At 35.7% G+C, this 68,892-nt stretch overlaps 1 protein-coding gene across 1 annotated transcript; it reads right to left on the minus strand.

Annotated features, from left to right (window-relative positions):
* Positions 1-17,371: 17,371 nt before the first annotated feature.
* On the minus strand, positions 17,372-43,608 carry LOC126493973 (uncharacterized). The gene is made up of 4 exons (XM_050131108.1): positions 42,789-43,608; positions 41,875-41,964; positions 25,124-27,564; positions 17,372-17,482 (listed from the first exon to the last, which is right to left on the minus strand). The coding sequence occupies exons 1-4, from the start codon at positions 43,606-43,608 to the stop codon at positions 17,372-17,374; spliced, it is 3,462 nt and encodes a 1,153-aa protein (XP_049987065.1).
* Between the last annotated feature and the right edge of the window lie 25,284 nt (positions 43,609-68,892).

Consider the following 68,892-nt stretch of genomic DNA (forward strand, 5'->3'; position numbering starts at 1 on the left):
AGGCCAGCTGGCCTGGGTCTGAAAAAGCCTGGGTTAAATCTGGTCTCGCTGAACATAGCGGACAATGAGGACTACTGAGAACTCAAGAACAATGGCACTGGGTTTTTGATCCCACTGCAAGTACTGGCTTTATGGGAGCCTAGGCAGTTTGCATGCTCACCTTACTAGACCTGGACGGAGGTGGGTGTTCCTTGGACTTCTCACAGGGCAGGGAACCCTGATTGGTCTTTGGGTTGACGAGGGAGGGGGACTTGATGGGGGAGGGGTATGGAAATGGGAGGCGGTGGCAGGGAGGAGGCAGAAATCTTTAATAAATAAATAAATTAAAAAAAAAGAAGCTGAAAAAGAAAACAGACAAACATCACCCTTCACAATAGCCACAAATAACATAAAATATTTTTGGGGTTACCAAAACCAATGAAACGAAATATCTGATCATCATCATCAACAACAACAACAACAACAACAACAACAAAAGACAAGTTTTTGAAGAAAGAAACTGAAGAAGATATCAGAAAATGGAAATCTCTCCAATGTCCTTGGATTGGTAGGGTCAACAAAATAAAAATGGCAATCATACCAAATGCAACCTATAGATTCAATGCAATCCTCATTAAAATCCCAACAAAATTCTTCAGACCTTGAAAGAACAATATTCACCTTCATAAGGAAAAACAAAAAAACTCAGGATAGTCAAACCAGTTCTGTACAATAAAAGAAACTTCTGGAGGCATCACCATCCCTGACATCAAACTCTTTTAGGGAGCTACAGTAATGAAAATAGCTTGGTATTGGCATAAAAACAGAGACGTCGACCAATGGAATCGAATCAAAGGAACAGATATTGATCCACACACCTATGAACATCTGATTTTTGACAAAGAAGCTAAAAATTTACAATGGAAAAGAAAGTATCTTCAACAAATGTTGCTGCTATAACTGGATCTCAACCTGTAGAAGAATGCAAATAGATCCATATCCATCCCCATGCACAAAACTTAAGTCAAAATGGATCAAAGGCCTCAATATAAATCTGACCACTTTGAACCTGATAGAAGAGAAAGTGGGAAGCAACCTTCAATGCATGGGCACAGGAGATCAGTTCCTAAATATAACACTAGTAGCACAGACACTCGGAGCAACAATATATAAATGGATCTCCTAAAACTGAGAAGTTTCTGTAAAGCAAAGGACAACGTCAATCAAACAAAAAGGCAGTCTACTGAGTGGAAAAATATCTTCAACTACACATCAGACAGAGGGCTGATCTCCAAAATATATAAAGAACTGAAGAAATTAGACATCACACTTCCAAATAACCCAATTATAAATCGAGTACAGAATGAAACAGAGAATTCTCAACAAAAAAAAAAATCTCAAATGACCAAAAGACACTTAAGGAAATGTTCAATATCATTAGTCATCAGGGAAATGCAAATAAAAACAACTTCTGAGATACTATCTTACAGCAGTCAGAATGGCTAAGATGAAAATAAGAGCTTGTGCTGTGTAGTAAGAGGTTGCTTATTTGTTCCCAGCTCCTCAGCCCCAAAATAATCACACAGAAATCATATTATTTGCAATAATGATTGGCCAATAGCTTAAGAATATTTCTGGCTAACTCATATCTTAAATTAACCCAACTCCATTAAGATGTATATTGCCATGAGGCTTTGGCTTACTGGTTAAAGTTCTGGCATCTCCCTCCAGCGGGGCTACATGGCTTCTTTAATCTATGACTATCTGTATTCTGTCTCTTTAAAGACATTGGCTTTTTATACAAACCATTTATTTCTTTTTATAACTGTGTATATTATTTTTCTTTTCTTTCATAAGCCTACATACATTTTTCCAATACTGTGACCCATTTAGAGGTCTTTCCCATCTTTATCATGTATCCTTTTCTGACCAGGACACCTTCTTAAAATGCTAAATGCTTCTTTAAAACCTAAGTGGTGGCATTGCTAGGGCAAATATGGCCCTGCCTGCTAGCCCTGCTTAGTCCGGCATGGCAGAAATCCATTCACTGCCTCTGAGACTGTTGGCTGGGGACCGTTCTCACCACCTGACCACTGATAACCAGTTGACCCATGTTGTCATGCTGCTCAAAAACCCCATTTAAATGGTTAGCCTCCTGAAAGTGCCAGAGTTCTTGCTGGCAGCATGGCCCAGAAAGCTGCTGTTTCAAAACCATGAACTCTGCTACCACTGAATCTGGAAGACCTCTTTTAAAGAAGCTGTGGCATGCCACCAGCAAAATTCTGGCTATCAAGAAGCCATGATAAACTCTGTTCTTTTGTGTCTAAAATTACTTTTTATGCTTTCTCGGGTTTTATATGGAATTAACTGGCACACATTGTAGCGCCAATTTGTTGCAAGAGGCTGCTAGTTCATTTTGTGACTGCCCAGCAGCTCAGACCCAAAATAACCACACAGAAAACATATTATTTGAAATACTGTTTGGCCAATAGCTTAACCATATTTCTGGCTAACTCATATCTTAAATTAACCCATCTCCATTAATCTGTGTATCACCACAAGGATGTGGCTTCCTGGGTAAAGTTCTGGTGTCTGTCTCTGGTGGGGCTACTTGGCTTCTCCTTTAATCTATGACTGTTTGTAATCTGTCTCTTTAAAGATTTGGGTTTTTTTTTTTTTTATAACTGTCCGTATTCTTTTTCTTCTCTTTCCCAAGCCTATGTACATTTATCCAATAATGTGACCTAGTTAGAGGTCTGTTCATCTGAATTTGTCTTTATTGTATAACTGTAATCATTTTTCTGACCAGGATGGTTTAACTAGCAGCCTCTTACAACAGTGTTGGAGATGATGCAGAGTAAGGGGCACACTCTTCCATTGCTGGTGGGAATGCAAACTTGTATAAGCACTCTGGAAAGCAGTATGGCTGTTTCTCAGAAAATTGGGAATCAAACTACTTCAGAACCCAGCTATACCACTATTGGTTATATACCCAAAAGATACTCAATTTAACTACACGGACACTTGTTCAACTATGTTCATAGCAACATTATTTGTAATAGCCAGAACCTAGAAACAACCTAGATGGCCCTCAACTAAAGAATGGTTAAAGTAATAAATGTGGCACATTTACACAATAGAGTACCACTCAGTGGTTAAAAAAAAAAGACATCTTGAAATCTGCATGCAAATGGATAGAACTGGAAAAAAAATCCTGAGTGAGGTAACCCAGACCCAGAAAGATGATCATGGTATGTGCTCACTCATAAGTGGATAGTAGATGTAAAGCAAAGTATATTGAGCCTACAGCTCATGATCCTAGAGAAGCTAATAAGGTGAGCCCTAAAATAAACATACATAGATCTACCTGGAAAGCCAAGATTGCTTGACAACGTTGGGAACATGGGGGTGGTGGGAATAGCAAGGACAGAAATGCAAGACAATGGGAGAAAGGAGGGGGAGGAGAACTTGAGACAATAGGAGTGTCAAGATGAAGGGAGGACAGAGATGAGAGCAATGAAAGAGATATCTTGATTGAGAAAGCCATTATGGTGCTCACAAGAAAACTGACACTAAAGAATTCCCCAGAAATTCACAAGGATGACCCAAGCTAGGACCCTAAGCAATAGAAGAGAGGGGGCCCAAACTGGCCTTGCCCTATAGTCAGACTGATGAATATCTTAAATATCACCATACAACCTTCATTCAGCAACTGATGAAAACGGAGGCAGAGACCCACATTGCAACACTGAGTTGAGAGCACAAAGTCCAGTTGAAGAGTGGGAAGAGTGAGATTATGAGCATAGAGGTCAAAACCATGATGGGTACACCCACTGAAACCGTTTACCTGAGCTAATGGGAGCTCACCAACTCCATCTGGACAGGTAAGGAAACAGCATAGGTCCAAACTAGTCCCTCTGGATGTGGGTTACAGTTGTATGGCTGGTGCAGACTGTGGGGCCACTGGCAGTGGCACCAGGAGTTATCTAGACTGCTTGTACTGGCTTTTTGGGAATCTATTCTCTTTGGATGGATACCTTGCTCAGCCTAGATATAGTAGATAGGGCCTTGGACTTTCCCCAAAGCAATGTGCCTTACCCTCTCTGAGGAGCCAATGTGGGGTGGGTGTGGGTTAGGTGAAGGGAATAGGAGGAGGGGTGGAAATGGGAACTGGAATTGGTATGTAAAATGAAAAAAATAGTTTCCTTTTTAAAAAAATAAATAAATAAAATGTAAAACAGCAATTTGCCACAGTGGTAGGAGGAAAAAATTTTCATGATTGAAACAGGCTAAATGAGGGTATATATAGCAGAGAAATCCTAAACAGGATTCAACAAGCAATACTTCACATTGAAGTGAATAATAAGCATAGCCAAGTGACCAAGAGACTATAGAAAGGAAACAAATAGTTATAATTAATTACTGACACACAAAGTACTACTGAGATCATAAACAGGAGACCCCCTCCAAAATAAACAAAACAAAACCCCAAACCAACTAAATGGCTTCAATCAACACAGATACAACCTTCAGTAATATCTCTAAATATTATTGGCCTCAATCATCCAATCAAATGATACAGTCTAGCTGAATAGATTAATAAACAAATCCACTTCTTTGTTATTCACAAAAAACTCTCCTTCAAAGTAGTTACCATCTTAAAGTGAAAAGATGGAAAAACTACACTAATCAGTTCAAAATAAAAATTAAGAATAACTTTATATTTATATCTATCAAAAACAGACTTCAAACCAAAACTAGTCAGAAATAATAAAGAGGACATGTTATTGTAACCAAGAAACAGTCATCCAAGAAGACACAATTCCAAACATACATGCGACAAACTTCAGTGCACCTAATTTCATTAAAAGAACACTACTAGTAATAAAGACATATACTGACAGTCATCAATTAATAGGAAGTAATTCAATACCACACTTTCTCTAATAGATCATCTAGACAAAGAAAAACATCAGAATTGACTTAATAGATATAAACAGAATTTATACATTATACTCAATGTTAGTTTCTCTAAAATAGAGCACTACCTGGGAAAGAAAAACATCTTAACAAACCTATCAAAATTGAAATAAGTCCCCATATCATATCTATCCACAATGTCATAAAACTTAAAATTGATAGTAAACCAATCTCTAATGATTGTACAAACTCATGGAGAATAAACAACTCATACTGAATGATTAATAGATCAAACAAAAAACCAGAGTCCAGCCTGGGGTGGAGACTAAACTTTCACTAGAGACCTTGAAGACTGGGAGAAGTTCAAGTAGGCTGTCCTCTGCTCAAAATACCCCCACTCTACTCCAAGTCCCCTGTTCTTTTACTTGTGCCCCAGACTCCAACAGGGGCAGATAATCCCTGTTCTATCAGAGACTAAGCAGACTGGTAGAAGTCCAGGTAAACTGCTTGCCTACCAAACTGATCCACTTTCTTGGCCTCTGCCCACTCTATTCCCAGTCTCCCAGCATCCTAGTTGCCATATTCCAAGCTTTACCTGGGGCAGAGACTCCTCTACTCTATTAGAGACCAACCTGTCCATGAAAAGCCCACACAGCAACTGGGGTATAGACTCCTTGTTCTACCAGAGACCACACAGACTGGGAGAAGTCCAGGTAGTCTGCCTGCTTATCAAATTCCACCACCATCTCCCTATGCTGGTGTCCCACCACCATACCCCAGTCCCACACCCTCCTAGTTGCTTTACCCCAGCCTACAACTGGGGCTGAGGTTTCTCACTCTACCAGAGACCAAGTAAAATAGGAGAAGTCCAGGTAGACTGCCTGCCCAAAGAACTACCAATACTCTCACAATCTCAGCATCCCCACCTATTACAAAGACCTGTGCCCTCCTTGTTGCCTTACCTGAGCCTCTAATTTGGGTGGAGACTTCCCAGTCTACCATAAATCAAACCGGGGAAGCCCAGGCCACACAGACTATAGAGAGGAAAGAGAAATCAAGGAACAAAACACCCAGTCAACAAATATGAACTCAGAAATCAGTACCTAGTCCTTTAATTATTCCAAACCTCGATGTTTAGTGTAATTATTCAGCCACCCATAAAACTGTACTTCTGGGTCTTAAAGGCAGACACATGTGGGCAGACCCATGAGAACAAAGGGTCCCGCATGACCCACGTGCACACATGCGTGGTTACCTCCACGTGCGACTCAACTAAAAAACTTGCTCGCATGCATGGGTCACCCGTCATCAGCGTGACATACTCAAGCAAACCCCCTGTGCGCATGTGCTAGGCAGCCTTTAAAAGCTGGACATGTCATCTTTGCTCTCTCTCTGTACACCATTCCCAGGGGCCTGTGTGCACTTTCCCCTCTAATAAACTCCTAAGTGGGTTTGTTTGCATCTTGTGTTCTCTTCTCGCTCTCGTCAGATCATTTCAGTTAGAGGCTAGCAAAAGAACACAAAAAACAACAGCCAAAGCAGTATCTTACCATTAGAACCTAGCTATCCTACTACAAAATACCTCTACTATTCCAACAAAACAGATACACAAGATAAAAGACCCTAAAAGCAAGTTTATGAAGATGACTGAGGTCATGAACAAGGAAATGAATAAATCCCTTAAGGAAATTCTAGAAAATACGAACAAACAATTGGAGAAAATGAATAAATCTCTTAAACAAAGCCAAGAAAAAACAGTTTAAGAAAATAAAACTTTGAAGACATGAAAGTGGAAATAAAAGCAATAAAATAACACAAACTGAGAAAATTCTGGAAATGGAAAATCTTAATATCAGTACAGGAACCACATATGTAAACATCATCAACAAGAGATTAAAGCAAGAATCTTGGGTGAAGAAGATATGATAAAAGAAATTGATACTGTGATCAAAGATAATGTTAAAACTTCCTGCCATTAAACATCTAGGAAATCTGGGACACTTTGAAAAGACGAAGCCTAAAAGTAATAGGACTAGAAGAAGATTCACAGGTCAAATGCCCAGAAAATATCTTCAACAAAATCATAAAAGAAAACTTTCCTAACCTGAAGGAGATGTGTACAAGGTAGAACAAACTTACACAACACCAAATAGACTGAACCAAAAAAAGTCTCTGTGCTACATAATAATCAAAACACTAAACATACAGAACAAAGAAAGAATACCAAAATCTGCAAGGGGAAAAGGCCAAGTAACATATAAAGGCAGACTTATTAGAATTACAACCAACTTCTCAAAGGTAACACTAAAAGCCAGAAGGGCCTGGACAGATGTCTTGTATACTCTAAGAGATCACAGATGCCAGCACAGACTACTATATACAGCAAAATTTTCATTCACCTTAGATGGAGAAATCAAGATGTTCCAGGACAAACTCAAATTTAAACATCTATATACAAGTTCAGCCCTACTGAAGGTACTAGATAGAAAACTCCAACCTAAGGTTAATTACACTCATGAAAACACAGAAAATAATCTCATACCAGCAAAATAAAAAGGAAATACACACACACAAGCAACCACTACCAACATAAAACATAACATGACTCAATAATCACTAGTCATTGATATCCTTCAACAGCAATGGACTCAATATCCCAATAAAAAGACACAGACTAACAGAATGGATGTGCAAGCAGGATCCATCCTTCTGCATATAACAAACACACCTCACCATCAAAAATAGACCTTACCTCAGGGTATAGGGTTAGAAAAAGTTATTGCAAATAAATGGACCCAAGAAGCAAGCTGGTGTAATGATTCTAATATCTAACAAAATATACTTTTAATCAAAATTAAAAGAAGTGGGAAAGGATACTTTGTACGTATTAAAAGAAAAAAAAAACCCACAAAGATGCTGTTTCAATTCTCAACATCTAAGCCCTAAATGCAAGGGCATTCACATTTGTAAAAGAAACATCACTAAATCTTAAAATACACATTGATTCCACACATTAATAGAGGGAGACTTCAACAGTCTACTCTGACCAATGGACAGATCATCCAGACAGAAACTAAATAGAAAAATAATGGAGTTAACAGATGTTATGCCTCAAATAGACCTATCAGATATCTACAGAACATTTCACCCAAACTCAAAAGAATACATATCTTTTAAGCACACCAAAACACCTACAAAACTGACCACATACTTGGTCACAAAGCAAGTCTCAACAGATACAAGGAAAATGAAATAAAAACCCATCTTATATCAGACCACCTCTGATTAAAGCTGGATTTCAACAATAGAACACTAGAAAGTCTACAAACTCATGGTAACTAAATAATGCTCAAATTAATCACCCCTGGATCAAGAAGGAAATGAAGAAAGAAATTAAAGACTTCCTAAAACTCAATGAAAATGAAATCACAATATAGCCAAATTTATGGGACACTATGAGAACAGTGCTAAGAGGAATTTTCAGAATGCTAAGTGCCTTCATAAGGAATTTGGAGAAATGTCATACTAGTAACTTAACAGCACAGCTGTATGCTCTAGAACAAAAAAAGGCAAACAGACACAAGAGGAGTACAGAGCAGGAAATAATCAAATTCAGGGCTGAAACCAATAAAACAGAAACAATTAGAACAATACCAATACAAATAATGAAACAAAGGGTTGAGAAAATCCACAAGATAGACCCTTATCCAAACTAACAAAAAGACACAAAGAAAATATTCAAATTAAAAAATCAGAATCAAAAATGGGATGCCTAACAACAAATACCAAGGAATCCAAAGTATCATTAGGTCATACTTCATAGACTCGAACTCCACAAAATTGGAAAATCTAAAAGAAATGGACAAATTTCTTGATACCACCTACCAAAGTTAAATCAGGATCAGATAAAAAATTTAAATAGACCTATAATCCCTAACAAAATAGATGCCATTGAGGTCTCCCAACAAACAAACAAACAAACAAACAAATAAATAAATAAATACAGAGGACCAGATGATTTTAGTAATAAATTCTAGGAGAGCTTTGAAGAAGAGTCATTTCCAATACTTCTCAAATTATTTTACAAAATAGCAACAGACAGAACATTGTTGAATTCATTTTACAAGACTACAGTCATCCTAATACCCATACCTGACAAAGACTCAACAAAAATGAGAATTACAAACCAATATGCCCCATAAACATCGATGCAAAAATATTCAATAAAATACTCACAAACTGAATCTAAAAACACATTAAAAAGATCATCCATCATGATCAAGTAGGTTTCATTCCAGAAAGAAATGCAGGTCCAACATATTAAAATCTGCCAATACAATCTACCAAATAAACAAACTGAAATTTAAGAAAAGTATGATCATTCCATTAGATGCTAAAAAAGTCTTTGACAAAATACAACACCCTTTTATGATAAAAGATTTAGAGATATCAGGGATACAAAGGACATCCCTAAATATAAGAAAGGCAACATACTGTTCTGGAATATTAATTTAAGATGTGTTACTTTGCCTACCCAAAACAGCTGATTAGTCTAAAAGGGGGCTTAGTGGCCAATGGCTAGGCAGGAGAGGGATAAGATGAGCTGCCAGGAAGAGAGAATAAATAGAGAAAAAAGGAGGGGCAAAAAAGGGAGAAAAGAGGGAGAGGAAGATACTAGGGCCAGTTACACAGCCACACAACCAAACATGGAATAAGAAGGAAAGGAAAGAAATAGAGACAGCTAAAAGCCCAGAGGCAAAAAGTAGAAAAATAAAAAAAAAATGACTAGAAATAAGCCAAAGCCAAGGCAAGGCCTGGCATTTATAAAAAAAAAAGTCTCTGTATGATTATTTGGTAGTTCGGTAATGGGCCCTTAGAGTCAATGAATAATAATAACCAATGGCATTATACAGCAAGCCAATAGCTAACATAAAATTAAATAAAGTGAAACAGAAATATGATAGTATACTTATATAATGCCAAAAATCCTACCAGGGAACTCCTACAGCTGATAAATACTTTTAGTAAAGTATCTGGATATAAAATTAACTAAAAAAACCTGTAACCCTCCTATAAACATGATAAATAGACTGAGAAAGAAATAGGAAAACAATATCTTTCACAATAGCCACAATTAATATAAAATATCTTGGTGTAACTCAAACAAAGCAAGTGAAAGACCTATATGACAAGAATTTCAAGCCTATTAAGAAGAAAACTGAGTAAGATATCAGAAGATGGAAAGGTTTCCCATGCTCATAGATCAGTAGGATTAACATAGTAAAAATGGCCATTTTGCCAGGTAGTGGTGGCACACACCTTTAATCCAAACACTTGGGAGGCAGAGACAGGTGGATCTCTGTGAGTTCGAGGCCAGCCTGGTTTACAAGAGCTAGTTCCAGGACAGGTTCTAAAGCTACAGAGAAGCCCTGTCTTGAAAAACAAACAAACAAAAATAGCTATTTTACCAAAAGCAACCTACAGATTCCATGCAATTGCCATCAAAATCCCAACTCAAGTTTTTACAAACCCTGAAAGAATAATAATTAATGTGCTATGGAAAAAAAAAACCTAGGATACCTAAAATAAGAAAGGAAGTTCTAGAGGTAACTTTATCCCTAATTTCAAGCTCTACCACAGAGCTATAGTAATATAAACTGCATGGTATTGACATAAAACAGACCACTTGATCAATGGAATAAAATTGAAGACCCAGACAGAAATCCACACACCTATGGATACCTGATTTTTGAGAAAGAAGCCAGAAATACACATTTGAAAAAATAAAGAATCATTAACAAATATTGCTGGTCTAAATGTATGTTGGCATATAAAGGAATGCAAATAGATCCATATATATCACCCTGCACAAAACTCAAGTCCAAGTGGGACAAAGACCTCAACACAAAACTAGATATATCAAACATGATAGAAAAGTAGAAAATAGTCTTGAACACATTGGCAAAAGAGCCAACTTTTTCAACAGAACACCAGTAATACAAACACTAAGATTTACAATTAATAAGTGGGACCTCCTGAAACTGAAAAGCCTTTTTTAAGACAAAGAACACTGTCAATAATACCAAATGACTGCTTATAGAAAAGGAAAAAAAAACTTCACCAAACCTACATCTGACAGAAGGCCTTAAATATATAAATAACTCAAGAAACTAGATAGTAGCAAAGAAATTAATCCAATTAAAAATGGGGTACAGATCTCAACGGGGTAATATCAAATGGCTAAGAAACACAGAAATGTTCACCACCATTAGCCATTAGGAAAATGCAAATCAAAATGACTCTGAGATTCTATCTTATACCTGTCAGGTGGTAAGATAAAAACAAGCAACAGCTCATGTTGGAGAGTATGCGGAGCAAGGAAAACACTCCTCTATTGCTATTGGGAGTGCAAACTTGCATAGTCACTTTGGAAATCAATGTGGAAGTTTCTCAGAAAATTGGGAATCAATATACCTCAAGACCCTGTTATACTAATTTTGGGCATATACTAATAGAATGCTCACCCATACATAACCCAAGGACAATTTTATAGCAGCTTTATTCATAATAGCCACAAACTGGAAACAACCTAGATGTCCCTCAAGCAAAGAATGGATAAGGAAAATGTGGGACTTTTACACAATGGAGTGTAACTCAACTGTTTAAAAGTATCATGATGAAATTTGCACACAAATATATAGAATTAGAAAAAATAACAAACGAAGTAACCCATATTTCGAAAATAATGGTATATACTCACTTATAGATGGATATTAGCTGTGAAATAACTGATAAACATGCTACAATCCTCAGACCCAGAAAAGCTAGGTAACATATAGGACTCAATGGGGGGGGGGTGAATGTGTAAATCTCCCTTGCTAGGGGAAATAGATTTCATGGATGGCCTGGGAAATGGTGTGGATGAGAACAGAAGGGAACAGGTGGGAAGATGGAGGAAGAGAATATTGGGAGAGACAACTGGAATCAGGGACCATCTTGGAGTGTGAGGAAGAAACCTAGTACAATGAAAATTTCCAGGAATTTATGATATTGACTCTAGCAAAGAGTTCTACTAATAGGGGATATGGAGCCTGAAACAGTCACCTTCTCTAACCAGGCTAGGCTTCCAGTGGAAGAATTAGAACACTAACTCAGCCACATAATGACATACAATTTGTCTTTCCTGAAAGATGTGCTGGGGTAAAGATGACAGAGAACTTGTGGGATGGGCCAACCAATGACTGGTCCAACTTGAAACCTATGACATAAGAGGGAGTCCATGCTTGTCACTGCCTAGATGGCCAGGATACATAGGCTGGATAGCTCAGAGACCTAGAATAGAACCAAACACATCTTGAAAAAATGAAAGAAAATGTCAATGATTTGATCCCAATGATGCTCTACTATACTTGTAGCCTGGCACCTAGATAATCATCATTAGAGAAGCTTTATCTAACAAGTATGGGAGCAGATGTAGAAATCCATAGCCAAACATTAGGCAGAGCTTGGGGGAATCCTGTGGAAGTGTGGGAGGAAGGATTTTAAGAGCTGGAGGTTTTAAGAACTTCACAAGAAAATGGCTCAGAAACAACTAACCAGTGCTATTAGAGTTTGCAGAGACTGCATGGACAGTTAGGGAGCCTGTATAGTTTTGACCTAGTTCTCTGTATATATGTTCAAGTTGTATAGCTTGATGTTTCAGTGGGACTCCTAACAGTGTGAACAGGAGCTGTCTTTGACTCTTGCCCACTTTGGGACCCTTTCTATCCTATTGGGTTCCCTTACCCAGCGTTGATAAGAGTGGATATGTATAGTCTTATTGCAATTTAATATCCCATGTTTGGTTGATATCCCTGGGAGAGTTGGCTTTTCTGAAGGGAAACGGAGGAGCAGTGGATCTTGGGAAGAGGTAAGGTGAGGAGAGGACTAAGAGGAGAGGAAGGAGGGGAAACTGCAGTTGGAATGTAATAAATGACAGAGTAAAATAAATACAGAAACAGAAGCAACACTTCCAAACTCCTATGAATACAGTATAGCTTTAATACCATAACCAGACAAAGGCACAACAGAAAAGAAGAGCTACAGGCCCAATATTCTGATTAACACAGATTTTTAAAAATCTTCGATAAAATGCTTGCAAAAAATAGAGGCATATATCAAAAATATTCACCATGCCAGGATGATTACGCAGATGATAAGTCATTAAATGTAATAAATCACAAAAAATGGTCTTAAAGATAAAAAGATTGTCAAATGGTTTTCTCAATAGTTGCAGAAAAAGCTTTTGACAAAATCTACTATTCATCATAATAAATGTCCTCTATATTGGAGGAGTAGAGGGGAACATACTTTAACATAAATGTTTATACATGAGAAACCCACAGCCAACATCATCCTAACTGGAGAAAACTCAAAGTAATCCCATTGAAATCAGGAAGAAAACAAGGATGTCCACTATCTACATTCTTTTTCAATATAGTGGTCAAAGCACTAGCTGGAGCAATGAGGAAAGAAAAAGAAATTAAAGGAATATGAATAGTCAAAGAGATGTCAAACCATCCCCATTTTCAGGTGACATGATATGATTCTTTAAGATACCCTAAAACACTTACCAGGAAGCATCTAGAAGTAAGCAACACTTTCAACAAACTGTCAAGATGAGAGTACAGTTAAAAAATAATACCTTTTCTGATATACCAATGACAAATACACTGAGAAAAAGATCATGGACAAACACTCATTCACAATATCCTCAGGAAAATAAATATCTAGGAATAAACCTAACAAATTTAAAAAACACATTTATGATGAAAACTTTACATCTCTAAAGAAAAGCTGAGAAAGACAGTAGTAAATGGAAAGACGTCCCATGCTCACAAAATGTTAGAATTAACATTATGGAAATGACTATTACGCTAAAAGCTATTCACTCAATGAAATTCAATAAAAAATCCCTGTCTAATTCTTCACAGAAATAGAAAAATAACATTCTAATATTCATTTGGAATTAAGACCCCAGATTGCCAAAGCAATCACAAATAAAATAAACAGTTCTGGAGGGATTACCATTCCAGATTTTAAGATATACCACAATGTTACATTATAATAAAAACCAGTACAGTACTAGCACAAAAAATCAAGCATGTAGACCAATAGAAGAAAATTCAGTAATCATCACTACAGCCATCTAATATATCTGACAAAGCTCACAAAATCATACACTGGAGAAAAGATAGCTTCATCAACAAATGATATTATGAAAACTGGATGTCCACATGATCACCCTTACTAACAATTAACTCAAAATGGAACAAAGACCTCACTGTTCACTTGAAACTTCAAGAATAAAAAAAAAATTATCATATAAGATATGGGTGAAGAAACAGATTTCTGAAAAGGACTCCATTTACCCAGGACCAACAACTGACAAGTAGGACCTCATGAAACTTAAAACCTTCTGAACAGCTTAGGAAACAATCAAGAGTAAAGAAGAGAACCTTTCAGCTATACACATGATAGAAGATTAATATCAAATATATATAAAGAACTCAAAAATTGACTCCTAAAACAAACAAAATATTTAATAAATGTGCTATGGAAGTAAACAGTTCTCAAACAAAAGTGGCTAAGAAATATCTCAAAAATGTTCATCATCCTTAGCAATTAGAGAAATGAAAATCAAAACAGCTTTGAGATTGTATCTTACCTCAGTCAGAATGACTGAAGGCAACAAAATAAATGCTGCATAGGACACAAGGAAAGGAAAGCCATCATCTACTGCTGGTAGGATTATATACTGGTAGTCACTCTGCAAATCTGTGTGATAATTATCCAAAAGCTATAAATAAGTCTACCATATGAACCAGTTATAGTGCTTCTTGGCAAATGCCTAAAGGAGTTAACAACGTATTCCAGATACTTATTCAGCAAATGTTCACTTTTGCTCTATTACAATAGTGAATAAATGTAATCAACCTAGTTGCCCTTCATATGGAAAATGGATCATGAAAATATAATACAGATACACTTTTGAATGGTATTTGGTAGTAAAAACAGGAAGTAACAATAAAATTTCAGATTAATGGGTGGAACTAGAAAATATATTGAATGAGGTAACTTAGATCAAGATATACAAATACTAAATGTTTTCTCTTATCTGTGCACCTAGCCCCAAATCTTCAGATATGAATATATAACTTGAGGCAACCTCAGAATCCAGGAAACCAAGTAAAAAGGGACTACAGGGGAGCTTTGGAGAGGATGTTAAAGCGTTATGCCATATCCTTCCTATATATTAACAACTTCATTGGTTTATTTTACAGAATGAATACCATCTTCAAGGAGACTAAGTTGAGTAACTCTGAAAACTTGTTTTATACAATTTACTGAATTTTAAAAAATCTATATTATGAGTATGATTTGGCATTAAAAACTAGAGGAAACATCTGCATAGAAATTTGCTATTGAATGTAATGAATTAAAAAGAAAATTTATTTGTACATAAGCTATGATTATGCAGAAAAGGCTCAGAAATCAATGAACGTTTGTGTTCATTGTAAATAGGTAGTTTGTTACTTTCTTGTTTTTTTTTCATTGACATAATATAAAAAATAATATGTAAGTTTCTGGAAATTTAACACATTAAAAACAAGACATTCTTAACATCGTTATGCTTAGTTTTATTTCTTCACGAGGGCACTTAAATTCTGGTCTTATGATAGGTAAATTTGGAACATCACTTTCATTTACAATTTTACATTCATTTTTAAAATTATTTATAACTTGTGTGTATGTGTTTGTGTACACGTGTACTGGTACATGTGTAGAGGTCAGAGGAAAAATTATCGGAGTTGGTTCTTTCCTTCCACCACGTATGTCTCAGGGATCAAACTTAGATCATGAGGAGTGATAGTAGGCACCTGGAACCACTTATAAATCTTGCAGGGTCAAGTATATAATTTTTAGATGTTACTCTGAAATCTAAATCTTAAGTCAAATGTAATTCTATTTCCTCAGGCACACATAATATTCCTTGTTTTCCATTTTTGATCAGTCATACCACCAATATCATTTACATTAGAAAACTGAGTTGTCATAAGCATTTCCTTGTTTCCTCATGCATCTAACTATTTACAAATTTTAAGTTGCTTTTATTTTAATATCCCAAGTATATTTTCCCTTCTCCATATTCACTGCCTTCTGCCTTATTTCAAGAACATGTGAGTTAATGTCTAGAATAATACAGGGAAGCAAGCTTTCTAGTCCCCTTAACTCTCAGCTTTCTCTAAAATTCATCCCCATACCACCAATCAACGGAGTTCTTTGCAGCTCAATCAGATATTATTACCCTGCTTTAAATCCTTAATAATTATACATTTTCTGAGAGAAGACTTATTTTTCTATTATGGGAAACAAGGGTCTTACATCTGTTTCCTATATGAGTTACTATCACCACCTCATTTACACCATGAACTCTATGCATGCTAAACTATTGGTAGTTCCCCAAATGCATGGATGACTGATAACTAGAAACTTGAGGATGGAATCAATGCATACTGTTTATATGAAGTTTTTGAAGGAAGTAATTTTTATCTTGAGGGAAGATATAAAAGAGAACATGGGGTGTTATGTGTGCACACGTGTATAAACAAAGTAAGGCACAGAAAATTTAGGAAACTTGGAAAGCTGGAGAAGACATTTAAATTTAAGTAATGACTAATAGAGCACACAGAGTGTCTTCCTTCTCTGCATCTTATACAAAAGTGTCTCAAATTAACATGGCTTGATTGTCTAGTATGTAGTGTACCTGAAATTCAACAGTCAAATAGGTGTTTATTCAAATATGCCTAGAAACCCAGCTCTGCTTTCTAATTGAAAAGAAATTTTTCTTTATTTTGATAATTTTTTAGTTATCTTGTTAAGTCCTATACAATATGTTGTTTCTTACAGGAGGACCCCATAGATAGCTTCACTTGAATGAGACAAATAGAAAGTTAAACAAACACTGAACAATAATGATGAGTCTTAACTATTTTAATTTTGAGCCTCATACTCACAAGACAGTAGCAACAACAACAATTAAGATTAACAATGAAGTAGGTATTCATTATGTGTTTTTTTAAATCTAGAATGGTCACCACAAATCTATAAGACATAAATAAGATATGCCTTAAAAGTATTTTAAAGGTAAAACTGTCTTGAGAATACAAGGAAGAATTTCTGCTTGAAAAACATGTCTATATTTTGAATACCTAACAATAAAATTTATTTTTGTATGTCTAGAGAAGATTACAGTGTGTCCTCTTCCTAATTCCAGAGTCTACCATATGTAAGTAATATGGATGGGGGCAAATGCTACATGGTACTTTGAATATTTGCGACCACAACAGAAAATAAAAGCTTGGACATATAATGTGGAGAATATCTAAGAATAATAAACATTGCTCAGGAATCTTTGTAGTTCTTTTTGAAGTTATTTGCTCATATTCTCAGAACCTTCTTGGTTGTGCTTTCGTCTTTTCCATCTCAAGGTATTCTTTTCATTAATCAAAGGCCAAGGTTTGTCTGCTAACTGGAGTTTTAGCTGCAACAACAGGATAAAAACAAACTAAGGAATATAAGTGGTAGTAAAAAAATGTATTTCTGCTTAGAGTATTTCAAATAATTATTGTAATAGAAAACATTGAATATTGCGATCCTTGAAAAATTCAAGTCCTTACCCTAGCAACTGCTATGATTACCTTATAATAACAGGGAAAATACTATTTCTTAAAATATTAAGATGGAACCATAGTGATATTTACTTTGTAACCTATATATATATATGATATATTACATTAATGCTCTATTTACTATATTTGATTGCTAAAATAGAAAGCTATAGCTAATATACAAATTAACTCTATATGTTTAATTATATGCTATTTAATTTTGCTTAAACCCTCATAATTAATAATCTTAGTAATTTTTTCTGGTTGAGACTCTTATATAATTATCTATAATTATTATTCAGGGCCTATAACACTTTTCTTTCTTCATTGTCTATCACTATGTATTTATTTAGCTATTACCAGTACCTATTTGTAGTATACAATTTACGTGATGAAAAATGTAGCTCTGATCCTATAATAAAGAGAATTGGATAAGAATCCCTGAAAAATCAGGAAAATTATGATCTGAGTTTTCTTTTTCCAGAAAGGATCACAGGCATTTATTTTTCTATACACAAGAGCAGTAACAAAGGTATTCCTTATCCAGAACTTGGGACAACTGGTTCACTTTGGATTCCTCGCTTATGCCTTTGTACGTCTGTATTTGCCTTAGAAAACTACACATAACATAAATATGGAGAAAAGTTTAAAAGAAAATTCAAATAAATTTTTCTTGTATGAGACAGAGTCTTATATAGCATTCATTGGTCTATGTGGAATGTGCTATGTAGATGAGGCTATGTAGAACTCACAGAGATCTATCTCATTGTTTTTGCCCCTGGAGTGCTGGAATTAAAGACATATGCCACCTCACCTGGCAACATCTTTATATATTATAAGATTAATGATGATTTTTCTCACAAATTAAAAAGAGAAAAATTGAAAGATTTACATTAGTAGAGGCTTTCTTTTTTTTTTTTTTTTTTTAAATGCTCAGGTTTTTTTTTCCTCTCAGAATTTTTGGAGAGTATTACTTCGGTTACTTTCAATTTGAAACCTTTAACTATACCAAAAAGAGAATACAATTCAGTTTATTATATCAAACTGAACATTTTCAAGTCCCTTTCTTAGTTATAGCTGTAGTTAAATGGTAGATCACTTGTCTAACACAACAGTGGCCCTCGTTCAATAACTAAACACTATGAAAATATGAATGATAAAAGTCCTTATCTGGCAAGTAATATAACATTAAGAGACCATCAAACACTTTAGTAACATGTAAAAATATTAAATTGTTATATCAAATAGATACTTTATGGTAATGTCTGGTAAACTGATGGTCCTCTAAGTAAAGAAGTTGAACAATTAACAGACCTTGAGCAAGTTGCCTTTATCTTTGAACAGGAGATCTTTCGTGGTATGTCAGACAGAAAATTTCTAAGAAACACATCTTCAACTGTAAGAAAATATAGCATACTCATAAAAAGCAAGGAGTGGGAAAATTGATTATATCTATGTAAATATATTGAGGTATACATTTTTGAAGGATATTGCATTTTCTAGACTATGTGGGCATTTAACATTTCTTTTAAGTTCTATTAAACAAACTAATTAAATGTATAAATGTCCTGTTATGAAATATTAGTTTAAAATCTGATACATTTGTTTATGCTGTGGAACATTTGTTTAATAATGCAAAGATGTGTTGCATTCTTTTACGTTGCTTTGTAAGCTCTGTTACTTTGCCTGTCTAAAACACCTGATTGATCTAATAAAGAGCTGAGTGGGTAATAGCCAGGCAGGAGAGGGATAGCTGGGGCTGGCAGACAGAGAGAATAAATACGAGAAATCTGGGAAGAAGATTGAGGAGTCAGAAAAGGAGAAGGAGAGAGGGACTCCAGGGTCCAGTCACCCAGCTACACAGAAAGCCATAGATTAAGAAAAAAAAAAGAAAGGTATATATAGTAGAGAAACATAAAAGCACAGAGGCAAAAGGTAGATGAGATAATTTAAGAAAAATCTGGCTAAAAACAAGCCAAGTTAAAGCTGGGCAATCGTAAGTAAGAATAAGTCTCCGTGTGTGTATTTATTTGGTAGATTGGTGGTGGGTCCCTCCAAAGAGCCAAAATAATGAAAAAAAAAATAACCCAAGAATCTTTTGGCACTCCAACATGAGGCCTGAATATTCCTAGTGCCCAAGAAAGCTGGAAAAAATGATGTGGCTCTTTTAAGAAACTCTACCTTAGACTTCTGGTCCCATTGGCAGTGGGACCAAGATTTATTCCTACTGCTTGCCCTGACGTTTTGGGAATATATTTTCTTTGGAAGGATATCTTACTCGACCTAGATATAGTAGGGAGGGCCTTGGTCCTTCCTCAAAGCAATGTGCCTTACCCTCTCTGCGGAGTGGATGGTGGGGGGAGATAAGGGGGTAAGGTGGAGGGAACAGGAGAAGGGGAGGGACTGGGAACTTGGATTGGCACATAAAATGAAAAAAAAAGATATTTTAATAAATTAAAAAAAAGAAACTCTATCTTAGAACAGAGCACTTAAACAGTCTTTTCCACACTTTATAGAAACAAAAATCTAAGTGAAAAATGCCTGTCACACTGCAGGACACAAGCATTCCATAGCTGGGGGTTGCATACAGTTCCTGGTCAAACTTACCTTCAACCTAGCTGAGAACTTTAGAATTGGCTTTCACCAAATTAGAAGTGGGCAGAGTCAGCCTCCAAAGCTGTACAGAATTCATAGTCATGTCTCTTAGCTAAGAGTTTAAAGGTTCATGTGATCAAAAAAGACTAGCGATATGTAAGAAGACAGATCCAGATAGAAAAAAAAATCTTCCAAAAGGTTACAGTGTGTATAACAATGTGAGTAGGCTTAAGAAAAAAAAGATAGACAGTAAAACAAAGAAAGAAATATATTAAAATCAATAAAGTGTTTAAAGAGAGAAGTAAAATAGTAAAAATAGAAAAGGCCACATTGAGATAGGAAATACACAGAAAGTCTAGATTCTGTATGTTTTTGTGTTGCTTTTGAATTTTTTGATTGCTGAGAAGCAAATGATAGCTGCTAAAGCAACTGGAATTGAGAGACTACTGAAATAAACCAGCTTATATACTTTAAGAATGCCTTAACTTTAAAATGGAAGTAAAATTATGTATCTGTAAAGTGAAACTTAAAAGATGTGCTGCTTTGGAGAATAGGTTTTGCTTTTGATCTTACATGAGACAGGAGACTGTAGATTCCTTCAGGATCAATAATGGATCAAGTTTGATCAGGGGAGACCTACTGAATCTTGACAGATGATATCTATCAACCAAGGCTGCAGCTGATCTTCCCAGGACTTGGTCATTATCTCAATTTTATCAAGGACCCCTAAAGATGCCTTCTCCCACAGACAACAGTAAGCAATATAGAGAACACAATGCCCACATTCCCAAGAGATAGGGTGGGTGTTCTTTGGTTATTTGGTTTATTGTGGATTTTTTTTATCATTTAAAAGAATATAGGAATATACAATAAAAGGACAACTATTAATCTCAGATATTTTGCATTGGCATGGCTTTTGTTATATTTATACAAATTGAAAGTAATTTTCTTATACTGTACATATGTTTTTACTCTTGGTTGGGGTAATGTGCTTATACAGATCATTTAAAATGCAAAGCATAATTAAGAAATGAGGTTAATAGTTAATCTGTAATAATTAAACTTATAGTCACCTTAGGTTTTCAAGGTTATAAACAAGTATAGTTTAGACAGATAAATGATCTTCATACATTCAAAGGCTATAGAATATGACATTTAAAATGTTTTATTAACATATGGCTTTTCATGACAGTGAGATACACCTGCTCCTGCAATCACCAATTTACTTCATTAAAGAATGATGAAACTATATAGGGAGTTTACTTTCAATGAGGGAAGGCTAGCCATTTGGGAAAGTGCCTGCTCTTGCCTTGACTACTTGAGCATATGCTGTACAGACTGCCCATGCAGGACTCACAGGAAAGTGACTCCTGCACATTGCCAAAACCAGGTAGGACAATCCTTCAAATTTTCTGCTTCACAGAAGAGTCTGCCAGAGTCTGTCTAGGTCTGTAGGCTAAAGATGGACGCCCTAAAATTTCAGAGAAACTTTGGATGACTCTTATGGCAGCCGATTTCTCTGTTGTTAGGTAATATTACATCCTTCTAAGGCTTTTCATGGAGTTGAAGCCTCGATAGTTATATTTGCAGTTTTCCTTAGTTAGGATAGAAAGTAAATCAGGTATAAAATTTTGGATTATCTAAGATAGATAATGGAGTATTTTCTCTAAATTTGCAAAATACAAATAGACTAAATATAGTAAATGTAATACTTACTGGATAACTGTTTTGTTGTACATAGTTTTATTATGTTACAGTTAAAACCTTTCCTTTTTTATTTTGACAAAAGAGGAAATGTTGTGGAATATTAGCTTAAAATGTGCTTAAAAAATTGGGGCACGGAACTGAACAGATAATTCTCAACAGAAGAAGTTCAAATGGCCAAAAGACACTTAAGGTCATGCTCAATTTCCTTAGCGATCAGGGAAATGCAAATCAAAACAACTTTGAGATACCATCTTACACCTGTCAGAATGGCTAAAATCAAAAACACCAATGATAGCCTTTGCTGGAGAGGTTGTGGAGTAAGGGGTACCCTCATCCATTGCTGGTGGGAATGCAAACTTGTGCAACCACTTTGGAAATCAGTGTGGTGATTTCTCAGGAAATTTGGGATCAACCTGCCCCAGGACCCAGCAATACCACTCTTGGGAATATACCCAAGAGATGCCCTATCATACTACAAAAGTATTTGTTCAACTATGTTCATAGCAGCATTATTTGTAATAGACAGAACCTGGAAACAACCTAGATGCCCTTCAATGGAAGAATGGATGAAGAAAGTGTGGAATATATACATATTAGAGTACTACTCAGCGGTAAAAAACAATGACATCTTGAATTTTGCATGCAAATGGATGGAAATAGAAAACACTATCCTGAGTGAGGTAAGCCAGACTCAAAAAGAGGAACATGGGATGTACTCACTCATAATTGGTTTCTAGCCATAAATAAAGGACATTGAGCCTATAATTAGTGATCCTAGAGAAGCTAAATAAGAAGGTGAACCCAAAGAAAAACATATAGTTATCCTCCTGGATATTGTAAGTAGACAAGATTGCCGGGCAAAAACTGGGAACTGGGGGTGGGGTGGGATGGGCAAAAAGGGAGATGGGGAGAGAAAAGTGAGAAGGGGAGGATGGGAAGAACTTTGGGGAATGGGATGGTTGGGATAAAGGAAGGCTAGATACGGGAGCATGGAAGTATATATCTTAATTAAGGGAGCCAATTTTAGAGTTGTCAAGAGACTTGACCCTAGAGGGGTTCCCAGGTGTCCAGGGAGATGTCCCCAGCTAGTTCCTTGGGCAGTTGAGGAGAGGTAGCCTGAAATGGCCCTACCCTATAGTCATACTGATGAATATCTTGCATATGATCATAGAATCTTCATCTGGCAATCGAAGGAGATAGAGACAGAGAGCCACATTGGAGCACCGGACTGTGCTTCCATGGTCCAAATGAGGAGCAGAAGGAGGGAGAACATGAGGAAGTAAGTCAGGATCGCGAGGGGGGCACCCACACACTGAGACAATGGAGCTGATGTATTGGAAACTCACCAAGGCCAGCTGGACTGGCTCTAAGAAAGCATGGGATAAAACCGGAGTCTCTGAACATGGCGGACAATGAGGGCTGCTGAGAAGCCAAGAACAATGGCACTGGGTTTTGATGCTACTGCACGTACTGGCTTTGTGGGAGCCTAGTCTGTTTGGATGCTCACCTTCCTAGACCTGGATGGAGTGGGGAGGACCTTGGACTTCCCACAGGGCAGGGAACCCTGACTGCTCTTAGGGCTGTAGAGGGAGGGAGAGGTGAGCGCGGGGGCGGGGGAGGGGAATAGGAGGCAGAGGCGGGGAGGAGGCAGAAATTTTTAATAAAAAAATAACCTATAAAAGTGCTACATTTGTTTATGCTCTGAAACATTTGTTACTTTGCCTGTCTAAAACACCTGATTGGTCTAATAAAGAGCTGAGTGGGTAATAGCCAGGCAGGAGAGGGATAGATGGGGCTGGCAGACAGAGAGAATAAATACGAGAAGATTGAGGAGTGAGAAAAGGAGGAGAGGGGGACTCCAGGGTCCAGTCACCCAGCTACACAGAAAGCCACAGATTAAAAAAAAAGGAAGGTATATTTAATAGAGAAAGATAAAACTTTAAAACCATGCTTTCATTTGGCCAAGAATACCAAAAGAATAAACTAATATTTCAAATTTTTTCATACTAATGCAAACAAAGGTTCACTTGAGAGAAATGGAAAGACAAGAAAAAACTCTTTAAATTCTAAATATTTTATCTGAGCAATACTCTTTTATTACTTATAACTACCCAATATGAGCTATAAGTTTATATAAGAAAAACATAAAAACCATACTTGCTGTTTCTACGAAGATGCTGTCTCTAGGGAAAAACCATAAAACTGTTCTCTATCAAAGTAAAAGCATTAAGGAGATAATTTTGTACTTCTATTTTGATTATTTGAATCTGTGCTTCACTGTAAGTGTATAGTTGTATTCATTTACTTATTTAAAAAAAGCAAATTACATGAAGTTGAACATTTGCACAGACATTGAAGTCAAATTTAAGTTTGTTAACCTTGTCTATTGTATAAAATGCAATGTACATCGACTTAATCATGCTTTATTGATAATGTGTTGGTAAAGTTACACAAAAATAACTGTACTTTGTTATTGTCAAAAATAGTTCTCTATGTACTTAAGTAATCTTAATTTGTGAATATAATTCATACTAGAGGAAATAATTGCTAAAACATAGGTTTATTTATTATAAAGAAAAATAAGATAAACAGATTTTAAACTAAAAGTTATAAAATCTATTAGTGGGTTTTGCTTTCTTACATGTCATCAAAATAACTCGTGTTATTTATTTTAAAGTAAATGAGAGTTTAGAATGCCAAAGCTACTTCAAGAACCCTTCTTAAAAATATCAGTGTTTTCAAAGTTGATTTTGGTTAAATGGTTTCATTCACAATACTTGATTAATTTTGATTGTTCTTCTTTTTTTCCTCCTTCCTTCTGTCCCATCCCTTCCATAATTCCCTTCACCTTTTCTCTAAGGTGAATAGCCAAACAAGGGTACATGTGAGCGATACTTATGTAAAATCTACCGGCTTGCTTGTAACTAGGTTTACATTCACGAACTATTCAAACATTACTAAGAAAGTAGAAAAGTAGAACAGTCTATTACAGCCTATTCGGTTAGTTTTCCATTCACCAATGTATAGAAGATAAATATTTCCTATTGAAAAATCACACTATAGCCTTTCTCATGTAAAATAAATAATACTGGACTTTGTCTCCACTATTCCACAGTTTACATATCCATTAATTTTAAACTAAAATCAATAACCTAATGCTAAAGTTACAAGAAAATGAGAATGAATTTGAAATGTTATTTATGTAAACTTACCTTAAATAAATTATTCACAGCACCTGATGATACACCAAACTTCATAAGATCTGGTAGTTCAGCTTCAACTTTAACATCAAAACTGTGGAGTGGAATATTTAGATTGGAAATAATCTTGAAATGAGAAGGATCCTTGATGCCAATTGGATTCTGGACCCCCAAAAAATCTTTTAAACAGCCAGATTCTTTGGAATCAAGGGCATCCGTTGACCCAGTGGCATACTTAGAAGTATAAGGGTCCATGTACCCAGTAGTGTTTTGGAACTGAGCACCAATATTTTGGTTATCAAAAATTATATAAGCTCTAACAAATTCAAGTGGATCAGAAAATTCAGAGGTTATCGAAAAATCAGGATAAGAAGTATGATTTGTGCCAGTAATAAAATGTGAGATATTTCTATAAACAATTTTAAGAATAGATGATGATATAGAACTGGCTTTTAATTCACTATCAGTTAGAATGTTAATATTGCTGGTATTAGAAGAATTATGATCATTCTGAATATTTTTGATTATAATGTTGAATCCATTTAAATGACTAAGGAAATGTTTATTTTCTGGGGCATAGTTTTTTCCAGCAGTAAACTGAGAGCTAATAGCAGCAGTACAGCTGATGATGTTGCTAGTATCAATGGTATTGATAGTGCTAAGTGCAAAGCTAGTTATACTAGCATATTTCTTTCTGCCAAAATAGTTTGGGCTGAATAGAAAACTTGATCTTACTTCATACGTAAACCCTGTGATATCATTAAGGCCTGAATAATATTTTATGGCAGCTGTATGTTTGTGATTAGCAGTGCTAGAAGGTTCTGTGTCATAGTTAGAGTCAGACACATTGTTAGGTACAACATTGGGGCTAGTAGCATTACTGGGTTTGGTATTATAGTTAGACTCGGTATCTTTTGGGAGTCCATGGCTATTTTGGGGGCTAGGGTTGTTCTTAGGATCAGTTTCATTTTGGATAAAGTAAAAACTGTTGGAAATTGGTCTAATAGTCTCAGAGTAAGTATTGTTTCCTTGTCCAGTTTCATTTCTAGGAAAAGAATCATAGTTGGAACTAGAAATATAGTCCAGCACAGTTCTATTTTTGTTTCCAGAGGCAGAGTTTGGAGTTGTGCTACCCTTGGAGTCAGCATTATTGTGTTGATTGACATCTTCTGTCAGATCAGGAGCATTGCCTAAATCAGTGTAATATTTCAAATTAGCATCACTGCCAGAGGCCTTATCAATGGCAGGGTCAGATTCATTGTTATGATCAGTTCCATTTTTAGAGTCACCATCCTTGATGGAATCAGGCCCACTTGTAGGCCCAGAAGCACCACTAGGATCAGACCCACTATTGTTATCAGTATTATTTTCAGAGTTTCCATCTTTAGGATCACTGCCATCGGGATCAGATTTATCTTTGGGATCTTTCTTATCTTTGTTGTCTTCATCTTCAGTGTCTGTTTCATCTTCAACATCTGTTTCCTCTTCAGTATTTGTCTCATCTTCATGGTCTGTCTCATCTTTGGAAAGAAGTTTGTTTTCAACATCAGCCTCATCTTTGATATATCTAGCACTGATAAGTTTAATAATGCTATCATCAGAATTATCCTTATTTTGAGTTTGGGCAGTAAGACTGAATTTGCTTTCACTTGCAGATAATCTTTTTGGTGTCGACATTATGTGGCCAGAGGTACTATGCTGGCCCATGATTTTTTCAGATTTTATAGGAATGGTTTGGGTAGCGGCAGATTTCTTAAGGTTTTGGAGAGCTGAACAACTTTCACAATGTAAATAAGAGGTGGAATCCAAAGAAGATTTAAAATCTTCCCTGTTCAGAGAGCAGCGGATGCCCACACAATGCTCAGGATCCAGGGATCGAGATAAAGGGCTATTTCGAGAAGTCTTCACGTGTCTACCAGTTTTAGAACCCAAAGAACATTTAGAATCTGAGAAAATTTGGCTATGTAAAGAAGAGTCCGAGTCAGAATCATCAGAATTTGTGGAGCATTTATGAAAAGAAGAGTTACTGATTTCCATAAAACATCTGGCGCATCTTTGAGTTCCCACATCCAAAGAAGATGTAATACTTCTTCGAGTCTTCTGTCTTGTGACAGACTTAGAACTCTTAGAATTTGGGCTGCCAACAAGTGATGATACATTAGAGGTGCAAGTCTCAGAACTTAGAGGAATAGGAGTAATTTGATACTTTAAACTCTCAAAACCATGGGCATATCTATACTCCCTGCAATGGCGCTTATAGACAGATATTTTCCGGCTGGCTTTTCTGTGATACTTCTCACCGGTGTATGTATGAGAGTCTGGGGAAAAACTATAGCCATGTTTTTCCTTTTTTTTCCCCTGTGACAGCTGCATGGCACTGAGACTTGAAGATGCCTCTTTGAATCTCACAGTTTTGTCTTCATTCTTGTATCTTGTTAACTGACTTCTGCAAACTGAGAGAAGAATAATGTATGAGCAAGAGTAAACAAATATATAATGAATCTAACTTTAATGTTCACATTACAATAGAAATCTGAGTAAACAAAACAATTTCCTTCAAAGTATTATGGTGAGTTTTATTTGATTTTTAAGGGGAGGCCATGACCCTAAATTTTCTTCTCAATTAAATTTCATTTGAAGCTTTTTAAGCTATAAATAAAACATGGTCATTTACTTCTGATAGTCATTTTCTTCAAGTTGACAGAGCTAACACTTTAGAAAATAAATCACTATCTAAGAATTTACAAAATGCTGTGACGAATATACTATAGCTTTACAAATTTGTTACAATAAAGCTATCTACATTGTTTCATTGTATTTCTAGAAATTTTAAGAACTTTATTTGTTCCTGGGCTATTCCATTTTTAATATATAAAATCTCCATGTTTAGAGAGAAAAAACATATCCTTGTATTTGATATACATTGTGGTATGAGAGTTAACAGCATCTATATCTTCTATAGTTATCAAGAAGTTAATGTTAGCAGGGCAGTGGTGGCACACACCTTTAATCCCATCACTCAGGAGGCAGAGGCAGGCAGATCTCTGTGAGTTCAAGGTCAGCCTGGTCTACAAGAGCTAGTTCCAGGACAGACTTCAAAGCTACAAAGAGATCCTGTCTCGAAAAACCAAAAAAAAAAAAAAAAAAAAAAAAAAGAACTCAATGTTATATCATTGTGGAAATGTAGATATTTACCAATATCTTAGCTTTAAAATTGAACTAAAATTATTGAATTTCATTATGGACAATCTTGTCATCAAGGTGCATAGGAGAGTACATGACTAAATTTTAAAAAAATATAAACTTTTTTTTGCCATTCCCTCCATGTTTCAAGTATATTTTTATGTATAAACATGAAATCATATTTTGGAAAGAGTTTAGGAATACTGAATGGTAATTTCCTGTTAGAAACTGGTAATAAAATTTTTACAAAGACAAGCTTTCTCATCAAATTTCCCTTATCATCACAGGAGTCCATAAGATTTTGTTAAAAATTTTTACCCTTTTTTGGTTGCACAATCAAATAGGTATACTCTGAAAGATATTCACTAGTATAAGGCATATATGATCTGCCTATAATGAAATATTTCCTTTTTGAAAGACTTTATGATTTTATTGCTAAAATAAATAAGAGTATATTTTGAAAAGTATAAGAAGTTATTCTAGTGCCCCTGATAACATAATGGTATTAAAGATATTTGCATAATGGTGAAGATAATTAGTACCCTTAAGTAATATTCTCTATAATAAATATAAAATAAAGGTGAAATTACTAATTTTCTATACCAAATCATATGTCAAAAGTGTTTAAAATGTAATTATTTTCTTCAATGCTATGGTCTTCGAGTACATGTATCAATGTACTTTAATTATATACTGGTATAAATTAGTGACAAAGGGTAACTACCTGGCAGGAACACACAAAAAAGACAGTGTGGCTGTTTCTAATAATATTCCCTATTTAAGGTAATAGTATAGAACAGTAAGACACAATCTGTCTGGAGAGCAAATAATAAGTACACAGTTATTAAGAAGTACTGTACTATTGAACAACATGAAAAAATTATCTATTTGTAAAAGGGCATATCAAGCATATGATTTTATGATGATAAATTGGTTTAAATATTTGTCATGATACACCTAACCACAAAGGTCATTAAAATGTGATACCGTACTCAGTCATGTCAATTTTTTAATTTTAAACTTATTTTGTTTTTGTGATGTATGCTTGTATCCACATGCTGCTCAGATCTGCATACCCCTGTGGAGACTAGAGTCAATGTCAGACATTTGCCTCTATTTTTCACCTAAAAATTGTAAGACTGAGTCTCTCATTGAACCTAGTGTTCACTGTTATCGCTAATCATACTATCCTAATCATACTATCCTAAAGATCTACTTTTTTGTTTCTAATCATACTATCCTAAAGATTTACATGTGATTCATGTATTTTTCTAAACATTATTCTAATAGCATGTGGTGGTTTGAATAGAAATAACCCTCATAGATTCATGTGTTTGAATGCTTGACCCATAGCTAGTGGCACTATTAGGAGGTGTGGTCTTTTTGGAGTATATGTGGCCTTGTTGCAGGAAGTGTGTCACTGTGGAGGCAGCCTAGTGTGGTAGTTATCTTCTGCTGCCTGTGGTTCCAGATGTTGAACCCTCAGCTTCTTCTCCGGTACCATGTCTGCCTAAATGCTGCTATGCTTCCTGCCATGACAAAAATGGACTAAACCTCTGAAACTGTAAGCCAGCCCAAACTAAAAGTTTTCCTTTATAAGAGTTGCTGTGGTCATGGTGTCTCTTCACAGCAATAAAAGCCCTAACTAAGAAATAGTATTTAACTGATATTATCACGTGTTTTACTATTTTAGATAGGACTCTTAATTATAATATTTTTACTGTTGTTTGGTAACTTCCTAATTTTCTATTTATACAATTGTTTGTATTTTTATTATTTACTAATTGTTAGTAATCACTAAATTTACCACTATTTCAAAAATCATTTGATAGCTAGCCATCAAGTTGAGTTTGTATACAGAGATGAATATGCACAAATTCTTACTATCTTTAAGAAACTGATGAATACACTATGGATATAAGCAATGCTATGTTAACTTACAAATCTATCACTGATCAAGGAATTTCACAAAATGTTCTATAAAGAAATTCAAATATTTTTAAAAATATTTTGTGTGTAAATGAAGCATTTATGTGTGTACTCATTCATGTTTGTTTATTTGTATGAATTGGGCATGTGGTATACATAGTTTGAAACAGTTTCTCTCTTATTATTCACTGCTGCAAAAGCCAGTCAAGCTTGTCTAACAGTCTCCAGTGATTTTACTGTCTCTGTCTCCCATATTCTTTTGGAAGAAGTGGGTTTAAAGATAAGCATTCCTCTCTCCAGCTTTTACGGTTTTGGAGTTCTGAACTCAGTTCCAAGTTTTGAACAAGTTCCAAGAAAATGAACCTTAAAGAATGAGAAGTAGACTCTTAGAGAGACATAGCATATTATAGGTGTCTGAGAGATACTGAAATTTAGATAACAGGCTACTTAATGCGGGGTTCTCTCTTGAATAAGGCCATTTGAACAAAATCTGGGAGCGGTGAATGTTTTTATAATGTGCAAATATGAAAAGTCAAAGACAACAATGAAATATGGATTTTTTTTTTCAAAACAAAGGAATCGTTCATATACACCCAGAAATTGAAATTCTCACTTTGTTGATGGCTTTTTCCTTATTCTGAGCATACTTATAATTATTATTTTTGACATATATCTCAATTTCATTAGAATCAAAGATAGCATGCTAATTAACATGTATCAAATAGAAAACAAAGAGTTAGGTACTGGAGAGATGGCTCAGAAGAGTGGCTGCTCTTCCAGAGGTACTAAGTTCAATTCCCAGCAACCACATGGTGGCTCACAACCATCTGTAAGAGATTTGGCACACTCTTCTGGTGTGCGGGCATACATGAAGGCAGAATGTTGTATATACATAATAAAAAAATCTTAAAAAAAGAAAACAAAGAGTTAAACTATACAATAATTAAAATGAAAAAAAAAATCACTCAAGTAGATCAACTGCAAACTAATCACAGAATAGGAAAATAAAATAACATGATAGTTAAATTGGAAGTTATCTATCCAAACATAAAAAAGAAAAGAGTGATGAAATTATAAGGATATTGAAGGATAGTGACAAGTGTATCAGTATATATTCTGGCAAACTCAAGGATAAAGAGTAAAAAAGGAAAATTTTTACATGAAGAAATATGGACAAAAAAGTCCCCAAATCTAGGGAATAAAGTAATCTATGAAGTAATATAACCCCAATATAATATAAAGCAAAAGAAATTCATACAAGCCGGGCCATGGTGGCGCACGCCTTTAATCCCAGCACTCGGGAGGCAGAGGCAGGGGGATCTCTGTGAGTTCGAGACCAGCCTGGTCTACAAGAGCTAGTTCCAGGAAAGGCTCCAAAACCACAGAGAAACCCTGTCTAGAAAAACAAAAAAAAAAAAAAAAAAAAAAGAAATTCATACAAAACACATAATCAAAATAACAAATAAAAAATTAAAAATAGTAGGGAAATTATTTATGATGCATAGAAGAAATCATTGCAGAATCCTCAATAGAAAGATTCAAGGGAGAAAAGAATCAATTGACATATTCAAAATACTGGAAATAATAAAAACTGCTAACCAAGGATATTATGTCATGCAAATTTGTTTTAAAAAGTAAATGAAGAGAAATATTTTATTGAGCAAACAAAAGCTTATAGAATCCATATAATTCTGGATATTATATTATTATAGGAAATTTTTATATTATAGGAAATTATTATATTATAATAAGAAATGCAAAAGACAGTATTTCAAATAGAAATAAAGCATGGAAACATAAAATTGCAAATATACTAGTAAGAGTAAATATATGAACTATATACAGCCTATTTTAATACTATATCTGTGTTGAATAAATGCCCTTTAATCCTATTATAAAAAACAAAACCCAAAGTACTAAAGTAATTATTTAATGTTAGTGGTTATATTAGAATATACAAATTGTGGTATCAGTATCAGAGTGTGTGAGTATAATAAAATGTGTGTGTCATTTACAATTAAGTTTAAGTTCTCAATCACCTTAAGATGGAGGTTATAAAAACTGTTTTACGTAAGTCTCATGGTAACGTTAAATAAAGTGTCTTATATATGTGACGCCACTCTTAGGCATATATTTAAAGGACCAGATACCTTACTACAAAGATACTTGCATATTCATGTTCATTTTTGCCTCTCTATTCACAATTGCTAGGAAGACTAATAATCATAGACAACCATCAACTAAAGAATGCACTTCAGTTTGGTACATATACACAATTGAATATTACTCTGGTGTAAAAGAAAATAAAATGAAGAGTACAGGTTTTAGAAGAGATTATACAGAGCTGGAGTCACCAAGACTCAAAAAGACAAATTCTATATTTCTATGTTTAGATTCTAGATTTTTGTTTTGTGACTTTAACCTGGAGTAAAATCAAAACCCATAAAACTGGAAATGGGCCTTGTTGTGACATATTTAGAGGAGAGAGGATAATAAAGGTGAAAGGAAAGAAGTGGCTTACTAGAGGTAGAATGGCTCAAGCAAGAAATGGACTAAAGCGGATGTGAAAATAAGAGCTCAAAGGAAGAATTAACAAAAATTAAATGTGTATGAAAAAGCTGCACTGGAACCTATTATCTAGAAACCCAAATAAAAAGATAAATTGAGGGGCAGGAGAGATGGCTCAGTGGTTAAGAACACTGCTCTTTTAGAGAACCTGGGTTCAATTCCCAGCACTCACATGGCAGCTCACAAATATCAGCACTGCTTGATATAGGGGATTCAACACCCTCACACAGACATTAATGCAGGCAAAACACAAATGTATATAAAATAAAAATAAATTATTTTAACACATAATTAGAAGGGAAATGTTTTATGAAAAAACAATGGGGAATATTGGAAACAAAAGATTTAAGTGGGGACAGGGACAAGGAGTAGAAGAAAGGAGGGATTAGGGTGGGTTAAAAAAAATCAAGAATGCATTAAGCATCTTGATGAAACTCCACTAGTTTGTTAACTATTTAATATATATATGCATTATATGTGTGTGTATATCATGTATATATATAGATATATACTTAAATGGAGTTTGAATAGGAGTACCTCATGGGTGAGCAATGCTGACTTCTAAATATATGGACTTAGTGAAAATTTCAGTATCAGGCATGTATTACTTTCCTCCAATGAGAAGTACCAACGAGAGGTACCCAGAACAATGAAGAATATATCTATTGCTCTTGGTTGCCCATCTTAACTAGATGCCAAGACTCTATTGCTGAAGACAGTCCACATTCTACTTGGAGGGCAAAGAAAAATTATTCCTGAACCGAACATGAAACTACCTTTCTCTTGTCTGGATTCACAGTACTACAAAGTGCTATGTGGGCTCTCTGATGAGAAAAATTATCAATGGTCTTATACAATATTGTACTCCTCACACTACAATACTAACTCACCAGGCAAGATATGCCCACTTATTCATTAATGACAAGATAGTTTATGGAGTCACCAAACACTTTCTTGATTGGATTTAAGGCTTGCCTTACAGTAGGGAATTTATGTTTGATTCTGTAAGCATAGTCAAAACTCCATTACTAGAGAAATCAAAAGTCCTGGCAGAGGAAGAATCACTTTTCATTGTGAGTGTTGTAAGTTGCCCATATGTTAGTGGATGATCTTGTGTATATGTGCAACACTAATTGGACTCAGTGTGTTATAAAACATTTGTAAAGAAGATATGAAATAAGTAGAGAAATGTATTAGAGTAAGATAATGGGAAGATGGGTATTATAAGATACATTATATACATGTATGACATTTTCAAAAACAAAGAAGTAGAAAAATGTAAGTGGAATGCTTAGGAAAATGAGAGCATTTAAAAGAACATTTCTGTTACTATGGCTACCTGGAATGGTGAACCAAGTCACCCCACAGAATCATAATTTTCCCAAAAAATCATACAGAGGGAGTACTGGTTTAGGCTTAGTGATAGCCAAAGGGAAAACTTGTAAAGAGATTTCACATCCCACCACCATGACAACTTGTCAGATCACCATGCAGAACTGACCAGAGTCAAGGCAATACTAGTCAATTATGGACATAACCATACCTTGACCAGGACTTAGTTATGTATACCTCTTGTCTTCTTTTTAAAACTTAATCTGTTGGAGAATATTATTTTATGGTGTGTTCCTTTTGTTTATGCTATGGAACATTTGTTTAATGATGTAAAGATGTGTTGCTTTTTTGTTTATGCTGCATTTGTTTAATTAAGTGAAGCTGTGATTCTTTGCCTGTCTAAAACACCTTAGTCTTAATAAAGAGCAGAAGGTCCAATAGTGAGGCAGGATAGGCAGGCTGACAGGCAATCAGTACAAATAGAAGGAGGTAGGAGGACATCAGTGACCAGTCACGTAGCCAGCCAAGGAGTAACAGTGGAAGTAAGATATACAGAAGTAAGAAAAGGAAATATCCCAGAGGCAAAAATAGATGGGATAATTTAAACTAAGAAAAGCTGGCAAGAAACAAGCCAAACTAAGGCCGGAAATTCATAACTAAGAATAAGCCTCCCTGTATGATTTATTTGGGAGCTGAATGGTGAGCCCCTCAAAAAACTAAGAGTAAAACTTCACACAACATTAACCTTATGTCAGAATGCCAAATATGAATTCTGCAGGGATTTCACTGGATTTCTTCCACTCTTCCCAGTTTGGTCACATTGACTAAATCTCCTTTGCCTGTTCACCATTATTTAGGTTCTTTTGATAAACTTATTAAAGATAGGTGGTTGAACCAGATTTGTTAGGAATTCCAGGGGCACAGGCTCTCATCCTAATTATGGCAACAATATTAGAAGATGGAATCTTTGGGAGGTGATTAGATTAGATAAACACATTCAAGTGAAAACTCATGGTTTGAATCCTAAATGATTTATATGATAAGTAAAAGATATCAGAGAATACACAGTCAATTATTTGTTCCATGTTCCTTATTTGTTTCCGTATCACCTTAGGACTCTGCTAAACAAAATGCAACCACAGGATGTACCCCTAAGAGTTGCACCTTTAGAACAATGTTACAAAAAGGGTGGAAGAAGAAGGAACTGGGATTGGTATGTAAATAATATTGTTTTAAAAATAAAAAAAACATTTCTTTATACTGTTACTTGCTTAACTATAACTATACTGCATTATAGTAACACAAATGAACTAATACACTAAGACCTATCTTCATGGATATCATTAAAGCAGCTGCCTGTCCATTTGTTTTATTTCCACAATCTCAATAAAGTTGTAAAGTTAATTCTGCAAATTCTAAATTTACTGCTACTGCAATGGGAGAAAATACATTTCATAAAAATGTAGCTAATTCAGATGATAAAATGATATGAATACATTAAATACTTATTAATTTATAAGTACTGAAAGATAATCCAGTACAGAAAAAAATGTAAAAACTTTAAAAGAAAAAAATATGTACAGGTAATTTCTAGATGTAGATACACTGGAAGTGCTTTACCGTTTTTTCAAATAAGCACTCATTACATCAGATGTCTACTCATAATTTTTGATGATTTTATCACCCTGTGTAAATATTTTGGGGCAGGTCAATTTAAATTCCAAAAAAGAAAGATAAAAAAAAATAGGGTATTCTTGTTTGTCACTGAGACTTGGAAATAATCTGACTCTAAGCTTGCTTTTCTTGGCTGGCTTTGTTTTTCTAACAGAAAGCTGCCACTGTATTTTTTTTTTTTTTGGTTTTTTATTATTGACTTCATATGACCTTATAACCTAGACCTGAATCTATACTCAAATTCTAATAGATTTTCTCTTTCAGAACTAATATTAAGCTGTGTCAAACAGAAATCACTATACTCAAAGAAAATAATTCAGAATGTGTGTCAGAATTTAGACACTCCTATATGTACCCACAAACTCAGAAAACATGATGAGTGCTTCACTGTTTCTGGGTCACACAAAAATGCTTACAGGAAAGGATTTGGCTTTTAATTAGTCTGAAAACAAGATGTTAATAATAGTTATATTTGTAACAGAGACTGGTTGCATTCCTAACTTCCAATTCTTTCCCATATTGTACACTGAGGGAGAGCATACCACATGGAGTGTAACCACTACTGATATATTGGACTTTGGATCATCTCTGGGGCATGGCTCATTGCTGTTGCCTTGTATTCAATTTCAATATTAGTGTGTTTTATAACAATGCACTAAGATCCCAACTTACTTTATTTACTGGTCTAATAATTAATACAGAAATTTGATTGCTAAATGCAGCTAACCCCAGAAAAGAACTGATTTTTTTATAGGCTGATCATCAGGTTATACTATGAATGATGAATTATCACATATGGCCACTTTTAAAGTTTTTGTTTTTTAAAGATTTGTGACTTGTACTTCTGGTTGTCTACAAATATTGTACAAAATGCTTTTGTTACATTTGCATACAACTAAATCAAGAGAAAATATCTTGATAAAGTATCATATAACTGAAAATATAGCAGATATTGATGATGGCATACACTAATTTTATAACAATATATTATAAGCCTTACAAATCTAGGCATAGGATTCTAAATAAGAATTAATGATACTTGCTTTTTATAATTGTTTCTGTTAGTTTCTCCTATTTTCTGAAGGAAAACTTAATTGGCTGGTGATTTGAGGTGCTATAAGTTCATTGAATTTATTTGGCGGATAAGCCTAAAATCACAGCAGGTAGCACTGAATATGAAATGGTAGGGGGTAGTTTTAGTTCTAACACTTCAACACACATTCATGGAAAGTAAAGCATTTCAAGGTATCAACTGGTATGTTGATCAAAGAAAAATACCTGGGTCCATCAGCTTTTAGGCAGCTGTTCTGAAAACAGACAGAACTATACTAAAAATTAAACTAAGGAAAGTAAACTCTATGGTGAGAAGCCACAGTGAGAATCCAGTTAACATACATTGTCTGACTAATATATGTTTTACCTAGGATGTGTTTTCAAGGACAACAAATGTGCCTTCTGGGACTATATTTATGGCTTGCGAACTCTATTACAATAAAATCTGAGCATGCAAGGCTTTCAGGTCAGCTCAAACTTAACTGTTAGTTACCCTGTGACTGAATTAATGGCCTGAAGTTTTTTGTAAAAGATAGACTTTTCTGGTAAGGGGCTTTTGTTCTAACTAGATGAGGGAAGATTAAAAAGTATAAACTAGGATCATTTATTCAGTTTCTATCTTGCCATATAGGGGTTTTATTAGTAACAATTTTCATGAAAAGACATCCTGGATAAGGTCTAACAGAACAAACTGCACACAGATTTATTAAAATCATTCCTTAAGCTTCTGTTTTGAAAGGTTTCCTTTACCATTGACTGGTGTCTGAATTGGGTTTGGAAATAACTTAATAGTGTTTCAAGAATGAATTAGCGACATGTTGTGCCTAAATTTTTTTTAAAAAGTGGCATTTGTTAAATATATATTTCTTAATAACAAGTACTATATTTAATATTCATACATATAATTTTGGATCCAGTCTACTCATTTTCTCCCTTCCAATCCATCTTCTGCACTCTCCAGCTTTCCCTCCCAACTTCAGCTGTCTTTTAAATTTAATACCCTCTGAGTCCACTTAGTACTGCCTATATGTGTATGTCTGTGGGATCATCTACTGGAGCATGGGTAGTCTTTCATAATATGTAGCCCTAGCCACTCTGAGTTTATATGTACAACTATGCTCTCATGATAGGCATATATTGTTTTGTTACAGATAGTTACTCCTTCTGGCTTTTATTTTTTTCCATCCCTTCTTCTGTAATGATCCCTGAATGTTGAGAAAAGGCAGTGTAACACAAAATTTCATTTAATGTTGAGCACTCGAATCTCTTATTCTCTGCACACTAATTGGTTGTGGGTCTTTGTACTAATTGTCACGTATTGAAAAAAGAAGTTCTTCTGAGGACGGTTATGAGATTCACTAATCAATGGATATAAAGATAAGAACATAGAAGACAGTTTAATACTATATTAATTTAGCTTAATAATAGCATTAGGGCCTATGACCTAGCCAGTCACTGACTTTTGCCCTAGTTAGTGGTGCAGGCAAATCCTAAAAGCAACTTATACAGAAAGTATACAAAGAAAAGAGGATAAAAATCTACAAAAATTTCTAAGGGAACACATGCAAAATAGCTGAATGAAATAAGGAAGTAATACAGAATAGGAAAATGGTGTTCAATAAAGAATTACTGAAGAATACCAAAGTAAAATGGAAACGGAAACCTCACAAAAAGAATGGATCGGGGAGGACAGACTAACAGGGCATAAAAGCAAGTAAGAGGACTTAGAATACTCAATCAAACAAATGTCTGTGAGCAGAATTTATGCAATCTTGGGGACATTATGAAAAGACAAAAATCAATGAATTTTGAGGAGGGTATTTAAATACAAATAAGAATAAAATGGGAAAATAAACAACAGACAGTTGGGGCAGTTTTGGATTTAAAATATGGACCAAAAGGAAACTGGTTTGAAGATAAATATATGACCTGACAGCATAAAGAGTCTCATTTCTCAGGAGGGGAACACTACTAACCAGCCAAGTCCATGGTTTTGGGGAGGCAAAAATATAAAAGAGTAAATATGGAAATGATATAGTACAAAGCTATATCTGGCACACTGCTTGGTTCCAATGTGACAGTTCCCAACAACTTTTCACCTCAATTAGTACTATACAGTCCTAATTTACCCCTCCCAACTTAGCAGTACTCTGCTGACAAAACTTTATCATATAGTACCATGACAGATACTCTGAATATGGCTCACAAAGGGTCTTTTTGGGATGCTGAAATGCCCACACAGCAAAATTTTTTTAAATGATGTGTGGTATTGTTACAATAATAAGCAGGAAGCTCAATGGCAAAATTACAATCTATACATGAAATTATGGATCAGTTTAAACTGATTTTTACAATAGTGTCAAGAACACTCCATGCAGAAAAGAATAATTTTATTAACAAATGATAACAGGTGCAGCCACTTGAAAAAAAAGGTTCTCTTACATTACACTATGCCAAAAAATATCCCCAAATAGACTAATTATTTAAATGTAAGATACAAACCTATGAAGCTCATAGAAAAAAAAAAAACAGGTGGAAAACTTTACAACCTTGAAATTGGAAAAGTATTATTATATACGAGGTCTAAAATATAAGGAACAAAAGGAAAACTTATAGATAATATGAAAATAGGTATCTATAACAATATTTTGTCAAATTAAGATTAGATTTTGATGGCAAGAAAATAAAATAGTCCACATAGAAGAAAAAAGTATTATGAAGTAATATACCTAATGTGTGTGAGTATATATATCTATATCTATCTATGTAGATAGATATAGATATAGATATATTTAATTTTTAAAAATAATTTTTTTTGGGAGGGCCAACTCATAATTCTGCTTCTGGGCCAGGAAAGTTGCAGGGTTCCTCAGCCCACCAGCTCTCTTATCTTCACCACCAAGGTGAGCTCTCCAGCATTTCCCTGGCTAGTTCATCCTTTGTAGCAATGAACAAGGGGTGGTGTCAGTTCTCCTGATTTCATGTCCTCAGGCTTGGCTTTCCCACACCCATTCCTTCAGGGACAGCTCTACTGTGTTGCCCAGGTGAGGTGTGTTTGTCACTCTCTCAAAGGCTGTAGCTGGTGAGAGGCACAGACAGCTCATCCACTTTTAAAACCCCAGGGTAGGCAATCCCACCTGCCACAGGCGGTGAGAAGTGTAGAGGGCATCTCTCCCTTGCACGCTACCATATGACAGATTAAGGGCAGGGCCAGAGCTTCCACATGCTCATGTTCTCATGGATGGTTCACCCCTGTCAGTAGGAGCTCTTCCATGCTGTCCAGGTAAGGTGTACGGCCCACTTTCCCATGTGATGAAGCTGGTAAGAGAGAGGGTCAGCACCCTAAACCACCACAAGTGGTAGGGCCAAGAAAGGAAGGGTATTTTTTACTTGCCCTCACCACCACATTTTGGCAGATGATGGGGCTGTGACCAGCTATTCCACCCTCACACCCTTAGGACCAGCTCACCTGTGCCTCTGCCAATAGGGTCAGGTCTACTGTGCTGCCCAAGTGAGGAGCAGGGCCTACTTTTCTGAGTGCTTCAACTCAGAAGGGGGAGAGTCAGCTCCCTTATCTGTAGCATGTGGAGAGGGGTGAGGGGTAAGAATGGGCAACTCTCTCCCACCCACCACTCCATCTATGATATTCTGGAACATGTGAAGGGGCTAGTCCTGCAGACCCAAAACTGCAGAATCTGCATGACACGGTGCAACAGGATATCAAAGAGGAGTCCTAGAGAGACCTTGAACCAGACTAATGACTTTGCAAAGAACACTTGTAAGTAAAGTTATAAGGATAAAAGGGTTTACTGTGTGAATCACTGTGTCACAGTACAATTTCCATGACGAGATTTTTTTTTCCTTTTTTCTCTTAAATTTTATTTTATTTTATGGGGAAGTTGCAAGGGCAGATGGCAGATATAAAGGGACAGGGAAACAAATGTATCATGTTAAAGACACAAAGAATAAATTAAAAAGAAAGTTAAAATAAATAAAAACATTTTGCTATTATATTTACATATTTTTCTCCTTCCCGTGTATTCCTCTTTGCTCTCTTTCAAATTGGTGTTCTCTTTATTTTTTAACTATTTTTTAACACAAACTGTTCAGTCTGTATAATGTTATCTCTATGTATACATTAACTTTCAAAACAGTATATAACTTTGGGACAATTCATTAAGCAACAAATAATGGGGTTTGATGCGACTTCACTTCTAGGTATATTACTGGCAAGAAATGAAACATATTCCATTACAGAATCTTTTAGAACAGAGAGTAGCCTTATATGTGTGATGGAATGAATCCAAATGCCCATCAATGTATAGGTCTACAAATAAAAAGGGATAATGCCTAATATGGATTGTTGTTCAATCATAAAAGTTAAGATACACACTATAATAGAGTAATCTTGGATTAGTCATACTAATTAAATGAATGAAGTCATAAGGTAGAATTCATCATATGATTCAATTCATATAAAATAAGTGAAATAGGAAATTTGACAGAAAGTTGATTAGTTGTTTCATAGGGAAAGAAAGGGTAGGGGAAGATCCATAGGTAATAGGTACAGAGTTGTCACTGTACTAGTAAAATACTCTAATAGAGTCGGTAGTTGCATGTATCTGTGAATATATTAAAAAACACTGAGCTTCATACTTTATTGGGAGAATTATATCCTAAACTATTAAAAACATTATAGATAAGCATTTGGAGTTTAACCAGCATTGCAGGAAAACACCACATACTGCAAAAAAAGTTCCTGGGTTGATTTTATATATATATATATATACAAATATATCATATATTTTATTAGACTTTATTTCATGTCTTTTTGGTTGTGCTGTTTTTTCTTTGTAGTAAATCACATAATTTAGTATTATTATGTATTAAGTACTAAATTAAGTATTATTGTGTATTATATTACTTTACAACCACTCTATCTCTTCAGATTCTGAATTTATTTTTTAAAATATTAACAAATAGCATGACTAAATTCTCAGACAATTTCTACTGCATATACTCACCTCTGTTATCTTTTTGCTGTACAGACTTTTGATCTTCAGTTTTCTTTTCCTCACCAAGCTTAGTAGGCAGGGTAAGAGGCCTCCAAAAACCTAGAGTCAGATTAAACAGACTCAGTTATTTCCAATTACTAATAAAATAATATTATGCAAAATGATGTTTACTACACAATATTTGGGATATTATGTTAAGGTGTATTACTTTTGTTTATGCTGCATTTGTTTAACTCTGTAAAGCTGTAACACTTTGCCTGTCTAGAACACCTGATGGTCTAATAAAGATCTAAATGGCCAATAGTAAGGCAGGAAAAAGGATAGGCATGGTTTGCAGGCAGACAGAATATATAGTAGGAGAAATCTGGGGAAAAGAGTTGCTGAGAGGTAGCCCAAGAAGGAGGTGGACATCAGGGGACAGCCATCCAGCTACATAGTAATCCACAGAGTAAGTAAAAAAAATGCTTATAAAAACAATGTCTATTATGTCCTAAGAACACAATGTTAAATTTAGCTACCATCATCCTGGAATAAATAAAAGGATTTTTTTCCTACTTATTTGGAAAAAAGATTTAAGTATAAAAGACTAAGTACATCAGCTTTTAAATTACCTTTCCTCTCTTATAAAGTTGTCCCTGAAGTTCCTTAATTTTCAAGGAATAGTTTGCATTTATCTGTTACTCATGTTTATTTTATAATAATATAGAAGAGATAAAAATTACCTAAAGCAAGATGATATTCTTTTTTTTGAAAGTGAAATAAAAATCTGGTATTATGATGTTTAGTCTCTGAATTTTTTATTAGTTTTTTAAAGTGGTTTAAGACCAAAATATATCAAAGTTACTGACATTTGAGAAAATGTTATGATGCCATTAATAAAACTTATAAGGTATTTTTTAAAGGCCACAAATATTTTAGCATACCTGGAGGACGATTATCCTTTCTGCGAGCACCAAGTCGGTGTGCTTCATTTTCTGAATCATGATGGTCAGACTTCATGAGATGTTCTTCTCTTTCCTTATCCATTTGAAACCCCTCATTGTCAAATCCTTTCTCTTCCTTTATGGGGTGTCCTTTATTTTCAGGTTCATTTTTATCTCTTTCATTTTCAGCTTTTTCCTGATGTTTTTCAGAACTGGAGTCTTCTTGATCTTTTTCAGTGATACTCTGAAATGTTTGAAGGTCACCCTGACATTTTCCAAAGCTATCTTGAGGTACTATAGACCGAAAATGATACTTTCCAGAGCTATCCCAGTGTCCACTATGACCAGAATCTAACTGTTCTATTTTAGCATCTATCCACTGCTGTAGAGACTCAGACTTGTGAGTCACCTTGAGTCTTTCCAAATTACAGGTACTTTTGCATGATTCAGCTTTCTTTATGTGCTTCACAGAATCAGAGGACATCGCAGGGCTTTCAGAGTCTGAGGTCACTGCTCTTTCAGACCAAGAATCCTTTGTGGGCTTGTTATTAGCAGTGCTCATATGAAATGTTTCTGTTTCCATGAAACGTTTCATAGGTGCTGAGGCTAGCACACATCTTTCTAAATCTGAGTCCATCTCACTTGATTCAGAGTCAGAGTCCATTAGATATCTCTTAGATCTTTGCTTTTCCACCTGTATCATATGTAACTTAGACGTTGATGCTCTATCTTTTTCTGTACCAGAGTCTACTGCATAACTCTCAGAATCAGGTATCATCCAGAAAATTTCAGTGTCCATCATTGTTTTTTCAGATTCCATTAGACGTTTTATGGAATCTGAAGCCATTTGACGTTTTTCTTCTTTCTTTCTTTCATTATTAGAGGCTGAGTCTCTTTCATAGTCAGAATCTTCCAGGGATTTCTCTGAGCCTGAGAGCACCCAGTCTTTCAGAGATTCAGATTCCACCTGTTCAATTCTCACCAGCAGCTGCTCTGTCCTGTTCAAGTCTTCAACTGAGACTGAACCCATTTGATAACTTTCTGCTTTTAATGGTTGTTTTCTAGAGTCTGCATCCCTAGGAGACTTTTCTGAGTCAGAATCTGCTCCCCATATTACTGATCCAGAGCCCTTAGATTGTTCTTCTAACTCAAAATCTGAGACAACACCTCGGTCAGAGTCAGAATCAATTGCACATCTTTCAGAACCAGAGTCCATAAGAGGAGTATCACTTTCAATAATTGTTAGGTCTTCGAAAGTTTTATAGTAAAAAGAACTCCCCAAAGTTTCAGATGCATTTGTATCAGGACTTTCCATTTTAGATTTGTTTTCTTCATCATGTTCCAATGTAACTGCTCCATCACTTCAAGAAAAACAAACATGAATGCATGATTAAATATTTACAAGTTGGTACTAAGGCATTATCTCTGTTGAAATTATTCTGTAAGAAAATACTATGGAGCATATAGTTCTGTCTGTTGATTGTGTAAAGCTAGAGGCAACATTAAGCTTTTTGTGAAAAAATAAGAATATTAGTGTGTTTATTTTATACTCTTCCCTGATATAAGGTATTTGCATCTGCCTTCACATTAACTATTTTCTGATGGACCTAAAAGTATTTCTCTGAGTAGGATAATGCCTCGTTAACACATGATTTTCTTGTCAGTATCTAGTCAATATATCAATTTTTAGGTATCAAGTATCACTTTTAAAGTGTACTGTAGCTGGGCGATGGTGGCGCACGCCTTTAATCCCAGCACTCGGGAGGCAGAGGCAGGCAGATCTCTGTGAGTTCGAGACCAGCCTGGTCTACAGAGCTAGTTCCAGGACAGGCTCCAAAGCCACAGAGAAACCCTGTCTCGAACCCCCCCCCCGAAAATAAAACCAAAAAAGTGTACTGTAAATTAAAAATAGAATTTTTTGCATTCAAGTCTAGGTGAAAATTGTATATAGATAGATCTGATTATTAGTGAGAGTTACCTTGGAGTGTCAACTCTTTGTGAAGATGAACAACTCTCAGATATTCTTTGATTCGGAAGGGATGTATATTGTATGGCAGGTTCATATGGTAAGACAGTTGTAGTTATTGGCTGAAAAACAAATAAATCATGAAGTTATAGCTTTTTAGTTAAACACAAAACACAACACAATAAAGCATTTACATTGGAGAGGGTGTCAACTTGACTAGTTACAAACTAGAGCTTGATAGGCTTTGTATAACCTTCCTGAGTAAAACCTCATATTTAAATATGGACATGATAGACACATTATGGGATGTTTGTTCATTATCTATATTCCTACAAACTAATCCCCATGCCTAAATAACAGAAGAGTCCCATGCAACCCAGTCTTTGGATTGCATGTGACTACCATTTGATTAAAATTCTTTGTTAGAAATTTGGAGTTAGTATTCAGAAAAATTTTCCCTGCTTGTTATATGAAAATTAGGGTAAACAATATTAGTTTCTGTGCAAAATCTAATCCTGTCATGTGCTTAGAAGAGTATAACAAACAAACTTTCTTAAAGACTAGACAGCCATGTCTAGAGGAAACAGATATAAGTGATTATATGATTCTAGAAAAAGATAGAAATATTTTCTACCAAATTCTTGCCATTTTTTTCAGTTAGCAATTCAAGTTTCTCTTTATAGTAACACTATTTCCTGTCTTTGAATATTTTTAGGTGATAATAGATTACTGAGTTAAGTCCCTCACCATTTGTCCATTTTTTTTTCATTCCTAAAGTACTTAGTTTTGTTCTTTTCAAACACAGTGACTTTTTAAAGAGAGTAGAATTACAGCCAGCATTTTATTGAAAAATCTAAAACTAGAAAAGTATAACAAATGTGAATTTAGACACATGAACATTACTAACACAGAAGGAAAGTTAAAGGATGACCAAAATTAATTTCATTAATGTGAGGACACTTCTTTTTTAAATGTAACTTTAACAAGACATAATAATATACATATACTATAATGGGTTATTTAGATATGACATAAGAAAATTTTCATATTATGTCATATTTCAGAATTGATGGTAATACATGAAATGTTAGAAATTTATTTTCTCAGAAGATAACTGGAAGGCTTAAACATGATACTTAGAAGAATTTTTTGAAATATCATATATAATTATAAAATATACTTGATTAAAAAATTAAAGATAACATTGATTTACAAGGTAAATAAAAAAGAAAAATATTAAAATTTCTACATTATAGACGTGGATACAAAACGGCATTTATTTCCTAAACAGCTACCTAAAAGCACAAAAACTCAGAATTTCTCTCACTCCTATTCTCAAGCTATATATAGTAAATGTTATTAAACTCTGATTTTTCAGTGGCTAGTTTTATTGATTTATGGGTTCCTTTCATGTTTTGAAATACTGTCTTTGAACAAAGTCACAGATTTTAAATGTCACTTTTCTTTAAGTATTTTGACTATATTTACTACATCAACCTCTCCTGTACCATTTTCAATTAATTTTCTTACNAGGGAAATGTATACACACATGGTGTGTGTCTTTTTTTCATGGAGAAAACATGAAAACATATTTGTGTGAGTCTGCATTATTTCACTTAATATGATTATCTCCATTTCCATCAATTTTACTACAAATGACATAGTTTCATTCTTTCTGTGGATGAATGAAACTCCATTATGCATCTATACATTTACTTTATCCACTTGATGATGAACACCTAGGTTGACCCTATAATTTGGATATTAGGAATAGTGCCACAATAAGCATGGTTATTAAAGTATTTTGTAATATGATTACTTATTTTCCTCTAGATATACTTTCATCATGAATGATGTGTCTGGAACACATGCTGCCTCTAAGATTAGGGTTTTGCTTGAAACATTGAAAGTGCTAGAATAAAATAGAGCTACTTTGACTCATAGGCAGGCAAGGGTAAGAACTTTATGAAAATTTATCTAATATTTCAGTAAATAATATCAAGAAGTGACAAATATTATTTCATGAAATTAAAACACATCTTCACAGCAAAAGAAATGACAGAATAAAGAGACAGCCTTTAGATGATAGAAAACGTGATAGAAGAAAATCTTTGCCAGTTACACAGTTTACGGGGATTAATATCTACAATATATATTAAGAACTGAAAAATATAACACAGAAGCCAAGCAAATACTCTAATAAACAAATGACCAAATTAAATAAGTAAATGCTTCTCAAAATAAGAAGTACAGGGGGTTGGTGTAATGGTTAAGGGGTAAAGTTCTCTGCCATCAAGACTGATGAACTAAGTTTGATCATCACTACAAAGATATAATATATATTTGGAATGGTAAATAATCTAACTGCATGCCTTTTATCATTACTTAATGTACCTATATATTGATTACTACATTTCACCCCTTAAGTAAGTATAAATATTGGTCAGTTAATACTAAAATAATACTAGAGAAATTATAGGGACAATTACTAAATAAATAAAAGCCTAAAAATTATAAATTCAAGGAAACACCAGTTGTAAATTCTAGAGTTGAAAAAAATGAAATGATAAAAATAAACTACTAACTGGATATATGGAAAAAATATATTTGTAGCTGTAATGAAAACTAGTTGAAATGGTAGGGACAAGATAAAAAACCTTGAGCTTAAATGAATGGAGCTTCACCATTCCATATAAGAGAAAAGTCACCAGAACAACAAAACCTTATGAAATAATATCAAACACCAAGTCAAGGTAATATAAGAAGGAGAAGAAACAACAAGAAAAATCAGAGAAAACACTTGTGTCAAATGAGATTTAGTGAACAATCCTGAAGATACTAGAAGTAAAGGGATGTGGATACAGGGCCCTCCTAGTTCCTTCCTGTTGCACTCTTTCACATTTTCTTCTATCCTATATCCATTCCTTTGTGATCCCCACTCCCTGCCTCAATCCACAGAACCACTCTCTACAAGGGATCCAAGTGGCCACATTGGGCTAAGGCACATGTAAGCTACATTTAGTGTCCTTCCTGTCATATTCTCGTCTCTCCAGATTAATTCCTAGTCCTGCTATCGCCTGCTCAAGGAACCCCTCTTCCCAACCCACCACAATTCCTTATGGATCCCACATCTTGATGAAGAATCAGAGTCTTCCTAGGTCTTTCCCACCACCCCATTCACCCCTTTCTTCTAGACTATCTCCATTTGTTTGTGACACTCTTAACTCACAGAAACACTCTGCACCAGAAATCCCATAGTCAATAAATGTGTCTAGGACCCAAAGTGGGAAATAGCCACCAAAGCATGGAATACTCAATCACAGAAGTTGAGATCAGATACCTACTACAAGAAATACATCAAACACCATAAATCCAGATGTTTCAGTCTGCAAACACAAACATACAAAACTAAACAAAATTCCTCAACCAGAAGCCAGCAGCTCTATTTTGAAAGGCCCTGACAAAAGCATTTTACTTGAAGCACAAGACATGTATTTTAAAATAGCAATTATGATTATGTTGAATTAACTTAAAGAAGTATGAATGAATGCCTTATTGAAGACTGTGAAAATACAAACTGTTGAATGAAATAATGAAAACAATTCAAGGCATAAAAGAATAATTAAACAAGGAAATAGCAGAATCTCAAACAATTTAAAATAAGTTGGAAGTTAAAAACTCAGGATGGTAAACAAATCCTTAAAGGTAAGCATCACCAACAGAATACATGACACAGAAAAGATAATAATAAGACAGAAACAAATACCTCAATATTAAATCTGATAAAAACCCAGGAACAAAGCATTCAGGAAATCAGGGACACAATGAAAAAAAAAAACAAACCTATAAATAGTGGGTAAAAAGGAAGAAAAAGAAAGCCAAGTCAAAGACTCACAAATATTTGTTAACAAAGCCATTCATTTCTCCAACTTAAGAGATGCCTATTAAGGTACAAGAATCAACAGCAAATAAACTGGAACAGAAATACCATACATTTCTCCAACTTAAGAGATGCCTATTAAGGTACAAGAATCATGCAGAACAGCAAATAAACAGGGACAGAAAAGAAACTCCCCACAACACAAAGTAATCAAAACACTAATTGGACAGAACAAAGAAAGCATGTTAAAAGCTGCAAGGGGCAAAGAACAAGTCATATATAAAGGTAGGCCCACTAGAATAACCCCTGGATTTTTAATGGAGTTTCTGAGAGTTAAAAAGATGTGGACAGATGATCTTCAATTTCTGAGGGACCACAGAAAACAACCCAGACTACTATACGAAGTTAAAGTATAAATCATAACCAGTGGAGAAAAAAAATTCTATGATAAAAATAAATTTAAGCAATTTTTCTTCATGAATTCACCGCTACAGCTCTACAGAACATAACAGAAGAAAACCTTAGACTGAAAAGAAATTTAACTACACCTAAGAGGACACAAGAAATAAATAATTTGAGAACAGTGGATTAAATAATGGAGGGAGTCCACAACAAAACAACAATATAAGAGACACAATATATATTAATCAATAAAATCTTTCAATATAATTTCCTGCATGTGGACCTTGGGAGAGAGTTGAAGAGGGGAGGGGAGAGACAGGGAGAGGAGAAGAGAAAAATGTAGAGCTCAATAACAACCAATAAAAAACAATTTTCATCCAAAAAATCCCTATTAAAAAACACAGACTAACAGATGGTAATAGCTAAAAGGATCCATCTATCTGCTGCATCCAAGAAATATACCCCATCATCAAAAATCAGTATCATTATAGGATAAAAGAATGGAAGAATATATTCAAAGCTGATGGACACAATAAAGAAGCAGGTCTAACCATTTTAATAATTTAAAAGATAGACCACATGCCAAAAATAATAAGAGATAAAGAAGAACACTATATACTTCTAAAATGAAAAATGTATCAAGAGAACATCACAATTCTAAACATTTATGTGCCAAATGCAAGGGCACTAAACTTCATAAAAGAAATTACTTCAGCTAAATTCACATAATGACTTTAACACAGTATTAGTGGATGACTTTAATACCCTGGTACTGCAAATGGAAAGGTCACCAAACAAAAAATTAAACAGAGAAACACTGGAGTTAAATAACATCATGAATCATATTGGACCTATCAGACAGATATCTACAGAACATTTCATACTAACACAAAAGAATAAATTTTCTTCCAGCATTTCATGGACCATTCTCCAATTTAACCACATAATAGGACACAAACCAAGTGTCAAAATATATTATAAAACTGAAATTACAACCTTCATTTCTGACTACCATGGCTTAAATTTGGATATAACTAACAATAGAAACAGCAGAAAATATACAAAATTATTGAAGATCCATTTGTAATAAAATCCCTAGAAAGATTATGAATTCAAGGAACATATCTTAACATGGGAGCACCAAGTTCATAGCCAACCATCTCATTGGAGGAAAAACTCAAAACACTTCCACTAAAATCAGAAATAAGATAAGGATATACTTTTTCTCAATACAAACTTGATATAGTACGTAGCTAGAACAATGGAAAACTGAAGGAGATCAAATCAGAAAGAACAGAGTGTGTCTTTACTTGAAGAGAATATAATTTATATACAGAAAAGACCCTAAGACCCCCACCAGAAATATTTTACAACTGATAAATACTTTCAGCACAGTAGCAGGACACAAGGTTAACACATAAAAATTAATGGCTTTCCTATATACAAATGAAAGACATACTGAAAAAGAAACAAGGAAACAATACCTTTCACAATAACCTCGAAAATATATGTTGGCATAAATCTCAGCATGCAAATGACAGGCTTGTATAATAAAACTTTTAGGTCATGGAAGATTGAAATATTTCCCTTGCTCATAGACCAGTAGGATTAATTTTGTGAAAATAGTCATCCACCAAAAAGCAACCTACAGATTCAGTACAATCGGAATTAAAATACCAACACAATTCTTAATAGAAATAGAAAAAAAAAAACTTCAACTTCTTATGAAAACAAAAGAAAAAATCCCAGGAGAGCTAAAATAATCCTGAATAATAAATGAACAGATGGAGGCATCATCATTTCAGATTTCAATCTGTGTTATATTACACAAGGATAGTTAAAAAAAAATCAGCATGGCATTGGCATTAAAAAGAAAGACATTAATCAACAGAACCAAACTGAAAAACTAGACATAATGACACAAAACTTTGTAATTTCTGGCATAGCTAAAAATATACTGGAGAGCTGTACCAGAAGATCCATCAGAAGTTGTGAGTGTGCCCAACCGGCCGGCCACCAGCTGCCCTGAGAAGGGAGCACAGGCACCCTCCAATCCCCTAAACTTTCTGTCCATTCAGCGGGGGCTTCTCCCAGGCTACTGCCTTTCCCTTCTTATCCCATCCCAGCTTGCCCCCAAGCACCCCTTTCCATCTTCTGGTTCACAGGATCCCCAACTCAGCCTGCTTTGGGGCTGAGGGTCTGGGGACAAAGTGGTGAATGCAACTGCTGCAGGAGTTTCTTTGTTCCACTGAGTCTATACCCAGTAAGCCCACCCTTTTGTCTGCAAGGCCCCTAGCCAGCAAGTGGCTCTGATCCTGGACCAGAAGTTCAATCCGGAGGGGTAAGTGAATACCTGACCAACCGGCCAGACACCCTGGGAAAGAAGCACAGGCAACCCCCAATCCCTTAAACTTTTTGGCGATGAAGAGGGGCCTCTCCCTGGCTACTGCCTTTCTCTACTCATTCCATCCCAGCCCTCCCCCCCCCACGCCAGCACTTCTTTCCATCTGTGGGGTCCTTAGATCCACAACCATAGCCTACTTCAGGGTGGAGAGGATCTGAGAGACAACTCCAGTGCGAAAAGGGCCGAAGAGAGGGAAGACCAAGAAAAAAAAAAACCCAAGTAAACAGATAGATACAGCAATGATAGGACCAAGCCAACAAGACTCTCCTAACAGCATTTGAAAAAAGAGATGGGCAGACCTCAATGCAAGAATTCCTCCAACAATCTGAAAAGCAACATGATAACACCAGAATCTAGCAATATACAACAGGAAGACTTGAAAAACCTAACCCAAAAGAAGTCGAAGAAATAGACTTTAAACGTAACATTATGAAACTATTTTAGAACATTAAACAGAATGTGAAAAACTCCTTTAAAGAAATGGATCAGAAGAGTAACAAAAAGAAGAAATGAATAATTCACTCAAACATACACAGGAACACCAAGAAAAAGTAATCAAACAGGTAAGGGAAACATTTCAAGACTTGAAAACTGAAATGGAGGCAATGAAGAAAACACAAACCGAGAGATGGCAGGATATGGAAAATCTGAGTAAACGAACAGAAACTACAGAGACAAGTATAACCAGCAGACTATAAGAGATAGAGAAAAGGATCTCAGATGCTGAAGATATTATAAAGGAAATAAATTCACTGATCAAGGAAAACAGAAAGTCCAACAAATTCATAACACAAAACATCCAGGAAATCTGGGACACCATGAAAAGACCAAAATTAAGAATAATAGGGGTAGAAGAAGGAGATGAATTACAGCTCAAAGGTCCAGAAAATATATTCAACAAAATTATAGAAGAAAACTTTCTCAACCTAAAGAAGAATATTCCTATGACGATACAAGAAGCATACAGAACCCTGAATAGACAGGATCCAAAAAGAAAAATAACCCACCCCCTCACCATATAATAATCAAAACACAAAACATACTGAATAAAGAGAATATTAAAAACTGCAAAGGAAAAAGGTCAAGTAACATATAAAGGTAAACCTATCAGAATTGCACCTGACTTCTCTATGGAAACCATGAAAGCCAGAAAATCTTGGATAGATGTGCTGCAAAAACTAAGAGACCATGGACGCAAATCAAACCCAGTACATGAAAGAAATAATAAAAATCAGAGCAAGGGTCAACAAAACAGAAACAAAATTAAACAATGTAAATAATCAACAAATCTAAGTGTTAGTTGTTTAAGAAGAAAAACAATATTGACAGACTGTTAAATCAATTACTGAAATAAAAAATAATACCCAAATTAACAAAATCAGAAATGAACAGGAATACATTGTAATAGACATCAAAGAAATTCAGATATTATAAGGAAATATTTTTAAAACCTGTAATATATGACGCTGATAAATATAAAACATATGAATGGTTTTCAAAATTCACCCAAAGCACACAAATTAAATCAAGAAGTCAACAATCTAAACAGACATAAAATAAATACAGACATTAAAATACCTAAAAAAGTTTCCCAGCTTTAAAAAAAAGTTCAGGCAAAGATTTATTCAGAGTAGAATTCTTACAAATATTTAAAGATCTACAGCCATTACTTCTTAAATTATCCCAAAAAATGAAGGCTGGAGGAGGGGGGGTTAGGGGAAGAAAGGAGAGGTATGGAAAGAGGAGAAGATGATACCACCTGGAACAAACAAGGCAAGATAAGAAAATTAAAGGGGTACAGATAATGAAAGATGTCAAACCATCAGATGATATGAAATTATGCATTAGGGATTCCAAGATTCAACCAGAAAACTTTCAGAAATGATAAATTCAACAATGTGATAAGATAGAGAATCAACTTGTACAAATCAATTGGTTTACTATACACCACCAACAAACACATATAGAAGGAGACCAAAGACACACTCCTATTGTAGCCTCAAAGAAAATATAATATGTAGGAATAAACCTAACCAAGGAAGTAATGACTTCTAAAATGAAAACCTGAAACATTTGAAGAGACAGAGAAAGACACTAGAAAATGGAAAGACAATCCCATTCTTACTAATTGATAGAATTAATATTATGAAAATGACTATTCTACAGATTCAATGCAATCCCCGTCAAAATCCCCATTTCATTTTTCATAGACACAGAAGAAAAAAAATTGTCCTAAAATCCATTTGGAACCACAAAAGACACAGATTAGCCAAGAAAGTGGGGAGAAAAAGAGAACCAAACCAAAAAAACAAAACAATGCCAGAGGATTTACAATTCCAGATCTTGAGGTACGTTATAGAGCCATAGTAATAACAATTATTGGGTGAAAAAAACATGTAGACAATGTAGACAACAGAACAAAAGTAAAGACCCAAATCTGAGCATATGTAACTTTAGCCACTTAATATTTGACAAGGACATCAAAAACCTACATTGGAAAAAATAAAGCATCATCATCAAATTGTCCTGAGAAAACTAGATATTCTTATGATAATTAAAATTAGACCTATATCTATCACCTTGAACAAAAACTAACTTGGAATAGATCAAAGACCTAATCCTGAAATCTAAAACACTGAAATTTCTAGAAAAAATATTTAAGCAGTACATCACATGATGCTGGTTTAGTTGTATGAATAGGACCCCATTTGCCCAAGAATTAAGATAAACAATTGGCAAATGGAATTACATGAAACTAAAAATGTGCACAACAAAAGAAACAACATGGTGAAGAAGAGGCCCACAGAATCAGAAAGATTCTCTGCCAGATATATATCTAAGAGAGTTTTAACATTCAGATTATACACAGAACTTGAAAAACAAACAAAACAAAAGCAAAGAGTCAAAAAATAAACTGACCCATTGGTCTGGGACCTGAGTAAACAGTTGCCAGAACAATAAAAACAATAAAATTAGGCTAAGAAATATCTCAAAACATGTTCATCATATAGAACAATCATGGAAATGCAAATCAAAACAACTTTGAGATCTTTGCCAGTTAGAATGGCAAAGATCATCAGAACAATTGACAACAAATGCTAGAGGGTGATGTTAGGAAAGCTAACGCTCATTCATTGTATATGGGATTGCAAACTATTATAGCACTATGAAAATGAGTGCAGAGAATTCTCAGAAGGACAATCTATCATATCCAGATATACCACTTATTGACATATGTCTGAACTCTAGACATCATATGCCATAGGCACTTGCTCAGCTGTATTCATTACTACTCTATTCCCAAGAGTGAGGAAATGGAACAACTTAAATGTTTTAGTAAATGACAAATGCATAACGGAAAGGTTGTACATATAATTTGTAGATAAATGGATAGAACTAGAAAAGAACATATGGAGTGAGGTGACCTAGATGAAAAAAAATAAACATGACATGTTCTTTTATTAAAGGATACTAGCTTGAGATCTTCAGATATGAGTAAATAGCCTATAGTAACCACAAAAACCAAGAACGTAAAATGGTACACTGCCACATTAGAGGGGTTGGGGAGCAATAGAGAGGGAGAATAGTAGGGTATAAGTAATCCGACCAGGGAAAAGAAGGGACTTCTTAAAATGGGGAGAAGGAGGTAGGAAGGTAAAATAACAATATGGATTGTTGGAAAAGTCACAAGGGATCATAGTATCAACTATTTACTTAAAAAAACTATAACACATGTAATTCAAAATATAAAAGTACATATATGGTTTTAATGACCTTTTTCTTATCTTGACTTACAGTGCTTATTCTAAGAGCCAAAGACCAACTACCAAAACCCCAATACCAGACACCAGAAGCCTACTTCTGAGTTGTTACCTAGGACAATCTAAGAGACTTCCAAAACATACAGCCTACTTCAATTGCCCTTGTTTACCTCCCCTAACCCCCAGAGGTAAAAGGTAAGTCTCTATAGCTGAAGACATAATATTCTTAAGAAAAGGGCCCAGAGGCCCCTGAGCTGAAGTTGAACTAAATGATTACTTTCAAGGATAAGCTTTCATGGTACCAGTAGGATTCATGCAAGACCCCTAAGCAGGAAGGGACTCAATACTTCTCTTACCCAGATTATGAAGCCTATGAATCACATCAACATCTAGTATGACATGATTGGTGCAACAATGGCACTCATACTTTGGTAGTTAACAACTGTTGTGGAATATTACTTTAACTATGTAAAGGTGTGTTACATTTTTTTAAACTTCATTTGTCTAATTATGCAAAGATGCGTTGCAGTTTGACTGGTCTAATAAACTGAATGGCCAATAGCTTGGCAGAAGAGGGATAGCAAGACTGGTAGGCAGAGAGAATAAGTAAGAGGAATATGGGCTTGGAAGAAGAGTGATAAGAGAACGAGAGAAAAGAGAAAAAGATGGAGAAAAAGGGAGATGCCTGGAGTCAAAAACTTTGTAGCCACCAGACAGAGAGACACAGACGAAACGGGAAATATGATATACAGAATGAAAGAAAAGTAAAAAAGCCCCAAATCAAAATTTAGATAAAGAGAAACAGATGAAAACCAGAGGTAAAATAAGGCCAAGCCTTCAGAACTAATAAAAAGTCTCTGTGTCATAATTTGGGAACTGGTTGGTGGTCCAAAAGAAAGTCTGCAATTAAGACCTACTCAAAAATATGGATACCATGCCTGATACTGTATAATTAGCTAACTACTCAATGCTAGTGAAGTCATTATTGGAAGAGAATCTACAACTATTAATTTACTAAACTAGCATAATCTGTAATCACAGTAAATATTTGTCTTTATACCCAAAGTTAAGTATAGTCTTCACCCCTCATTAAGGAAACTTCTTTTGCAACAAATGGATACAACTATAGAAAAGCAAACCAAATCAAAATGCAAAGCTGTGAAACCCATATACAATAGATATATCTCCAAAACACTCCTACACCTAATGCTCAGGGGACATTGTAGAAGGGTTCATAGACCCAGAGATGAAAGACTTTGCTGGAGATTGTGTGTCTCCCACCAGCAACAAAAACTATACCTATGAAGTCTTACCAATATGACTATCCAAATGTGATCTGAACAAGGACAACACTGACAATCATGCGAAACTATACGGGTGGAAAGCCCAAAAGGGCTAAACCCTACACAAAGAACTACAGGCATCTGAAAAAGCGGAAGGCGAGGAGGCTCTCATCAGCTAAGGGCACACTAATTGGTTGTCAGTGCCAAACCATCAGCCCTGAGAATATACATATAAGTAACATTATATGGGCTCAATAGGTTATATTTAAGAATATACATACACACACCAAATATTTATATACCTATACTTGCAATAACAATCACTGAAAAATGAGTTAAAAGTTTGAAAAATAGTGGGTTTCATAGGAGAGTTTGTTTGGAGGGAGAAAAGAGAAGGGAGAATGTAATTATAATCTCAAAAATAAAAAAGAGGTAAAACAAATGAATATTAAGAAAACAAGAAACTCAATGACAATGAGGTATAGAACTAAACAGATTTAAAGATTCTTAAAATAAGTACAAATGGTTGAGTAACACTTAAAGATAGTTACCATCATTTGCTATCAGAGAAATGACCTTACATTTAGAACTGTGGTGATATGTTGTTTGTGTTTTAAACAAATAAAGCTTGTCTGAAGATCAGAGTGCAGAGCAAAACCACTAGAGGTCAGACAGTATTAGCCCACACCTTTAATCCTAGGATTCAATTCCAGAGACAGAGGCATACAGATCTCTGTTAGTTCAAAGCCACAATGAGCTACACGAAACTGATCCACTCTAAAAGAGAAACACAACTCACACAAAGGTGATTCAAGAACTTGGGATCCCACACCTTAATCCCAGCACTAGGGAGGTGGAGACAGGAGTGATATGGCTGGCAGAGAGAGAAATATAAGGCAAGAGGAGACAGAAGCTCATTGCCATTTGAGCAGCAGTCAGTCTGAGTTTGAAGTCTAGGCAATCAGTCTAAGGACAAGATTACCCTTTTGGTCTGAGTAATGGTAAAGGTAAGAACTTTAGTGGCTGGCCATTCTGCTTTTCTAATCCTTCAGCTTTCACAGGCTGATAGCTGACTCTGAGTTTTTATTATTAAGAACAATTAGAATTTTTGCTACTTAATAATAGCCAAGACCAATAAAATAAATGCCAGTAGATGTTGGTGAGGACCTGAGAAAGAGGAACATTTTTTTTAATTGATGCTCAGAGCACAAATTGTTCCATCTACTCTGGAAGTCAGTGTGGAGGTTCCTCAACAAGTTGAAGGTGGATTTGCTACAAGATCCAGTTATGTTATTCTTGAGAATACACTCAAAATACTCTATCTTTTTATAGAGATATTTGTTCACTGCTGCTTTATTTATAATAGACACTGTAAATAGCCTGCATGTCCATCTACTGAGGAATAGATAATGAAAATATGGTAAGTTTAAACAATATAATATTTTTCAGTTTTGAAGAAAAAAAATATACTATGTAATTCACAGGTAAATGAATGGAGCTACAAACAATAATCCCAACTGAGACAACCAATACTAAAAAAATACTGCATGTTATATTTTATACATCAATTTTAGATTTTAAGCTTTCAATGTGTGTGCTTCAATTAGAATAACCAGGTTAGGTACCTAGTAAGGCACCATGGAGAAGGATGGATCTTCTAAGTAAAAGGGAAATAGAGTATAGTATTATAAAGAGGCAAAGGGAAAACTCAATTAGGAGAATTAAATGGGGAGGAAAATGGGACAGCAGGGCAAAATTTGGAATATAGGGAGCAATAGATAGCACAAAAAGGCTGTTGGCAGTGGGACCAGGATTTATCCCTAGTGCTTTAACTGACTTTGTGGAGCACATTCTCTTTGGAGAGATACCTTGCTCAGCTTAAATATAGGAGGGAGGGGCTTAGTCCTGCTTCAAAGTGATGTGCCAGATTTTGTTGACTCCCCATGGGAAGACTTACCCTCTCTTAGAAGTGGATGGGGATTGGGGTGGGTGGAAAGTAGGGGGAGGAAGAAGCGGGGGAGTGGAAACTGGAATTGGTATATTAAATGAAGAAAGAATATTTTAAAAATAAATTAAAAAATTAAAAAAAGTTGTTTTTAGCTTCATGGAAATTTAGGAAATATAGTTGTTTTTTTTTTATTTTTATTGAGCTCTACATTTTCTCTGCTCCCTTCCCTGCCTCTCCCTTCCCTACTTCAACCCTCTCCCAAGGTCCCCTATGCTTTCAATTTACTTAGGAGATCTTGTTTTATTTTCTACTGCCCATGTAGATTATATCTAAGTAAGACTTGCTTAGTGTCCTCATTGTTGTCTAAATTATCTGGGATTGTGGTTTGTGAGCCATTTCTTTGATTTATGTTTAAAATCCACCTATGAGTGAGTACATGTGATAATTGTTGTTCTGTGCCTGGGTTACCTCATTCAAAATACTGTTTCCTAGCTCCATCCATTTTCCTCCAAAGTTCAAAATGTCATTTTTTCTGCTGTGTAGTAGTCCATTGTGTAAATGTACCATATTTTCCTTATCCATATTTCCATATTATCCATCTTACCATATTTTCCTTATCCCCTTATCAAGGGGCATCAGGTTCTTATCAGGTTCTGATTATGACAAACAATGCTGCTATGAACATAGTAGAGCACATGTCCTTGTGGCACGATTGAGCATCCTTTGGATATACACCCCAAAGTGGTATTACTGGGTTTTGAGGAAGGTTGTTTTCTAATTTTCTGAGAAATCACCACACTGACATCCAAAGGGGTTGTACCAGCTTGCATTCCCACCAGCAATGCCAAAGTATTTCCTTTCCCCCACAACCTTTCCAGCTTAAGTGTTTTGGCCTAGTTTGGCCCTATGATGGTTCCTGAAGATCAAATCGAAGACCCGGCTATTAACCCACACACCTATGAACACCTGATTTTTGACAAAGAAGCTAAAATTTTACAATGGAAAAATAAAGCATCTTCAACAAATGGTGCTGGCCTAACTGGATGTCAGTATGTAAAAGAAGCAAAGAGATTCATATCTATTCCCATGCATAAAATTCAAGTCAAAATGGATGAAAGACCTCCATATAAATCCAACAACACTGAACCTGACAGAAGAGAAAGTAGGAAGTAACCTTCACTGAATGAGTACAGGAGACCACTTCTTATATATAACACCAGTAGCACAGACACTGAGAGCAACAATAAATAAATGGGACTTCCTGAAATTGAGCTTTTCTGAAGCAAATGACACAGTCAATGAGACAAAAAGGCAGCCTGCTGAATGGGAAAACATCTTCACCAACCCAAATCAGACAGAGGACTGGTCTCCAAAACATATAAAGAACTCAAGAAATTAGACATCAAAATATCAAATAATCCAATTTAAAAAGGGGGTACAGATCCCCTGAAAAAAAAAACACTTAAGGAAATGTTAAATATCCTTAACCATCAGGGAAATGTAAATCAAATGACTCTGAGATACCATCTTATACCTATCAGAATGGCTACGATGTAAAACATCAATAATAGCTTATTTTGAAGAGGATGCAGAGTAAGGGGAACATTCCTCCATTGCTGGTGGGAATATAAACTTGTACAATCATTCTGAAAATCAGGATGGCAGTTTCTCAGAAAATTGGGAATCAACCTACTGCAAGACACAGGCACATAACCAATAGATGCTAAAACATACTACAAGGACATTTGTTCAACATGTTCATAGAAGCATTATTTGTAATATCCAGAACCTGGAAACAACCTAGATGGCCCTCAACTGAAGATGAGTTCATTTACACATGAAGTACTACCCAGCATTAAAAAAAAACAATGAAATCTTGAAATTTGCATGCAAATATCTGTAACTAGAAGCAACCATTCTGAGAGAGGTAACCCAGGCCAAAGGATGAGCATGGTATGTGCCCACTCATAGGTGAATACTAGTTGTAAAGCAAATGATAAGGAACCTATAGTCAACAACTGCAGAGAAGCTAAGTAACAAGGAGAATCCTAAGAGAAATGTACATATACTCCCCCCCTCCCCCCAGCAAGGGGAAACAGATAAGATCTCCTGAGAATATGGGAGCATGGGGCTGGGGGAAGAAGGGAAGGCAGAAGGAGAGGAGGAATGGAAAAGAGGAGGAAGGAAGAGAACTAGAGGGAAAATGGAAAAGAAGGGAAAAGGGCAGAGAAGGAGAAGAAGAAAAGTGATATCTTTATTGAGGGAGCCATTATAGGACTAACAAGAAACCTGGCCATAGAGCAATTCCCAGGAAACCACAAGAATGACCCCAGCTAAGAGCCTAAGCAATAGTGGAGAGGTTGCCTGAACTGGCCTTGTCCTGTAGTCAGACTGATGACTATCTTAAATGAACCTATATCCAGTAACTGAAGAAAGCAGATGCAGAGAACCACAGGAGGGCACTGGGCTGAACTCCCAAAGTCCAGGTGAAGAAAGGGAAGAATGAGAATATGAGCAAAAAGGTCAAGACCATGACAAGGACACTCACTTACCTGAGCTAATGGAAGCCTTCCAACACCATACTGACCACTTTTTTAAAAATTGGATTTAAGACTCATTGCATGAGATGGATTCCATATTTGACATTGCTAATGTGCTCAAGACCCCGAGATTACATAGGTCATGTACCCAGGGTAATAATACCTACTATTATTATTCTGCTAAAGGTACATAGCAATAAAATGACTACTAATGACATAAAGCTATATCTACAGATCAGTGCATCACTCAGCCCTCATCAAAGAAGCTTCTTGCAATACATAGGACTTAACAATGGGACAATCTGAAGACAGAGAATCTTTGAAGCACTCAGTCTGTTAGAAACATAGATGAAACCATTTTTGGAAACCTAAGCATTTTGTGTGACTTAGAACATAATACTTGTAAGATAGAAATCTGCCACTAGGAACTCAGGTAGGAAAGAGGCCCTAAAGAAGCTCTGATATGTTAATGGTCAGTCACAAGGCAGCTAAGACACAAGACAAAAATCCAAGACAGAAATTGATATGCTAATGAAGCAACCCCGGAGTGGCACTGATATGTTAATGAATCATCCATAAACAGTAAGGCTGATATTACAAAACTATCGCCCAATGAAGTAATACAAAAAAAAATTAAACTTTGAATATGAACTCTAGAATTACACTTTCCAAACTTCCGCACTGATACCCACTGGTGAGAGAAATCTGAAATTAGCCTTTGCTAATCTCACCTATGCCCACCTGTCAGTACTACTTGCTGAAGCTCTCAAGGATCTCCTAGACCTCCACAAGTGCCATTCATCTTCTTGGCCTGCCCTAGCTGAAAGACTTTATAGCAGAAGGGGGTTGAGGCTGCAAGCTTCTGAAGCATCATAACTGAATATGATTCCCAAATGCAACTCTGCAGTAGTGTTTTCTACCTGAACAACTGCCCCCTACTTGGTGATATGTCTTTTTAACTTTCATATTAGCATGGTATTACAAGATATGTTTCTGTGAATAAACCAAGCACACTTTAAAAACAGATCTCATGGACATACTAATTGACAAGTGACTCACAGCCCAATAGGCATAACTTTCCACATAGTCCTACATGGAATTTCTTCATCAAACACCTCACATCAAGGCTCAAAAAGGATAATAAGGACGAAAAGGAGGCAGAAAGATTGTGGGCCAGAGGTGGTAAAAGACTTCAAGTAAAAGGCACCTTCCAAATACAACAGGCTAGGTATAAATATAAACAGATACCATGCCTTGGCAGTATATAGAACACATGGAAAGGTTCAAACAAGACAAATCCAAGCACTGAAAAGGAAACAACTGACATCTGCTAGGAAAGGAAAAATTAGTTTTATCCAATTAACTGTGTACTGGGTACATCAACAACATTCTATGGCGGGACCCTTGGTCACAAGTAGTTGGTCAAGAGAAAATAGGCTCCATATAAATCTTTAAGGGCTTTGTTTTAGTAATTATTTTTTGTTTCTTTTGATTTTCCTTCTTTTTTTTGAGAAAGAAATAAAGTTGGGAAGATAAGGCGGTGGGAAGGAGCTGAGAGGAATTGGGGGATAGAAAAAAGTGTGATAAAATATATTGTATGAGAAAACTTGAAAATAAGTGAAACAACAGAATGTCTCAGAAAACATACTTTGAAATCATTAGCAAATAATAAATAGAGCACTATATAAATAACAAGACAGGAACTTTAGAATTCAAAGATTTAATAACCAAAATAAATGCTCAACTGATAGTTTGAATAGCAATGGAAAACACAGATGCATTGTTAGTGAACATGGAAGAGAACAGTAAATATGAACTATTGAAAATGTAAAGAGAAAATAATTAGATTAAAAAAGAAAAACCTGATTGTCTTCAAGGTCCTTGGCTCAGGGAAAGTTTCCTGCTCCTGTACTAAGGCTACCCATAAAGAGGGGTGAGTGTCGGCCTGCTGGGCAGGCCTGAAGGTACCCCCAAGGAGTGCGGGCACCTTCAGCTTGTGCTGCAGGGTCTCCTGTGTTCTACTTGACCCCGCCCTGCTCCCCAAGTTAGCCCTTTTGTTGGCGGTTTCCTTGGGCTACTAGGCATCCCTGTTTCAGTGCTGAGGATTTCCATCTGGAAAGGGTCTCCTGTGTTCTATTCGACCCCCCCTGCCCCCCACATTTGCCCTTTTGTCTGCAGTGTCCTTGGGCTACCAGGTGTCCCTGTTTCAGTGCTGAGAAGTTCCATCTGGACGGGTGAGTGTGTGCTATCCCGGGGCAGCCTGTCCCAGAAGAGAGCACAACCCCCTTCCCCCAGCTCCTGCTTCAGGGGTGTCTTTGTTACACAAGACCCATCCTCCCCCAAGCCTTCCCTGTTGTCTGCAAGGTCCTTGGGTCAGGAACAGTTTCCTGCTCCTGCACTAAAGCTACCCACCCAGAGGGGTGAGTATCTGCCTGCCCAGCAGGCCTAAAGGTCCCTGCAAAGGAGTGCGGGCACCTTCAGCTTGTAATACAGGGTCTCCTGTGTTCTACTCGACCTTGCCCTGTCCCCCACATTTGCCCTTTTGTCCGCGGTGTCTTTGGGCTACCAGGCATCCCTGTTTCAGTGCTGAGGAGTTATATCCGGACAGGCTATCCAACCAGAGGGGGATACCAGAAATCCCTATTTCAGTGTGGAGGAGTTCCATCCAGACAGGAACAGTTCCTGCTCCTACATGGAGGAGATCCACCCAAAGAGTCAGTCACAGCAAAGACTGGACCAAGACACCAGGCCTCTCCTGGCTCCATTTGAAGAAAGAGATGGGCAGGGGCCTATGAAAGAATTCCTCCAACAACCTGAAAGGCAACATGACATCACCAGAATCCAGTGATCCCAAAACAAGAAGAACTGAACACCCTACTCTATAAGAAATAGACTTTAAACGGAACTATATGAAAATAATAGAGGACCTCAAACAGGAGGTGAAAAACTGCCATAAAAAAATAGAAATGATAAACAAAAAATGTAGAGGAAATGAATAAATCTCTCAAAGACACCCGGGGGGGGGGCAAGAAAAAGCAATCAAATAGGTAAAGGAAACGGTTCAAGACTTGAAGAATGAAATGAAGTAATGAAGAAAACACAAACTGAGGGAAGGCTGGAGATGGAAAATCTAGGTAAATGAACAGGAACTACAGAGACAAGTATTACCAACAGAACACAAGAGATAGAAGAAAGAATCTCAGACACTGAAGATACCATAGAGAAAATAAATGCACTGATCAAAGAAAACAGCAAATCCAACAAATTCTCATCATAACATTCAGGAAATCTGGGACACCATAAAAAGACCAAACCTAAGAATAATGGAGGTAGAAGGAGGAGAAGAAGTACAGCTCAATGGTCCAGAAAATATATTTAAGAAAATTATAGAAGAAAACTTTCCCAAAGTAAAGAAAGATATTCCTATAAAGATTCAAGAAGCATACAGAACACCGAATAGACTGGATCAAAAAATAACAATGTCCACTCACCATATAATAATCAAAACACAAAACATACAGAATAAAGAAAGAATATTAAGAGCTGCAAAGGAAAAGGTCAAGTTACTTATAAAGGTAAACCTATCAGACTTACACCTGACTTCTCTATGGAAACCATGAAAGCCAGAAGGTCCTGGATAGATGTACTGCAAAAACTAAGAGACCATGGATGCAAACCCAGACTACTATACCCAGCCAAGCTTTCATTCACTATAAATGGAGAAAATAAAATTTTTCAGGATAAAAACTGATGGAGGAAGGTCACTGGCTAATAAAGAAACTGCTTTGGCCCATTTGATAGGCCAGCCTTTAGTTGGGTGGAGTAAACAGAACAGAATGCCGGGAGGAAGAGGAAGTAAGGCAGACGCCTCAGACAGACGCCATTTACTCTCCTCTCTGGGGCACAGGCGATGAAGCAAGCCGCCAGGTCAGACATGCTGAATCTTTCCCCGTAAAACTGGTGCTACACAGATTATTAGAGATGGGTCAAAGAAAGATAGAGTTAGCCAGAACAGGCTAGATATAATGGGCCAGGCAGTGTCTAAATGAATACAGTTTGTGTGTTGTTATTTCAGGGCATAAGCTAGCCAGGTGGCTGGGAACAGGGCGGCAGGAATGCAGCCTGCAGCTGCTACTACAGAATGGCGCCCGACATGGTAGCAGCAATTTCTTGGGTCTGCTCTGCTTGCCAGAGAGAGGCAAGCAAGTGCTCTCACCTAAGAGAGGCTTCCTGACTCAGCTTTAGCTGCAAAACCCTGCAGCTCTTAAGAGGTCCTGATGAAACACTGAAATGGTGTTGATAAAAGCTGACTAAATGCTTGTTTGTTTTAAGCTGTAGCAGAAAAAAAGTTGTGCCGTTTAAAAATGCTGGCTTTCTGGGCTGTACTGCCAGGGAAAACTCTTACTCAGGTAGGCAGTCTGGCTGAGTGTGGTCTGTGAGCAGAATGCTGCAGCTTGCTTGCTGGCAAGGACCTTGAACCATCATAGAGTTGTGGCAATAAAAATGGCTCCAGAGGTACCTCTGCCACGAGGCTGGAAAGCTAAAGAAAGGGCTGGATCCAGCCATCAAAGCCACGGCTTTAGTCCTACCGATACTGCTTGCTAAATTAAAGACTCAAGTGGTCAAAAAAGAGACATATACAGTAATATATGCCGGCTAAAAGTTAAAGTTCTTAAAGTAAAAAACAAAAAAGAAAGAAAGAAAGAAAGAAAGAAAGAAAGAAAGAAAGAAAGAAAGAAAGAAAGAAAGAAAGAAAGTAAGTAGCTGAGTATGGTACTACACACCTTTAATCCCAACACTTGGGAGGCAGAGGGAGATTGACCTTTGTGACTTCAAGATGTGTTAGCACACGCCTTTAATCCCAATGCCTGGGAGGCAGAGATGTCTGGATCTCTGAGAGTTCAAGGACAGCCTGGTCTACAGAGATATTCCAGGACAAAGATATACAGAGAACCTGTCTCAAAAAATAAAAGTAAAATAAATGAAATAGAGGTTAAAATAAAGCTGCACAAAAATGGAAAATTCACAGAGTCTGGATTATGTACACTGTGTTTTCTTTAAAATTTTTGACTGTGAAGGAGCTAAGTACAGAGAGACATTTCATTATATGGGCTGCAAAGCTAGACCACAATGGATATCAAAAGGGTATGACTTCAGAATTTGGATCTAAAAACACGATGCTTTGGAAAAGAGTTTCTTCTTTTGTTTTCACAGAGGATGAGATCCTGTGGAATGCTTCCATCCCAATATGGTATGATGGAGCACGCCCTCCTAAAGGGTTGCTGTGAACACCTTCAAAAAATTCACTTCACTCAACTGCCGACTGACATGAATCTAGCAAACAGGTTACATCATAAAAGACCTGATTAACAACGGCCCCATATAGTAGGATGCAGTTTCAAGAGAAAAAACTGCGCCCATGTTGCCAAATATTGTTTATAAATGTTCTTTTACATTTAAAGGGGGATATAATAAAGATATGAATAATTTGCATTGATATAGATTTGACTTTATTGATATAAATTTAAGGTAAATCTTGTTTTATGTATATGTATTTCTGACCTTGACTAAGGTATTGTGATTGTGTAGTTCATGTAAAAATGTAATGTATATAGGTTGTTAATGGATAATCATTAATAATAGTCAAGTTTGTAGTCATGTTAGATTTTCTAGATGTACATAGATATATTTTAGATAGACATTTTTCATATCTTTCAAAGATTGTAGACTATGGCATTTCAAGTGTTTTAATAACTTAGGGTTTTTCATGACAATGAGACATGTCTGCTCCTGGCAGCACCAATCTACTTCAAGAGGAACATGGACATTGAAGAGGCTCCTTAAGGAGTTGGTTAGCCATTTGGGCAAGAAACTGTTCTTGTCTGTACTGTTGCATAAACTGGACACAGAGAACCCACAGAGAGAGGAATGCTGAACTTGCCTAAAGGTGAGATGATCTTTCGGGGTTCCTGACTCATGAAAGAGTCTGTGAGACATTCTGCAGGACACAGCAGATAGTGACTTAACTGCCTTTGAAATTTACTGCTTCATGGAAATTTCTCTGGATACTATGGACCTGAAGGCTGAAGATGGATGCTCCAGCGGTACAAAAGAACTTTGGGTGACTGTCCAGGCAGCAAGCTGTCTCTGTCATTTCTAGAGTTTTGGAAGTTGATTACTTGTTTACTTAGGTAATATTATATCCTTCTGGAATCTTTGATGGAGTTGAAGAGTGGTTAGTTATAGTTTTCCTTAGTTATAATAAAAGATAAATTAGATGTAAATTAACTATAATTTTTGCTTTATAACTGTTTTGTTATATGTAATTTTGCTATGTTAAAGTTAAAGCCTTTCCTTTTTGTTTAAACAGAAAAAGGGGAAATGATGGAGGAAGGTCATTGGCTAATAAAGAAACTGCCTTGGCCCATTTGATAGGCCAGCCTTTAGTTGGGTGGAGTAAACAGAACAGAATGCCGGGAGGAAGAGGAAGTGAGGCAGACGCCTTAGACAGACGCCATTTACTCTCCTTTCTGGGGCAGAGGCAATGAAGCAAGCCGCCAGGTCAGACATGCTGAATCTTTCCCGGTAAGACTGGTACTACACAAATTATGAGAGATGGGTTAAAGCAAGATACGAGAGTGAGCCAGAAGAGGCTAGATATAACGGGCCAGGCAGTGTTTAAATGAATACAGTTTGTGTGTTGTTATTTTGGGGCATAAGCTAGCCACACGGCTGTGAGCAGGGCGTCAGGAATGCAGCCTGCAGCTCCTTCTACAAAAAACAAATTTAAACAATATGTAGCCACAAATCCAGCATTACATAAAGTAATAAAAGGAAAATCACAAAGCAAGGAGTCCAACAATGCCCACAATAACTCAGACATCTAGTGACCCTTCACCAGCACAACTCAAATAAGGGAAACACACAAACTCTACTACGAAAAAAAATGACCAGAGTTGACAACCACTGGTCATTAATTTAACTTAATATCCATGGACTAAACTCACCTATAAAAAGGCACAGGCTAAGAGATTGGATACAAAAACAGGATACAACATTTTGCTGTTTACATGAAACACACCTCAACTACAAAGACAGACATATACTCAGAATAATGGCCTGGGAATAGGTTTAACAAGCAAATGAACCTAAGAAACAAGCAGGTGTGGCCATACTAATTTCTAACAAAGTTGACTTCAAACTAAAATCAATCAGAAGAGATAGAGAGGGACATTTTATACTCATAACAGGAACAATTCATCAGGATGAAATATCAATCCTGAATATCTATGCCCCTAATATAAGAGTACCCACATATGAAAAAGAAACAGTACTAGAACCCAAGGCACACATCAAACCCCAAACACTAATAGTAGGAGATTTCAACACTCCTCTCTCACCAATGGACAGGTCAATCAGACAGAAACCTAACAGAGAAATAAGAGAATTAATAAAGTTAATGAATCAAATGGACTTAACAGACATCTATAGAACATTCCACCCAAATAGGAAGGAATATACCTTTTTCTCTGCAGCTCATGGAACCTTCTTGAAAATTGACCACATACTCAGTAACAAAGCAAACTTCCACAGTTACAAAAAACATTAGTAACCACCTGTGCCTTACTGGATAACCATGGATTAAAGTTAGAATGCAACAACAATGCTACCCCTTGAAAGCATACAAACTCATGGAAACTGAACAGTCAACTACTGAACCACGCCTGGGTCAGGGAAGAAATTAAGAAAGAAATTAAAGTCTTCCTTGAAAATAATGAAAATAAAGAGACAACATACTCAAACCTGTGGGACACTATGAAAGTAGTGCTAAGAGGAAAGTTCATAGCATTAAGTGCCCACTTAAACAAAACAGAGAAAGCATACATAGGAGACTTAACAGCACACCCGAAAGCTCTAAAA

This window comes from Alexandromys fortis, unplaced genomic scaffold (assembly GCF_014885135.2).
Source record: "Alexandromys fortis isolate MF-2015 unplaced genomic scaffold, M_Fortis_MF-2015_v1.1 scaffold_355, whole genome shotgun sequence".
NCBI lineage: Eukaryota > Metazoa > Chordata > Mammalia > Rodentia > Cricetidae > Alexandromys > Alexandromys fortis.

Excerpts from the sequence above, each read along its gene's own strand:
- LOC126493973 (XM_050131108.1), bottom strand. The coding sequence starts at position 43,608 with ATGGAATCTGAAAAAACAATGATGGACACTGAAATTTTCTGGATGATA. Across the intron at positions 27,565-41,874 it reads ACAGCAAAAAGATAACAGAG|TTTGCAGAAGTCAGTTAACA; the intron begins GTGAGTATATGC and ends TTCTTCTCTCAG. Across the intron at positions 17,483-25,123 it reads CTGTGAATAATTTATTTAAG|CTAAAACTCCAGTTAGCAGA; the intron begins GTAAGTTTACAT and ends CTGTTGTTGCAG.